This window comes from Rhineura floridana, chromosome 3 (assembly GCF_030035675.1).
Source record: "Rhineura floridana isolate rRhiFlo1 chromosome 3, rRhiFlo1.hap2, whole genome shotgun sequence".
NCBI classification, from domain to species: Eukaryota; Metazoa; Chordata; class Lepidosauria; order Squamata; family Rhineuridae; genus Rhineura; species Rhineura floridana.
Window position 1 is genome coordinate 6509542 of NC_084482.1, and position 72089 is coordinate 6581630.

Here is a 72089-nt window from a genome sequence, read left to right on the forward strand (position 1 = left end):
CATATTGCTGAAAACGCACTCCAAAACTCCTGATGACCTCACCCAGCGGCTTCATATAGATATTAAAGAGCATGGGGGACAGAACTGAACCCTGCGGGACCCCATATTGGAGTACCCAGGGACTCGAGTAATGCTCCCCAAGAATCACCTTCTGGAGGCGATTCCCAAGATAGGAATGCAGCCACTGCCAAGCAGTGCCTCCAATTCCTAAGTCCGTGAGTCGCCCCAGAAGGATACCATGGTCGATGGTATCAAAACCCGCCGAGAGATCGAGAAGCAACAGAGTTACACTCCCTCTGTCTTTCTCCCGACAGAGGTCATCATACAGGGCGACCAAGGCCGTTTCTGTACCAAACCCCGGCCGAAAGCCCGACTGAAATGGGTCCAGATAATCAGTTTCATCCAAGAGAGCCTGGAGTTGGTGAGCGACCATGCGCTCTAGAACCTTGCCCAGAAACCTTGCTAAAACCCAGAGTGGATTCCACTGCCCCACTGACATGGAGACACCAGCTGCCGCTGAGTGACAGTTTTCTCTAGAGAAATTGAAGTAATATGAGAGGGGCATTGTTTGTTGTTGTTATGTACCTCCACGTCGACTACGACTCATGGCCATCCTATGAATCAGTGACCTCCAAGAGCACCTGTCGTGAACCACCCTGTTCAGATCCTGTCAGTTCAGGTCTGTGGCTTACCTGCCTCAGGGGTGCCAAGGATGCCTTCCCTACTCCTTGGCTGCTTATGTCACCACTTCTACAATCATTACTTTTGACCTTAAAACTGGGAGGGGAGCAGGGTTAGGAATAAGCAAGTTCTGTCTCAGAGATTCCTAGTTTGAATGGGGGAGTGAACCCACCAAAAGAATTAATCTCACATCAGCAAAGTCCTTGAAAGCATATGCCATATTAAATTTGTTGTAAGAGACTGACACGGCGTTGCTGTTGTTGTTGTTATGTGCCTCCACGTCAACTGCGACTTATGGTGACCCTATGAATCAGTGACCTCCAAGAGCATCTGTCATGAACCACCCTGCTCAGATCTTGTAAGTTCAGGTCTGCGGCTTCCTTTATGGAATCAATCCATCTTTTGTTTGGCCTTCCTCTTTTTCTACTGACTTCTGATTTTCCCAGCATTATTATCTTTTCTAATGAATCATGTCTTCTCATTATGTGTCCAAAGTATGATAACCTCAGTTTCATCATTTTAGCTTCTAGTGCTAGTTCTGGTTTAATTGGTTCTAACACCCAATTATTTGTCTTTTTTGCAGTCCATGGTATCTGCAAAGCTCTTCTCCAACACCACATTTCAAATGAGTTGATTTTTCTCTTATCAGCTTTTTTCACTGTCCAACTTTCACATCCATACATAGAGATCGGAAATACCATGGTCTGAATTATCCTTACATTTGAGGACCTTTTCTAGTTCTCTCACAGCTGCCCTCCCCAGTCCTAGCCTTCTTCTGATTTCTTGACTATTGTCTCCATTTTGGTTAATGATTGTGCCAAGGTATTGATAGTCCTTGACAAGTTCAGTGTCCTCATTGTCCACTGTAAGGTTGCATAAATCTTCTGTTGTCATTACTTTAGTCTTTTTGACGTTCAGCTGTAATCCTGCTTTTGTGCTTTCCTCTTTAACTTTCATCAGCATTCGTTTAAAATCATTACTGGTTTCTGCTAAGAGTATGGTATCGTCTGCATATCTTAAATTATTGATATTTCTCTCTCCAATTTTCACACCTCCTTCTTGGTCCAATCCTGTTTTCCGTATGATATGTTCTGCATATAGATTAAATAAATAGGGTGATAAAATACACCCCTGTCTCACACCCTTTCCGATGGGGAACCAATCGGTTTCTCCATATTCTGTCCTTACAGTAGCCTCTTGTGCAGAGTATTGGTTGCACATCAGTACAATCAGATGCTGTGGCACCCCTGTATCTGTTATGGAAATTGTTAATTGCATAACTAGAATGAAATGGAATAAAGCCCCAGGCCCAGACAATATACCGGTAGAAGTTTTTAAAGCGAATCTAGACTGGTGGGCGCCGGTATTAGCGGCGTTATTCACAAGGATAGATCAATGTATGCAATTCCCGCCAGATTGGGGTCTTGCATAATAGTCCCTATATATAAAAAGGGCTCAAGATACAATCCGTCGAATTATAGACCTATCAGTCTACTTAATACCATTAGTAAATTATATGCTAGTCATCTATATGACAAACTGAGAGACTGGTCTGAGCAAGGTAATATCATGGCAGAAGAACAGGCTGGCTTTAGACCTGATCGATCCACTATAGATCATGCTATTGTCTTACAGCATTTGGTGAATAAGTACACTGCTTATAAGGGAGGGGCTTATATGTGGCTTTCATTGATCTTAGGACAGCTTTTGATTCAATCTCCAGGGAGCGGTTATGGGAGAAGCTAGAGGCCAAAGATATAGATAAGCGTCTAATAAGCTTAATACGTGGTTTATATGCAAATACCTGCCTACGAGTTAGATGTAGCAACGTAGGGCATTTAACAAGATCTGTACCCACCTATAAGGGGTTAAACAGGGTTGCATATTGGCCCCTCTCCTGTTTAACCTCTATATTAATTCTCTTGTGGACAGTTTACAGCAGGTTTGTTCTCATTCGCCTAGAATAGCGGAAAGGCCTGTATCAATCCTTATGTATGCGGATAATATTGCCTTGATCGCGTTCTTGTATTGGCTTGAGATGCCTATTAATAGCACTTACAAATTACTGTAATACTGAGTCCCTACTAATTAATCACAATAAGACAAAAGTCTTGGTATTTACTAATAAAAGATCCAAACATCTATGGAGGATAAACAACTACCCAATTGAACAAGTGGAATCCTTTAGATACTTAGGACTGATATTTCATAGAAAGGGCTTTTGGGGTCCCCAAGTAAAGGCAGTTGTGAGTAATGCCCAAAGAACTATGAAGGCGCTCCTTTCCTTCTACTATAATAGAGGAGGGCAATATCTTCCGGCAGCCATACAACTTTGTGTCAAAGATCATTCCACAGCTATTGTATGGGGCTCAGGCTAGCACTTACGAGAACTACTCTCCTTTGGAAATAATTCAAAATAGTTTTCTTCGATCTGTACTGGCCGTTCCCTGCTGTGTCCCCAGTTATATCCTTCGTTTAGAAGTTGGATTCCCTACTATAGAAGCTCAGGTCTGGACTTGCAGAATTAAGGCATGGCTGAAATTGATTTTTGCGCCTGTGGGTCTGGCCCCATATGTCCTAATGGATGCCTTCCAATCTAAGTGGAAGAAGATGATTGATACTAAAATATTAAGTCTTGGGTTCTCCTTGTCCAAGATTCTTAAATTGGACTATGTAAAAGCTGAAGAGAGTATCCTTCAACAGGTTCAAGATGTAGATCTACAAGGCCACTTATTATTAATAAAAAAATGTAGGTACAATCCAAGACCATTTATATCGGCCACATATTTAAACACACTGACTGTATTTAAATACCGAAGAGCATTTACATGGGCTAGATTTAATGTCCTGCCCTCGGCACTTTTAGAGGGCAGATACAAAAAAATACCCTATAAGGACAGACTTTGCCCATGTGGTGGAGGAACAGTAGAATCGGTAGAACATGTGTTACTACTACACTGCCCTTTCTATCGAGACCTCAGACTTTGTTTAATTACTCCAATACTACAAACTCTTCCTGGTAGAAATGAAGCCTTTTATGTAAATTATCTTTTGTCTGATCAGACCCCGCAGATAACAACTAAGGTTGCTAGTTTTTGTTTTGATGCTACTCAGCGTAGAAGATCTAAGACAGCTGTACGCTAGAGATAATCCTAGTTTAGGTTTTATTGAAGTTTTAAATGCAAAATTGTCTAACCATTTTTACTGTATTTGAATAATTTTATTGACTTATATGTGTACTTTTTGGTCTATAACCGTAATAAATATTATTGATTGATTGAGCCTTTCCCAACCAGTGTGCCTCCAGATGTTGTTGGACCACAACTCCCATCAGCCTCAGCCAGCATTGCCAATGGTCAGGAAAGATGGGAGTTGTGGTCCAACAACATCTGGAGGCACATTGGTTGGGAAAGGCTGCTCCATCCAGACAAGCAAGAGGTATTAGCAACATTCAAGGACACATTTCAGCCTGGTAAAATCACTAGAAGAGGATCCAGAGCAAAGTCAATAAGGGGTGTGGCCTGGAGAGAGTCCCAAGGGCCAGAAAGAGAGTTCTGGTGGGCTATATTTGGCTCCTGAGGGAAATGCTATGTTGGGGGAAGGGGAAGCTCATGTATTGGAATAAAATGGGACTTTTTATGAGGCTCTTTTACTACCTCCCCCTTTCTCATGCTGTGAACTGAGTACAGACAGACTCTCAAGCCTTTTTGGTATAATACATTAGCCCCCAAAATAGAAGTGATGGTGATGTCTTTATTATTATTATTATTAACTTTATACCCCGCCATTTTTCCAAATTGGAACTCACGGCGGCTTCCAGATAAAAAAACAAATACAATTAAAACCTACCAAAGTTAAAAGCATATAATACATAAATAAATAAATATAGACAGGTATAATTAAAAAATGAACTCTAATTTAAAATAGCATTAAACCGTTTCTGATAATTAAAAACTATACTCATAAAATCAAAATAATTAAAAAATAAACAAGCAAGAACAATATAACCTCCTTTTGGGCCTATCCTTAGCCGCCTTCGGAATCAAAGGCTTGCTGAAATAAGAAAGTTTTTACCTGTCGACGAAAGGACTGCAGGGAAGAGGCCATTCTTAACTCCTTAGGAAGGGAATTCCAAAGCCTAGGGGCAGCCACCAAGAAGGCCCTATCTTGTATCCTCACTAGTTGTACTTGTGCAGATGAAGATATTGAAAGAAGGGCCTCTCCTGAGGATCTCAGGGCCTGGGCAGGCACATAGAGGGAGATGCGGTCTGACACTCATTCAGAGTGGGTCTTGTTCTCACCAGGCTCCTGAGGAAACAAGAGACTTCCCAACGACAACAATATGGGCAACACCAAGGTAGTATCCAGAGCCAGTCCAAAGTCAGACTCCAAACGAGCAGAGTCCACAACAAAGGGGTCGGGCAAGATGCAAGATCACACCAGTCCAAAGTTCAGGGACAGGTCCAAGCAGTCCGTGGACAAAGGAGGGCAAGTCAAGAGGCAGGTCTGGAATCAAGCAATCAACAAACAGGACTGGTGTATAGACATTGTTCCAGCAGCTCTTCCAGGCTAACACTGGGGTTTTAGAGCTGAAGCTGCTGGACCCCCAACCTCAGCTGTTTCCTATCAAGCACCTTCAGCCAGATCTTTACTCCTGAGGTGACCTTGCCTGCAGTCAGGCACTTCTTCAGAAGGGCCAGGTCTCCAGTTGGCATTTGAGGCAACTCCTCTCTCTTGGGCTTGAGACCCATTCACTCTCAATGTCAGAGGCTGAACTCGCCCTAGATACAGATGGCCCTTCCTCAGCCTCGTTGCAGGGCCCTGACTCAGGACTGACCCTAAAGCCAGAGCCTTCTGATCTTCCTCTGATGAGGACTGCCCTGGCTGACCTGACAGAGAAGTAAGTTGAGAGTTGACATGTTTGGCTTGGGTGTGTATGTTAACACAAAAATGGTGTCTCCATAACGACTTCTGTTTGCCCAAGACAGATGCAAACATTAATTCTTCTTCTTCAACAACAACAACAACAGTGTTTCACATGCAGCTGCATGACAGCCCCAGGGAGCAGCAGCTGAGTGAGGACATGGAGATGGAAGCAAGCCTGTCTGGACACTGGGGGGAAGGCACTGCTACCAAGGAATCAGTTTCAGCCTTCTTTGAAGGATGCAGATTCTTATACAATGATGGACTTTATTGTATATTTGTTTCTCTCTCTCTCTCTCTCTCTCTCTCTCTCTTTTGCAGATTAAATTGATTTGAGATTTCAGCCTGTTTTGTGATATTTTGTGGTGTTATTTATTGATACTGTTGTATGATGATGATGATGATGTTCTGAATTGTTTTTATTTTATTGTTTTGTTCTTGCTATGAAAGCTGCTTTGAGGTCACCTGGAGATGAAAAGCGGCATATAAATAAATAAATAAATAATAAATGTGCCATCGTCGATACATGGATATATGCAACTGGCTTCCCAAGGTTACGGTCTGGCCCACAAGGGCTTTGCAGCATAGTCCTCAATTGCAAGGACCAAATCCTATTTTTACGATACAGCTCAGAACCCTTTCTCCAATGTTAGCTAAGATGCAGGCTAAGAGGCCTTTAACCCTCATCTCCCCAGCAAGAATGGCAACAAAGGCTTTGTCAGAGCTCCAGGTGCAATTCAAAGTGCTGGTACTTACTTATAAAGCCCAACAATGGATTGGGACCCAAGTGCCTTCCCTGTGTATATACCCCCTCTTGTGCACTATTAATTATCTAAGGATTTGCCCCAGGTGCCCTTACCAGTTGAAATTCGGCTAGAGGAGGGCTAGGAACCTGTGGCCCTCCAGAGGTTGCTGGACTATGGCTCCCATCATCCCTTACCACTGGGCATGCTGTCTGGGACTGATGGGAACTGGCGTCCCAACAACGTATGGAGGGCCACAGGTTCCCAACCCCTGGGCTAGAGTTTCCCAGGAGGACAGCCTATGTGGTATTGGTCTTGACAATGCCCTCCCCAAGAAGGCCCACCTAGCTTGGCACGGTATGCCTTCAGGTGCCAGATGAAAGCTGGATTTTCCAGAAGGCTTTTAGTGCTGGCTAAGACTGTTTACAAAAGTTTGTTTTGGGTGCTGCATTGCTGCTTGATGTTAATATCTTGTCTTTTTGCTGATATATATTGGTCTATATTGTGATTTTTCTCAGATTATTTTAGGTTTTCTTATCATCATCAACAACAACATTTATTACCCGCCCTTCCCCCAAAGATCCCAGGGTGGGTCACAACAATTTTAAAATGCAACATTAAAACCATTTAAAAACAACCTAAACTCACAAAAAAGGGTGGGTGCTACAAATATATATCTCAGGTGTCAAAGACCAGGGTAAAGAGGTGTTTATCATGTAACAATTTATTTGTGAACTGCTTTTGATTTATTTTATAAAGAAAGGTAGTATAGTTTAAAAAATAAATACATGAAATGTGTAGATTAGGGCTTTGCATAAATGGCTGAAGGGTATGGTAAGGGTTCTGCAAAACTTCTGTTGCTATTCCCACAGGGAATGAGGGGTTAGGGTGAGGAACTTCTGGCCCCTCTGAATCCAGCCTTTAAACTCTCCTCATGCAGAATACTGCTCAGACTCTCACTGGAGGAGGGATACCTTTGAGAGTACAGATCAGGTTGGCTGTTGGTGGGCCTGATCTGCACTTTCAGAGCACTGGGCAGTCTCTGACCTGCGAAGAGCTTGGAAGATACTGATCAGACTCACTGACAGCAGACCCAATTGATGCTTTCAAAGGTGTCCTTCCAGTCATTGGCCCACAGGAGAACAAAAATCAAATCAGAGTTCCCAGTTGATTTGTTTTGTGGGACAGTGGCCATTGATGTGGGGGAACCACCCCTCCCTTGGGTTAAAGAGTCATTTGTGTAGGGAAGGTGTGAGTGGGTGGAATCATTGTTGCTGACTTCCTAACTCACTCTGTGCAAAAGGTAGTTACTGTTAAAAAAAAAAAGTTACCTACCTGGAATTCATGGACTCTTGTGGTTAATAAGACTTAATCATAAGCATGCCCACATTCAAAACTCTTCTCCCTAACCCCATACCTGCTCTTGAATCCCAACGAATGTGAAATACTCCACAATGAGGTGATGACTGCTGGGATGGCTGATAGATGTGGGGAAAGTGGTTAATAGCAGAGCTTGGAAGTAATTTGTTACAAGTAACGAATTACTTGTAATTCATTACTTTTTTGAGGAACGAGTGGGTAATTCCTTTACATTTTGATTGCAATAGAACTAGGAGTAATTTTATTACTTTTGTGGAGTAATTGTAATGTTTCCAGCAGTACCTTTGGGCATTACTTGGGGGGGGGAAGCAGGGGAAGTCTTCTGCCCCTCTGATTTGTGGATGAAAATCATGTGCCCCAAACTGGGCTTCTGTGCAGATTTGCTCTTCTCTCATGCTCTGTGGGTGGGTAGGAGGTGGAGAGTGAGACGGGGTGGAGTGGAGAAAACAATTGTTTAAAAAAATGGATGGTGGTGGAGAAGAATGGAGTGGAGGGAAAAAGCAGCCAGAGGGAAACAGAGGGAAACAACATGGATAAAGGAGAAGGAGAAGGAGGCAGCAGCAGAATGGAGATAAAGAACTGTGGAGGTAAAAGGTGACAACGTGTGTGTGTGAGAGAGAATACTGTGTTTGCACTTGGCACACAAAGTGGCCTCCACCACCATCTCTGGCTACTGTGCTGCATTTGCAGTATTTTAACTTTTTTGCATCTCAGGGGAAAATGTTTGCTTGGGTGAGTGTCCCTGAGTTGGTGGCAGGGCAGGGTCCAGAGGTGGTTAAGTGAGAGAGATTATGCTTGCTGGCTGAGGGGGGGGTTGCACTTGGTTTGATGTGCAAAGATCTGAGTAATGGCCTCTGCCTGCCTCCCCACCTCCCTTACCACCGGAGAGACCACCATTGCTATCTTATGGATAAAAAGAATACACCTCTGTATGTGTGTTTTTATTTTTATTGTTTTAGGCTACTTAGATGTGCAGCAGCCAAAGCCAGCACCTTGTAAGCGTTTTTTTTAAAGTAACTGAAATGTAATTGTAGTGATTACTTTTGAGAAAAAGTAATCAGTTGTTTTCCGAGCAGTTGTAACTGTAACGGTAGTTACTACTTTTGGGCCATGCAATTGTAACTGTAATTTATTGCTTTTTAAAAGTAATCTTCAAAGCTCTGGTTAATAGTTTTAGAATAGTTCCATAAATCCTTTCACCGTGTATTTCTCGCATGCAGCTGTGATGAGCTCTCTCAATCCCCAGCCTTCCAGTTGCATCAGCAAATTTTCTGGGGCTAAAAAGCACCTGTGCTGAGCTCTGACTTTTAATAAACAAAGGCATGCAGAGCTGGAACCAGTTGGTGCACATACATTTCTTAAGCAACAAAGTTGCACATATTTTGCAAATATTGCAAGAACCCCATCAAGTTTTTCTACTGAGAAATTGTTCTACTTTTTTTTGTAATACTTGTTTTTGAGAAATTGACCTCAAGCCTGTGGGGTTTAACTTCAGATTTTTTTTAGAGTGGTGTTGCCAGGTCACAACCTGGAGAACACTTCTGTCCCTTTAACAGACCCCCATGATGGATATTCTATTTGCAGTGTCTCCTGCCCTGCTTCTCTCCCTGTCCCATCACCCACCCTCTCCTCCCAATTGCTTGCTAGAACTAGTTTTGCCTCACAGCAAGTAGAGATAGATGGTGTCTGATGGTGTCAGGGAAGGAAGCCACAAGGCAGCAGGGTTCTTAAAGAGACAGGAAGGTTCTTCAAGTAGCAACCTGGCAACACTCCTTTGGATATATCAGTTTTGCTCTCATTCTTCATTTATTTAATAATCAGCAAGACACTAGTCCTCCAAGACTCATCCACACCAAAAGGCTCAGGGAAGAGAAAGGGAAGGCCAAGGGTAGATTGCAAACATACATAATTGGACCAACGGGGTCACGGTCGAAGTGCACTCATTATGTTTTGTTTAAATGTACAATATTCTCTCCAAGAGTGAGCTTAGGGGAAATGGATTTGGTATGTTTGTAGAAGAAGCCAGTTGTGCACAGGGTGGGTTGGCTGGAGCCAGTGACCTCACCAACCAGCTTCCCACCAAAGCATTTTTTAACAATAAAAAAGGGGTTAAATTTAACTGTAGTAAATATACATGCAGTGTTTAAAAAATAAAAAGACAGACAGCCCACCTGAAACATGTTGGGAGGTGCAAGACAGATTAGTCATTGTCTGAATTGATGGCCAGTGCTAGTTCTGTCAAATGCATTGTGAGAGTGGGTGGAAGCTGGGCTTATGCATGGGAGGAAATAAATGTAGTGAGTCCAGTTTTGGTATGTAACCTAAGAGAAGACAACCATCACAGGTTAGAGCTGACCTACATATTTGGATATAACACATAGCACAACATTTATGAAGCAATACCATTTCAGATTATAAGTGGGAAATTGTTTTTAGGAATGTTTCCCAAAATCAAAATTTCCCAGCCTTTGGGGAAAAGTAGCATGACTAGCTAGGTCTTCTTCCTAACATGGTAATTTTCTGCATGCAGGGATTTTTCTAATACCTATAGGATAGGGTTGCCAGGTTCCTGGCCTGAATGTATCTTTAGGAGAAGAGAAAGTCAGCCAAGTGCAGATGTTCTTGCAACACTGTAATGAGAAAAACCACACGGTGGAATTCTCCCTTCCCCCTGCACAACTTTTAAAGATACAGAAGACCTCTTGGAGGCCGGGCCGGGCAACCAAGAGGTCTTCTGTATCTTTAAAAGTTGTGCAAGGGGGAGAATTCCACCTTGTGGTTTTTCTCATTACACTGTTGCAAGAACACCTGCACTTGGCTGACTTTCTCTTCTCCTAAAGCAGCCTTTCCCAACCAGTGTGCCTCCAGATATTGTAGGACCACAACTCCCATCAGCCTCAGCCAACATTGCCAATGGTCAGGAAGGATGGGAGTTGTGCTCCAACAACATCTGGAGGCACACTGGTTGGGAAAGACTGTCCTAAAGATACAGGATCAGTTTCAGGCCAGGAACCTGGCAACCCTAGTTTAGACCAGTTCTAACATGTGTTTCAACTCCTATCCCAGTATCAGAGATGGTACCTTTCTCAACCTATCCAGATAAAACGACATAGTGATATTCAGTCAGAACCAAACAATTGAATGTAGCTGCATTATGCATTCCAGTTGTGACTGATGGCTTTTTCAGATTACTTTCATCCTTCAAAACTGTGTGAGGCAGGCATACAGGTAGAAGGTTATTGAAAATGTAAGCACTGCCTGGTGGTATGTAGAGCAAACATAACCACCTCAGCACAAGGATAACCAGTGATCTGTGTGATTTTAACTTATTGAATCACTGACTTAAAGACAGTTTAATGGTTTAGTTACAGAGATAAGAGAGATATTGCTAATTATGCAGGGACCAGATTAGATTATCATTTTGGTCCACCTGCTTTTAACCTGTACAATATTTTATGGAGGCAAACTAAGGCTGCTTCATCTTACAGTGTATGCTTGTGTAGGTATATTGTGTAAAAGTCAGGAAAGATTTACAGTTACCCAAGTTTCTGATTTAATTTTTTTAAATAAATGTCTTTCCTCCCTTTTAACCTTCTATAAGCAGTAGCAAAATACCCACCATTACAATGAGTAGGGTGTGGATCTGTATATGGAGGGAGGGAGATGCTTCTCCATGGGGGTCTACGTAGAGATCCCCATTGCACATCTATCAAGCCACCCTGTGTCAGGGATGGTGGAAAGGTTTTAGCCTACAAATGTATTGTCCCAAATTGCAGCCATTTAGAGTAACCATTCACCTATATGTTGTTGTTATGTGCCTCCAAGTTGACTACGACTTATGGCGACCCTATGAATCGGCGATCTCCAAGAGCATCTGTCATGAACCACCCTGTTCAGATCTTGTAAGTTCAGGTCCATGGCTTCCTTTATGGAATAAATCCATCTCTTGTTTGGCCTTCCTCTTTTTCTACTCCCTTCTGTCTTTCCCAGCATTATTGTCTTTTCTAACGAAGGAAGACAGTAAATGGAAACAGGTGAGTGGGGGCCAAATATATTCCCTGCTGGTGGTGGCTCCAGTAATTGGAGGGGGGGAGGTTTTGCTCCTCTCTCAACAGTGCCCCATAGAATTAAGAGAGCCTTTGGAAATAAATGGACCCAGGCTATATAGCCTTACTCTAGGTTCAGTTCCCTGGTGTTGGTGGAGTTGGGCAGAACTTTTTTGGGGGGGGAGGAGGGCTGGCCAATCCTGCATCCTTCATTGCAACGTTCTTCCTATTTCTGCCTAACTTTAAAACTGATTTTCTTTATTTATTCATTTTATTAACACTATGAATTACCTTCCACATTAATCTCAAGGCGATTTACATAAGACAACAAAATTGCTTTAAAAACAGTATATCCCCCCAAAAAGATAACTAAATATAGGTTTTTAAATGATACAGAATAAACATTTAAGGCAGAGAACTTTTCATCCAGCTGGAAAAGCTTGTCAAAACAAAAATATTTTCAATTGTTTCCAGAAGGTAACAATAGTGAGTGCCTGTTGTTTCTCAACAGGGATGCTGTTCCAAGGAACAGGAGCAGTCACATCCATCTGCAAGTCTTACTCAGAATCTGTGTGTTGGGGCCCTTAATTGTGCTGAATATTGTGAATGTATATATTTAGCCCCACTGCAGCTAATCAGTTGCAAGCAGATAACTCCCAATTTCTCCCTATCACAGTGCCTGTGTACTCCACACACATGAATGGGGAAAGAGCATAACTTAGTGGCAGAACACGTGCTTTGCATGCAGAAGGTCCCAGCTTCAGTCCCTGGCATCTTCAAGCAGAACTGGGAAAGACCCCAGTCTGACCTTGGGCAGCCATTGCCAGTCAGTTTGGACAATACTGAGTTAGACAGACCAATGGCCTGACTCAGTAATAAGGTGGTATCCTATGTTACAGCGGCCACCAAGTACAATAAGATGCAAAAGAAAGAAGAACTAGACTGGCAATGTTGATATTCAGGCAAGGATCTAAACCCAATTTTGCTACTACCAGTTGGGGCACAATCCCTTGCCTTTCCCCCTCCAACACTTTGATCAGTTGAACTGTGTCCCATTTAGCAGATAAGACTCTTCCTCATGCTCTGCTCATTCCAGAGCACAATGGGCTCTCGAAGCAATGCACATCTACTCTGCCGTCTACTCAGTTTCTTCCCAAAGGCCCTCACAGTTCTAAGGGGCAAAGTAAAGCATTGTAACATGGGGCACCGTGTGTGCGTGTGGAGAACCTGATGCCCTCACTAGAGTTACTGGCAGTGAACAAATTTGGTCCGCACCCGCCTGAAGATGGAGTATTCAGCTTGTTTCCTGTGCCTTACATAGTGAATATAATGATACCAGCCTGCAATTCAGTTATCATAATCCAAGAGTCCCTTTAATCCTTTTAGCTGTTTGGTTAATTTAAGAACACAAGAAGAGCCATGCTGGATCTGGCCAGCATCCTGTTCTCACAGTGGCCAACCAGATACCTATGGGAAGCCCCAAAACAGAACCTGAGCCAACCGGACTCTCCCCTCCTGCAGTTTCCAGCAACTGTTCAGAACCATACTTTCTGCAACAATGGCGATAGGTGGAGGTAGTTCCTCAGTTAAGGCTGCATGCCATACTCTTGGCAACCAAGTTGTTGTTTCCCACTCTTCTTCCCAAAGGAACCCAGGTTGACAAACAAGCAATAAAAGACTAGATCTGACATTTCTTTTGTGTTCTGTTCAATATATTGAATAAAAAATTACAGGCTTTTCAGCATCTGCTCCTATGCCTGCAAAAAAACTATCCACAAATACCATTATATGATTATCCTCAGCTCCCACTACCTTTTGAGTCAGGCCCAGAGGCGGAAAAAAAAAAAGGACTTCGATAAGTGCAAAAGAATGAACTAATTTAGGGGCAAAGTTAATCTAACTTGACAGAGCAGGTGGAATGTAATCATCTCTGCACACCTTTCCTGTGGCACTCTAGACAGAGGAATTTCCATGAGATAAGATCACACTAAGTAATTACCTCCAGTTTACAAAAGTAAAAACACTTTCTCCTTACGTAACTAGAGACATATATGTCGTAGCCACAACACTGGAAGATGATTCCATTATATCTTCAGTGTTGAGAGATGAGATACATTGACAAACCTCAAATTGGTTTTATCTGTAAAAGAATTAAAACACTGTCCCTCTCCTAATAGATTAAAAAAGAGAGAGAGAGAGAGAAACACTTTCAAGATTTCTAGCCCATCACTAAGACTTTAAACTAGTTTAAATGGTGCAACGAGCTGCAGCCAGAATGTTAACTGGGTCCGGTTACAGGGACCATACCACTCCCCTGCTGCGACAGCTCCACTGGCTGCCAGTCTGTTTCTGAACACAATTCAAAGTGCTGGTTATGACCTAGAAAGCCCTATACGGCTTAGGTCCAGGCTATTTGTCAGACTGTATCTCCCTATATGAACCTGCCCGGACCCTGAGATCTTCAGGAGAGACCCTTCTCACGATCCCAACACCTTCACAAGTGTGACTGGAGGGGACATGAGATAGGGCCTTTTTGGTGGCTGCCCCTAGGCTCTGGAACTCCCTCCCTAGGGAGGCGAGAATGGCCTCCTCTGTGCAGTCCTTCCGCCGACAGCTGAAGACTTTTTTCTTCCGGCAGGCCTTTAAGGGTAGTGACTGAAGAGGATGCTGTATGCTGATTTTATACGTTTATATGTTTTATATGTTTATAGGTTCTTAATTATATGTAGTTATCTTTATCTGGAAGCCGCCTTGAGTTCCAGTTTGGAAAAAGGGCGGGGTATAAATAAAGATAATAATAATAATAATTAAAATATTAGTTTTTACAGGGGTTGCCAACCTTTTGGGGTTTGCAAACTTTGTTTGCAAACTGCAGAAACTGTTCTGGGCACCACACACACAAAAGACAACCCAGCCCACAAGGCAACCAATTATGTTGGCTACAATAGAATACTTCTTTGTTGTTATGTGTCTTCAAGTCGACTGCGACTTATGGTGATCTTATGAATCAGCGACCTCCAACAGCATCTGTCATGAACCACCCTGTTCAGATCTTGTAAATTCAGGTCTGTGGCTTCCTTTATGGAATCAATCCATCTCTTGTTTGGCCTTCCTCTTTTTCTACTCCCTTCTGTTTTTCCCAGCATTATTATCTTTTCTAATGAATCATGTCTTCTCATTATGTGTCCAAAGTATGATAACCTTAGTTTCATCATTTTAGTTTCTAGTGACAGTTCTGGTTTAATTTGTTCTAACACCCAATCATTCATCTTTTTCGCAGTCCATGGTATCTGCAAAGCCTCCTCCAACACCACATTTCAAATGAGTTGATTTTTCTCTTATCGGCTTTTTTCACTGTCCAACTTTCACATCCATACATAGAGATCGGAAATACCATGGTCTGAATAATCCTGACTTTAGTGTTCAGTGATACATCTTTGCATTTGAGGACCTTTTCTAGTTCTCTCACAGCTGCCCTCCCTAGTCCTAGATGCCTTCTGATTTCTTGACTCTTGTCTCCATTTTGGTTAATGACTGTGCCGAGGTATTGATAGTCCTTGACAAGTTCAGTGTCCTCATTGTCAACTGTAAAGTTACATAAATCTTCTGTTGTCATTACTTTAGTCTTTTTGACATTCAGCTGTAGTTCTGCTTTTGTGCTTTCCTCTTTAACTTTCATCAGCATTCATTTCAAATCATTACTGGTTTCTGCTAAGAGTATGGTATCGTCTGCATATCTTAAATTATTGATATTTCTCCCTCCAATTTTCACACCTCCTTCATCTTGGTCCAATCCTGTTTTCCGTATATGTTCTGCGTATAGATAAAATAAATAGGGTGATAAAATACACCCCTGTCTTACACCCTTTCCGATGGGGAACCAATCGGTTTCTCCATATTCTGTCCTTACAGTAGCCTCTTGTCCAGAGTATAGGTTGCGCATCAGGACAATCAGATGTTGTGGCACCCCCATTTCTTTTAAAGCATTTTCATGATCTACACAGTCAAAGGCTTTGCTGTAATCTATAAAGCACAGGGTGATTTTCTTATGAAATTCCTTGGTCCGTTCCATTATCCAACGTATGTTTGCAATGTGATCTCTGGTGCCTCTTCCCTTTCTAAATCCAGCTTGGACGTCTGGCATTTCTCGCTCCATATATGGTAAGAGCCTTTGTTGTAGAATCTTGAGCATTACTTTACTTGCATGGGATATTAAGGCAATAGTTCGATAATTACTACATTCCCTGGGATCCCCTTTCTTTGGAATTGGATGTATATGGAACGCTTCCAGTCTGTGGGCCATTGTTTAGTTTTCCATATTTCTTGACAAATTTTTGTCAAAATTTGGACAGATTCAGTCTCAGTAGCTTATAGCAACTCTGTTGGTATGCCATCTGTTCCTGGTGATTTGTTTCTTCCAAGTATTTTAACAGCAGCTTTCACCTCGCATTCTAAAATTTCTGGTTCTTCATCATACAGTTCCTCCTTGAATGAATCTGTCATCTGGGCATCTCTTTTATAGAGTTCTTCAGTGTATTGCTTCCATCTTCCTTTTATTTCATCTCGGTCAGTCAGTGTGTTCCCCTGTTGATTATTCAACATCCCTACTCTTGGTTTAAATTTCCCTTTCATTTCTCTGATCTTTTGGAACAGGGCTCTTGTTCTACCCTTTTTGTTGTCCTCTTCTGTTTCTATACAGTAACTATTGTAATAGTTCTCTTTGTCCCTACGTACTAGTCGCTGTATTGTTGCATTTAGGGTTCTGACTGTGTTTCTATCTCCTTTTGTTTTTGCTTTCCTTCTCTCTTTAACCATTTGAAGAGTTTCTTCAGTCATCCATTGAAGTCTTTCTCTCTTTTTAACTAGAGGTATTGTCTTTTTGCATTCTTCCCTCATAATGTCTCTGACTTCATTCCATAGTTCTTCTGGTTCTCTGTCAACTAAGTTTAAAGCCTCAAACCTGTTCCTTATTTGATCTTTATATGCTTCTGGGATGTTGTTTAAATTGTATTTTGGCATTATGATTGTTTTGTTGTCCTTCTTTAGCTTTACTCTGATTTTCGATACGACCAGTTCATGATCTGTACTGCAGTCTGCTCCTGGTGTTGTTTTTGCACAAAGTATGGAACTTCACCATCTTCTGCTACCAATTATATAATCAATTTGATTCCTATATTGACCATTTGGTGATGTCCATGTGTACAGTCGTCTTTTCGGTTGCTCAAAAAATGTGTTTGCAAGAAACAAATGATTGGCTTCACAGAATTCAATAAGTCTTTCTCCTGCTTCCTTTCTGTCTCCTAGGCCTCATTTTCCCACAATTCCTAATTCTTCTCTGTTTCCTACTTTTGCATTCCAATCCCCCATGATTATCAGCACATCTTGTTTTGGTGTGTGATCAATTTCTTCCTGTACTTCTGTGTAAAATCTCTCCAATTCCTCTTCTTCTGCGTATGCAGTAGGAGCATAGACTTGGATGATGGTTATGTTGATAGGTTTCCCATTTAATCTCATTGATATAACTCCTCAGACCTTGCGTTGTAGCTCCTAATTGCTTTTGCTACATCACTTCTCACTATTAAAGCAACCCCATTTCTTCTTAATTTCTCATTTCCTGAATAAAATATTTTGTAGTTGCTTGATTGAAAATGTCCCATTCCAGTCCATTTTAATTCACTCACACCAAGTATTGTAATGTTGATGCATTCCATTTCTTGTTTGACAATTTCTAACTTTCCCTGGTTCATGCTTCTCACATTCCATGTTCCTATTGTGTGCATCATACAATTCCGGACTCTCCTTTCACATCTGTGCGCATCAGCCTCTGGGTTCCTTTCGGCTTTGACCCAGCTGCGTCCTTAGTCACAGCGCTACTTGTACTTGTTCTTTGTTCTTCCCCAGTAGCTTGGTGAGTGCCTTCTGACCTGGGGGCTCTCATCTTCCAGCACTATCTCGTGTTGCATCAAGCCTAATATCAGAATGGGGAAGGGAGAAGGCCTATGTAGGCACAGATGTGCTGGGATGGGCTATGTTGGCAACCCTGTGTAGTTCATTTAAATTTTAAAATATAAAGCTTACGATTTTTTATTTCAATTTGCCAACTGTATCCCTCTGGCATAGGTACTTATTTGCATACATTTATTGATGTTGCCTTGATTGATTCATTTGTGGATTAAATTGGGACATTTTTTAACACATTAGGTGTGTTAATTAGCTTATCAATGCCAGGATGTCTGGGTTAGCAACAAGTGTTTGTGAATGACAGCAGTCAGCTACAAAATTATCAATGTCTGAATTTTTCTGCTTTTCATTTCCCTCTGACCTTACTGTTTACAATTCCCCTCCTCTTAATGGTGTGGACTGCAGTCCACAAAAGGTTATGCTGTAATCAATTTGTTAGTTTTTTAAGGTGCCACAAGATGTATTGTTGATTTTACTGCAATAGACTAACATGGCTTCCCCTCTGAAAACTGATTAATACAGTGGCTATCTTATCCTATCAAAGTGACAACTGATTGACGATGTTTGTGTTTCAGATTACAGTATCCTTTGTTCCAGCAGTTAATACACTTCACCCACCTCTGCAGAGATCTTTTTGAAGTACTGTCTGCCCGTGTGGCAGTATCCCAGGGGGGCAAGGCTAATTGTGCTAATAAGATTTCAGCTGCTCAGGTCCCAGTGCTGCTGCCGCCTTCTTGTTTAATCCAAGTGTTAATTAGCTTGCCATGGTAGACAGAATAGGACTGAACTGGTGAGATGTGGATTGAAGTCCTCGCTTAGCCATGAAGCTCACTTGGTGGGCATTTGGTGACTGACCAACAGGAAAACTACATTTTAAACAGCATTACTAGTTGCTCTGTCAGGAACATCCACATTGTGTATTAGAGTGGGGATGGAATTTATGCCAATAAGTCATTGTTTACTTAGGTCCTCCTTTATATATTGCTGTACACTTCTCAAAAATGATGATGCCATGCTGCTAGCAATGTATTTTCTAGAACAAGGCAGTAATAATTGCAACAATAACCGAAACATTCAGTAATGTTCAAAAAAACAGAGGCCAGAACCCTCACCACTCCATACACACACATTTAGAGGCACTAGGCATTAATTCCCATGATTTTGGATAGTGCAACATTGATTAAGAAATAGATCAGTAGTGGTGAACTTCTGGCCTATAGGCCTAATTAATTCTGAGGTTGGCCTACCATGCTATTTTAGGCTACTTTTCCCTGGCCTGATGTCATAAATGAGATCCGGCCAGGGAAAGTTCAACTAAAAGGAAGAGGAATTGGGAGCACACTCTTTAGTGCACTCCCGAGTCTTTCTTTGCACCCCAAAGTTGGCACTTCTTGAATTTGACACTTTTTCCTGCCATCCTGCACTGCAACTGAAAAAGTCACCAGATTAAAAAACTGTCATCTTTTGGTTGCAAAGAAAGAATGGCTAAAACTGAGCAGTAAAATGGGGTGGCAAAAAGGAGAAACACGTTTATGCTGTACCTTATACCCTACCAGACCACAGCCATACCAGTGTTGATGGGGCAGCTTGAGGCTAGACCTGGACCTGGTGCAAATAATTTCCCTCCCTTTCAGAAGGGAGGATTAAAAATAACTGCCCCTGTGATGACAACTGCCCTGTCTGAATCCTTATCATAGAGCATAGGATATGGTGTAATTCAGCACCCAATCACAGCACACCACCAGAGCTGGCCCTGTCATTAGGCACAAATGAGAAGCCTGCCTAAGGCAGCAGATGTTAAGAGACAATGGTGGCAGCCCCATGACTGTACTCTTCTGTGTGTGCTACATGGCCTATCCTAAACTCCCCTAACTAGCCTGCTGCCCTCAGGTGTAGTGGGGAATTGCCAATATTGAAATAAGATTTAACTATCAATCCAATTGACTTCTGTATATAGGCTGGTGGGGGTGCCATCTTGTCGTTCACCTCAGACAGCAAAATGTCTCAGTCTAGCCCTGCATACCACTGCCATCAGTGTATAAACCCCACACAAGCAGACCACAACATAAATGACAGGGCAACAGGTGTGTGACATGAGGTCTCAGATTGAGCAAGCTAGAGCTCAAAAGGGAAAACTCTGAGGAAAGGGCACTTTGCACAAAACAGCCTGTCTGCAGCCCACACATGGTTGAGCATATTGCTAACATTTCCCTGTCTAAAAGCCTTGGGGCTCCAACCAAACCTAACACCATAAACACCACTCTACTCTCACAACTGGATATGCAAGGAACAGAGCATCCTTACACAAGAAGTCCATGTGTCCTCTTTGCAGGTCTCCTGTTAAGGAGCTATATCTTCAGTGAATGGCTGTAGCTCAATAGCAGAGCATCTGTTTTACATGCAGAAGGTCCCAGGGTTGATCCCTGGCATCTCCAGGCAGGGCTGGGACAGACCCTGCTCTGAAATCCTGGAGAGCCATTGACAGTCTATGCAGACAATACTGAGCTAGATGGACCAATGACCTAACTCAGCATTCCTATGACCTATCCTTCCTTCTCTTTGTGTGTTGTACTAAAAAATGGTGTGTGAGTGAGCAGTATGGTATAAGGGGACCTGAAGCTCTGCCACAGCAATGAACTCATAGCAGCTGGGTTACTGCTGCCTGTGCCGCTGGAGCCCTTGGAGGGTGTGTGAGCTGTCATGTATGTGTGCAACGGGGCAGCAATCTGCCCTCAGGTGTGTCCCAGTTGACATGAGGGCATTTCCTCCTTCATGTGTGAATGTAATGGAGTCATAGTTGGCCTAATGTCCTGTGACTGATGTTTCTTTCCAACCTGAATGAGTACAGGATTTGGCAGCTGTTGTACTGGCATCATGGCAGTGTATCTATCTTCCCTTTGTGATTTATATATAGGTTTGGTCAGCTCAACAGTTTAAAACAAAAACAGGTGTATATTAATGTTTTAATTAAAAATAATTACATGACCACAATCCAAAAATAAATAATTAAGGTCATTTAAGTTAAGGTGTTACTGTCTTGTTCCATAATTTCTATTGGGCTTAAGTATGGCTAACATTCTCTGGACTGGGACTAAAGGTAAGACATTTCCTTCCTGAACATTAAAGTGGAGAAAGGATGGCCACCTGACCAGGGGGAATATATCAAATATTCAGAACTAGCTGACATTGTTAGCTTAATAGCAACTAGTTGTGTGTAATCTATAGTATGTAAGAGTGACATATACAAAACACCTGGCACAACAAATCAATTAGTAATATTTCAAATTGTGTTACAAATTCTCACAAGTTATCACACAAATATCTACTTTACAAAACTTAAATCAGGCTCTGACCAATGACAGGCTCTTTGAAAACAGGAATGGAAAGTGGCATTTTATGCAACAGTGTCAGTTTTCTGGGAAACGGACCAGAAAATTAAACCACTAGCATGGACTAAGGTATTGTTGTGCCCCTCCCCACTCTCTGAGCAGTGAGATCTCAGGGGTCCCTGTGCTCATCCAGGGTTTGGTTTCCTTTGGGAAGAAGGTCAGCGGAGACTGCAGTGTCTTTATCAAATATATTGTTAGGTCCAAACCCAACACGCAAGTCACCCTGTCAACCCCAACTCGCTTATTACACCCGGGAAGAGTGCGGAGTTGAGTGCAAATGAACCCACTATCAGAGATCAAGTAACACGAGACAAAAACCTTTGCAAAGGGGACCCAATACTTACAAGCCGAAGCAGGCCAGCATGGGAACCTCGTTTATTGGTGTTCAAGGGTTTATATAGGCTTACCCCGAAGTTTACAATATCGGGTTCACGTCATAAAATACAAAAGAAGCAATTGCTAACTGTCATAGCTTTGGGGCATATGTAAGGAGGTAAAGGGGTACAGGGGGAAGGACAAAGTGGAAACATCAAGACTATCTCTTAGACTCTATGTCTGCATATTTCGCATGTCCTTGAGATAAGCACTATGCAGGAGCAGACAAAGGCAACTATTGAGGGGAGGCCCAGCTGCAACCGGGCGCCCCCTAAACTGGAGACAGACATGATATTACTTTGCTTACATATCAAAAGGAGTATTACAATTCAAGGTTTGTGGGACATTGGAACAGCATTTGACATTCCTATGCAAGGCACATTAGTAACCATAAGCAAGGCCATAAGCATAAATGTGATATAGAAATGCATAGTAGGGAAGTTTCCAGCTTAAACCGGCTTTTATTATGCGAGCCACTGGAATGTAGGTAAGGGTCAGGTCACCAGGAAATAAACCGACATTTTATATCAAAAGTCAAATAAAGGCCACTTTGGTTCTATTTCCCATGAAGCCCAAGCTGGTTTAGGTAGGACAAGTGAATTATAGTTTTACAAGCACTGGGGGTTTCAATTTATCCCTAACAATGGTTTATCTATTTACACATTCCAACCTGACCTTAGGATGGAGGAGTTCAAGGCATCAGCAGTCCAATATCCAGCTTTTCCATCTGGGTTGCAGGAGGCATCCTAAAAAGCCATGGTGCAGAGGGATAGCCTCTCTGCCTGCCTGCAGCCCCAGCCATTCTCTAGACACTTCTGAAAACACTCAAAGCACAAACCTCTGCTAGCGGCCAGGGAGGGGGGGGAGGCTCTTCGGAACAGTTTCAATGACAAAAGGATCTTTCTGGCCCATTTCACCAGTTGCTGTGAAACTGATAGACCCATTATCCTACCTGGCTACTCTATTTGTTTAACAAAAGAAATTCATCTGGACAGCAGAGCCAGCCCCAAGGCATAGGATTCCAAATCAGAGGCTGGAAAGGGGACCCACAGGAATCATCCATTCCAACCCCCATGCTCATAACAGTATGTTCTTGGTAATTGTTCCAGTCTTCAGAGATCAAAGTGTTCTGATTACTAGTATCTAGTTCCGGATCTCTATGACCCATTTTCTTTACTATCCAGTGTCATAACGTTACCAAAGAGATATATAAAAACATCACCAAGTGTTCCATGCAGCCCTCATTTCCAGATGCAGTTAGAATGCTCAAAGTGAGGGGGCAAGAGTAGAGGGCATACACAGGAAAATGTAAAAAGTTAAAACTGTCGGAATTTCTCTATTGAGATGCGTAGCAGAGTTACGTAGTGCTGTGGAATGGAGAGTATTGAGCAAGCTTAGTGTGTGTGTGTTTGAATCTTTGCTAAGATTCTACCTTCCCTGCAAATTAGTCAGACAGAGACTTTAAGCTTTAAAATAAGAAACAACTACTTTATTCTGGAAGTACATGCTTGTACAAAGAGTTCTATATCTAGCTAACTGGCTCTGCTGGAGCAACGAGCACTGGTCCCAGTACTCGCCCTCATCCTGGTTGAGAGGAGAGACAAAAAGATGTCTACTCCCCTCTAGAGAGAAAGAGAACACAGAGAGAGGTGGGAAGGAACTGGGATCAAACATCCTGTTGCTTATCAGTCTAGCAGGAAGGGAAGAAATGGCAGGATCAAAGGGATAGGTATAGCCTCAACCAGCAAGAGGTCTAGTTCTCTAGCTACCCTTTTTAACCTCATGCAGCCTCAACCCACCAAGTTGCGAGTTGAACTTCATACATTCCAACATCCCTTCTCAACGAGAACTTGGTTCATTCTACAAGGTGTATCTTGCCTCGTAGTTTCTGGTGTCGGACTTTGCCCAATGGTTTGGTCAAAGCATCAGCTGTCATGTCTTCTGTTGGACAGTAGGTCATCTCTAGAAGTCCTTTCTCTCTTATGTCCTTGAGGTAGCAGAACTTCACATAAATGTGCTTCATGCGAGAACTTTGCCCTTCTGATTCTGCGAGTCTTATGCAGGCTTGATTGTCCTCAAGTATTCTGATAGGCTCTGGTTCAGATATGCCCAAGTCTTCTAGAAGCTTGCGTAGCCACAGCATTTCCTTGCATGCCTCATCAGCTGATACGTACTCAGCCTCAGTAGATGAATGTGCTACAGTCTCTTGCTTTCGACTTGTCCAGCAGATAAGTGACTGCCCATAGTAGAACAAGTTTCCACTGGTTGACTTACGATCTTTGGTGTCGCCAGCCCAGTCAGCATCAGCATATCCTAGAAGTTTAGGATGTCGAGTAGCTGATAGCTTTAGTTTTAAGTTTGCAGTGCCTTTCGGATATCTTGCCACTCTCTTGACTGCTTCCCAGTCTTTCTGGTTTGGCAAGCTGGTTTTTCTGCAAAGGTATCCCACTGCTGGCGCCACATCTGGTCTGCTTATTGTGCTGGTGTATAGGAGTTTCCCTATAGCTTGTCTGTACCTTTCGTTGTCTTCCCAGGGTTGATTGTTCTGGTCTGGTTCCAAGTATCCTACTTCCATTGGTGTAGGTGCTGGATGTGCATCCTTCAGTCCTAGACTCTCAAGTAGGTCTTGAATCTTTTGTTTTTGGTTTAGAAGAAAGGATCCATCATCCTCTCTTTCAATTTGTATTCCAAGGTAGTCCGTGATGTCGCCTAGACATTTCACTTCAACTTCCTTGCTTAGATTATTTACTAACTCTTGCTTGTCTTGTGGATTCTCATAAGCCAATAGTAATCATCTACATAAATCAAAATATAAGTCCATTTGTGGTTCTTGAATCTGCTATATAGGCATTGGTCTGCTTCGCCTCTTTTATAGCCTTGATTCAAGAGCATTTGGTTCAGTTTGTCATTCCATGCTCTTGCAGCTTGTTTCAGTCCATAGATGCTCTTTTGCAGTTTGCATACTAGGGTTTCCTTTCCTTGTATTTCAAAGCCTGGTGGCTGTTGCATGTAGATTTCCTCTTCTATCTCCCCATGCAGGAACACTGTTTTTATATCCATGTGTTCCACCTGCATTTTCTTGTTAGCAGCAACACTTAGTAGAGTTCTGATTGTTGTATGTTTGACTACAGGAGCAAAAGTTTCATAGTAGTCTTGTCCATACTTTTGAGAGTATCCTTTGGCCACAAGTCTTGCCTTGTATCTCTCAATGTTTCCCTCAGCATCTGGCTTTTTCTTGAATACCCACTTGCAACCTACAGCTTTCCTTCCTTGAGGAAGCTTGGTAAGTGTCCAAATTTTGTTCTTGTGTAGAGCTTCCAGCTCTTCCTTGGGTGCCTGCCTCCACCTCTCAGATTCAGCTTTGGGTAAGGCTTCAATATCTTTCCAGGTCTCAGGCTCTGGAAGTTCATCAGCTCTTGCCAGGTAGGACAGTTTCAGTGGAGGTACACCTCTGTTGGTGCGGCTAGAGCGTCCTGGTGCAGGACTCTCTGCTGCCCCTTCTGGCCGTGCAGGTTCCCCTTCTTGCTCTGATTCCTCACTGTCCTCCAGTGCTGGCATGTTGCTGTAATCTGTAGTGCTATATGGTATTTCTACTTCATCTTCTTCACTGTCGTGGTCTTGGAATGGTGTCCCTTCTGGTTGGAATGCACCATGACCTTCATCAAAGTAGACAGCTCTTTGGATTTCAATCCTTTCTGTTTTGGGATTTAGGATTCTGCATCCCTTTTGCTTTGAAGAATATCCAACGAAGATTCCTTCCTTTGTAGTGTTGTCCAATTTGGTTCTCTTCTGGTGTGGAATGTGACCATACACTTTTGATCCAAACACCTTTATATGAGCCAAACTGGGTATGCGCCCATACCATAATTCGAATGGAGTCTTGTTGCCATTCACCTTTGTTGGCAAACAATTTTGTAGATAGGTGGCAGTATATATTGCCTCTCCCCAATGTTTCTCGGAGATTGGCATCTTCCAGCATGCATCTCACCATCTCAATTAGGGTTCTGAATTTTCTCTCCGAGACTCCGTTCTGTTCTGGGTTGTGGGGTACAGTGGTTTGATGCTCAATCCCATTTTCAAGCAGAAACTGCTGGGTAGCATGTGACATGTACTCTCTCCCATTGTCAGAATGTAGAATCTGTGGTTTTCTCTGAAATTTAGTGGTTACCATTGCCACATATTCTTTGAGTTTCTGAAGCATTTGCCCCTTCTCCTTCAACATATATATCACAGTGAATCTTGAATAATCATCAATAAAGCTGACAATATATTTGTTTCCACCAGTTGAAGTGATTGGCATTTCATAAATGTCACTGTGAATCAACTCTAGGGGGCACTTAGTCTTCCTTTCACTCTGTTTAGGAAAACTTGGTCTCGTCCCTTTAGCTTTAACACAGCAAGTACATTTCCCCTTTTGTTGGCAGGGTTCAACTTTCATGCCTCTTACTAAATTATTCTTTTGAAGGGTAATAATCTTTGCCATATCTTTATGCCCTAATCTTCTATGCCATAAATGTAAACAAGACTTGTTACAGCATTCTTTCACAACATTAGCTTGTGGACTTTCCTGATCCACTTCATACATGCCCTTTCTTTTGGTAGCTGTGCATAAAATTTCACCATCTCTAGAAATTATGCAAGAATCTTGTTCAAATAACATGGAGCACCCATTGTTTGTAGCTTCATTGTCAGAAATTAAATTGTTTGAGATTCCTGGGGTCCAGAGCTCATTCCTGAGATAAATTTCCTCAGTGCCACTTGGAATCTGGCAAAACAGCTTAGCATCTCCTTGCGCTTTTATGGGCACCTCCCTTGAATCTGCCACTGTGACCGATCCTCCACGTGGGGTTAATTTCTTCAACTTTTTTCATTTATTAAATGAGTGCTTGCCCCTGAATCAATATAGAATTTATTTTTATTGTAACATTTTCCAACATGGGTTACTTGAAAGCCCTTTGCACTTTTCTTTTCTGTCCCTTTAAATTCTTTATTTCTTTCAGGCTTCCCTTTCTTGTCACATTGGTCTTTTTCTGAATTGCATAGATAGCAACTTGGATTCCCTCTGTTCCCGAAATCTGCATTTGACTGCCTGTCCAGCAGCTTCTTTGCTAGCTTCTTTACTTTCCTGTCCTTTTTCCAGTAGCTGCTTTCTGAGAGAACTGCTCTCTCACTTCTGAAATAATCTCGTTTAGAGTTTTGTTTTGTTGTTGCATTATAAGTACGAAAGTTTCCATATATTTTGGAAGAGAGTCCAGAAATAAAGCTATTTGAACTGGTTCATGTAACTCTGTTACTGCTTCCTCTATCCCTTGGACTAATATGAATTTTGTAAGATGTTCCTCAAAAAAATCATCCCTCATTTGCAAATTAATAAAGCTTCTTAACATTGAAATCAGATGTGCCTGGCCTCTGGGCTGAAGGCTCGATTTCAGCGCAGACCACATCTGTCTGGCATTTTTACAAGTCATGATCAGTGGAATCTGAGAGTTGCTTACGCATTTCGTAATCAGGTCTTGTACCGTTTCATCCTTCTCAGTCCAAATTCTTTGTTCCTCCCGAGAAGCACCTTCTCCTGGTTCCGATCCTGTAATAACTTCTAACAGCTTCTGTTGTCTCAGAGGTTTCTGCATGCAAAATTCCCAAAGCTTCCATCCTCCGGGTTCCAGTCTGTTGAGACCTACCCGCTCCGTCATGCTGGCCATCCTGAAGTAAAAGCCTCAACTCTTCACTGACTAAAAACTCTGAAAGTTTCTAATTTAGCTTCCTTGATTCAAACACAATAGCTCCTTTAATTGCTCAAATCTCCATTTGCATGGCTGGGCCCATAACCTGTCGGAATTTCTCTACTGAGATGCGTAGCAGAGTTGTGTAGCGCTGCAGAACGGAGAGTATTGAGCGAGCTTAGTGTGTGTGTGTTTGAATCTCTGCTAAGATTCTACCTTCCCTGCAAATTAGTCAGACAGCGACTTTAAGCTTTAAAATAAGAAACAACTACTTTATTCTGGAAGTACATGCTTGATAGGAAAGAGTTCTATACATAGCTAACTGGCTATGCTGGAGCAACGAGCACTAGTCCCAGTACTCGCCCTCATCCTGGTTGAGAGGAGAGACAAAGAGAAGATGTCTACTCCCCTCTAGAGAGAAAAGAGAACACAGAGAAAGGCGGGAAGGAACTGGGATCAAACATCCTGTTGCTTATCAGTCTAGCAGGAAGGGAAGAGAGGACAGGATCAAAGGGATAGGTAAGCCTCAACCAGCAAGAGGTTTAGCTCTCTAGCTACCCTTATTAACCCCATGCAGCCTCAACCCACCAAGTTGGAGTTGAACCTCATACATTCCAACAAAAACAAGGTTGGGTTATGCTCCCATTTGTTGCAGTGTTTTGAAATAATAATGCCCTTTCATTAAAAAAGTGGTATTGCTTGCTGTAGGAGTCTGCTCCATTTTTGGATGTCATAAGAGAACTCTGGGGAGTTTAAGGAGAAAAAGGCAACAAAAATGATCAGGCTGGAGCATCCCTCTATGGGGAAGGCTATATAGATGAGTGCTTATTAGTTTAGAAAAAAAGGTAAGTGAGGGGGCATGATAACAGCACAAGAAGAGCCCTGCAGGATCATACTAAAGGCTTTTCAAGCATCCTGTTTCCTGCAGCAACCAAGCAAATGCCCATGGGAAGCCCACAGGCAAGATATGAGTGCAACAACCTGCTGATAATGCTGAAGTTGGTTACTAGTTCCTACTTCCTCACTTGCATGAAAGTTCAAAACACAGGTCAATCAGAAAATGTTTAAAAGAACTAAAGGTTTGTTTGGTGGGGGGTTAAGGAGTTTGCATATTTGTTCCCAGGGAAAAAGAGAAGGAGAGGAATGGCAGGAAAAGAGGTAAGAGGTGTTCCAGCACTTCTGGTTTTGGCCCCACCTACCATGTGTGTCCCCTGCTGATTTTTCTGGTGACCCCTTGACCTAAAAAGGTTTCCCCCCCTGTGGTGTGGTCATGTTGGGCAATACTGATTCAGATGGACCAATGATCTTACTCTGTTAAAGGCAATTTTCTCTGCTCCTAATGCTATCCAACTGGCAGAATCTAAAGCAACACCTAATTTAGATAATTGCAAGATTTGCCAGAGAGTCAGGGAAAAACAGAGACTGTTATTAGTTAGAACTGCAAGAAGCATCAAAAAAAGAAGTGCTTGCTTGGCCAGAAAAAAAAGATAATCCAAAAGAGAGCAGAGTATAAACTTGATAAACTTCTCACAAATTAGAACTAGGGACTTCCGGGAAGGATGACTTCGCCTGTGCCTGCTTTGTGAGACGAGCTCTCGTCTCAGAAGAAGCTTTTTCAGTTCTAAAATCAGTCAGAACGTTCTTTTTGACTGGTAAAGACTTTCTCCCGGGCAGGGAGAAATGTAGAGATTAACCACAAAGCCTGTTTTTGTTGGGAGGACTGGATTTCATTAATTTATGAGAGAAAGTTCAGCCAGCAATGCCGGACGGACTTCCATCAAGCTCTAACTGATTAAGCAACACGTTTATCTTTTCTTCAAAGAAAAACGGACTTTAACAGGCAAGCATCCTTCTTTCTATTTTTTCTTCACTTGATTTAAATTGTTACAGCAAAAAGAGATTTGTCAATGAATCAGCTATAAAGAATTTCTGGGTGAGTTTTAACTCTTCTCTTTTATTCACGAAATTAAGGAGGAAAGAAATTGAAAAAGCTTATCTTTGTTTTTATTGCAAAAAGCTGACCTGGAAGTGCATTCTAAAGATATTAATGGAAGAGGGATTTCTATTTCGAGGAGGGAAAAAAAATAAATAAATTTGATTTATGAACTTTGGAGTATTATATGTCCGGGACTATTTTCTTTTTGGTCTATTTCATTTTGACGAATCTGGTTGTTCACGACGCCACTAACTGTTTTGATGCTGGGAACTAAATTTGTTTTGTATTCCTGAACATATAAGAGATAAGGCAGGCTGTACAGTCTACACTCTGATGTCAGCAAGCCTGGAATATTAACCCAATTGTGGCTGAAATAATTTTTGTTTTCGTGGTTTAAAGAATGGCAACCAGGAAAGTGGCTGAGACCATGGAAGAAATTATGTTTCAGAAAATAATGGATGAGATTGAGATAACGAAACAAACCCTGAGACAGGGTAGACAGGAGATGAAAATTGAATTTAGCAAAATGACGCAGGAGCTTAAAGAAATAGGGGATTCTGTGAGAGAGGAGATTGATGAGATTAGAAATGAGAAAAGAAAAATTAAAGGGAAGATACAAGCCTTGGAGATTGGAACAAACGTGGAATTGGAAAAAGATCTGGAGTTTACGGATATTAGAAATAAAGTTTACTGTTTGGAATTCAACGTTGTCTCTGAAGAAATTAATGAAGATATTAGTGATAAAGTTATCAATGTCTTGGATAACTTTCTGGACTGGAATGATGTGATGGAGCTTGACATAGAAAAAAAAATATGGAATTAACTACAGATATGTGACAATGGAAAAATTCTCAAGAGATGAGCCAGTGCATTTTGTAAAAAAGAAGAACAGAGATATGACTTTACAACAATATTTCAGCAACATATTCAGAATTGATGGCAAGGAAATATTTCTGATAAAGGAAATCCCCATCAGACTCTTATTATATGACTATGGCTATGACAGCAAGATTATCATGGGATACTGATAATGGAAGAATGGATACTGAAACTACTGGACTTAACAGGACTATTGAAGATGGAAGATGGAATTAATATTGATAATGGAAGAATGGTTATTGAAACTATTGGACCTAACAGATTTGAATGAGATGGATTAATCGACATGTTTATTTGGAGAAAAATTGAAAGATATATCTCTCAAGGAATTGAAACCGCTCTTTGACTTTTTGTGGAAAGAATAAAGTAATGTTTATGAGATTTGATGATTAATTAAGATAACTACTGGAGGAAAGTGATTCTATAATATAATATAAGAGACAGGATTGTTATATATTGTAGACCTATAACTGATCTGCGACAAATCGGAAGTCAACATTTTATTTTATTGTTTAATTATTTTTGTTTTGTTTTGTTTTTTTGTCTTTGAAAAATTTGAATAAAAATTAATGACAAAGAAACAAAAACAAATTAGAACTAGGGTTTTTATAACGCTCGAGTGGGACTAATGAGAGGGCTTTGATGGGGGGAAACACTTTTTGCATTTTAAAAAGGCAGAAATTCAACAGATACAGCTATTGTATTATTTCCATGACAGAGGAGAAAAGAGGGGACCTATTGAATCCCATCCTTTCATAGTCTTTAAAGATACATCACAGAAAATCCGTAAGGAAAACAATGTGGACGGCCTTGCCAAAAAGTGATATATAGTATTTGTCTACCTTCTTTTCTACTTTCTTAGATAGATGGCATTATTTATTTCAAATCACTTCAACGAAAGAAAGGTTCTAATCCCGCCTTTAAGTTTATATATTGGTTCCTTTCCATTTCTACTGATTTTGCCCCTAAATGGCATATTTTAAGATCTGCAATCTAGACTCTGAAATCTTCTTCAAGTCATTGAGACTGCAGCCCCCAGGCCGAAAAGAAATTCTAGCCAGTCTTCCTTCCTGATCCTCATTCTCGTTTTGTTACTGGAATGTAAACTTTTATCTAGTTTTATGGGCCTAACTGACGCTCTAGTTCTAACTCATCATAAATGATTTTCAGTCATATGACCACAAGTCTATGCATGACTGATTTACATATGATACATATGACGTAATAGGGGCTGTTCTTTCCGCTTTCCGGTCTTCTCAGCTTTATGGGATTTCCCGTTCCGCCCATAGAAACAAGTTCCGCCTGTCTATTATTCCTCTCTATGGTATACTAGCGCGCATCTCTCATAGACATGGGAGGTTAATCGCCTATACGATTCCCCTCCCCTTACCGGGCCGCTCTATCCTTTGGCTGTTCCTCGTATCTATGGTTCAGTTAAAGGGGCCGCTTGGCTTTCCGAGCTGCGGGTTCTCGAGATGCTGCTTACGGTGAAGGCTCTCCAGGGCCGGGAATGCAGCCTCCAGGTACCCCTTTTCAACTTCTGGGTGACGGGATGCTGAGTCAGCAGCTGAGACCCTAGCTGCTTTGTGGGGCGGGGCGGGTGTGGCTGGATGTAGTATCCACCCACTCAATACCCAGAGGCCAGGGTGAGGGGAGCCACTTGGGGGACCTAGCTGAAGGAAGAAGGCTAAGGGGGCAGAGCTTCTGTGGCTCTGGGCTTCTGCTTAGGAGGGTCGGTGGAGAAGTTCCTTAAATTGATGGCTGTGAGGGTATCTCATATACTTGGGTTGCTGGTCAGATTTGACATCTCTCGGCCTCAGTTATTCCTTCTGTCTTGTTTTTTTTAATGGAATCTAGCTCTGCTGGAATGAGTCTTCAGTGCTAGGGCTCAGGCCCAGGATATGGATAAGAAAGAGAGTGCCTCTGATCATGCACGGTGTGCCCTTCATAAGAAAGTAACCACAACCAACCCCCATCACACCTTAGGGTCAGGGTTAAAGATTTGCAGGGTAAATCTGTTCCCTACACCAGCCTTTCCCAACCAGTGTGCCTCCAGATGTTGTTGGACCACAACTCCCATCAGCCTCAGCCAGCATTGCCAATGGTCAGGAAAGATGGGAATTGTTATCCAACAACATCTGGAGGCACACTGGTTGGGAAAGGCTGCCCTACACGGATTAGGAACCTGTGGCCCTTCCAGATGTTGCTGGACTTCAGCTTCCATCAGCCCCAGCCAGCATGATGGGTTATAAGAGTTGAAGTCCAACAACATCTGGATGTTAAAAGGTAAAATATTTATACAATCTGAAGACAAACCACATCTGGAGGGTCAGAGGTTTCCTATCCCTGATTTAGTACATTTATACCCCGCATTTCTTCCATAGATCTTAAGACAGACCAGACCCAAACCTTTTTAGCTGCAACAACGTAGCTGCATCATGTGGGAGTGCTACTGCACTGATGTCCTGCTTGCAGACTTCCCATAGGCTCTTGACTGATCAATTTGAGAACAGAAAGCTGGACTAGGTGGCCTTTGGTCTTATCCAGAAGGGCTCCTTTTATGTTTTCATATGTCCTCAGCTTGTGCTCTGGAAACAGATGTCTTCCTTCCAAGGCTTGAGCACCAAGTATTCCTCATGTTCTAAATATTTATGAAAAATATTTTTCATTTTATTTATTAATCACTTCCTATGAAACATCCCAAAGTGATTTAACAATGAAAACATCAACAATTAAAACAATTTCATATATAAAAACAAAACAATCTCTGCTTAAAAGATTTGTTGAAAAAGGAAGATCTTTAATAGGCTCTGAAATGACAATAGAGACGCCATACATTTAAAGCACATAACTTCCCCAAAGAATCCTGGGAACTGTACGTTACCCCTCACAGAGCTACAATTCCCAACATGCTTAACAAACTTCCCAGGATCCTTTGGTGGAATTCACCATACATTTAAACGTATGATGTGTATGCAGCCTGATATGTAATGGAGTTCCAAAGGGTAGGTGCTGCCACACTGAAGGCCCAATTTCTACACTGTATGGAATGGACCTTGTGATGAGATGGTATCTGCAAGAGTTCCTCTCCTGCAGAGCACAGTGATTAGTTGAGTACATTAGGAGTGGAATGATCTTTTAGGTATCCTGGTTCCAAGCTGTGTAAGGCTTTGTACACCAGTACCAACACCTTGAACTTAATATACAGTACTTTTCCTAAGCATTTACTACATATGATCTTGATAGTTATTATAACAACTGTGAAAAGCAGGCCCGTATTGATAAAGATAAAAAATAATTAATAGTATTATCTCCATGTTACAGATGTGGGAACAGAGGCTGAGAGATGTAGCAGTTTGCCTAAAGGTCTCAGTGGTTGCCTAAGAGTCTCAATGATTCCCTAGGTGAACTGAGATTTTTAACTGTGAATTTCCAGTTCTTATCTTATATATTTCTGCCTCCAAGCAACGTCAGCATTTTCATGCTATGAGAAAAAAAGGAGAGGCCAACTTTAGTTTAAAAACATTATATGGATACTTAGTAATATTATTTAACAGCTATCTGAGAGGCAGAAAATACCCATGCTGGGAAAAGCTGCACTTGCTGACATTCTACCTTTTGTGCAGCTGTTAAAAGACACGAGGAGGAAAATATGGCAACCATACAATTTTTTCCCTTTGGATGCTTCCTGGAGCAATTGGGGGTGGGTGGGAATCCATTCTTAAAAAGGATCTGCAAAAGGACAGGTAGAGTAGGTAGGCATCTTTAGGTGTTGTGTAGTCTATCTAGCAAAGGATTTCACCAGCTCTTCCAGTTCTGTGCTTGATTAAGGCCTATATTCTCCAACATATACCCTGAGTGTGTCACTTTTGGAGGCCTGGCACCACTTTACCATGTTCCTCCTTCTCAGGTCTCCCCAGATGAAAGCATCTTCTCTCTCAAACGCTTGGTCTCAGAGAAGTTGAATGTCCCAGTATCCCAGCAGCGCCTACTTTTCAAAGGCAAAGCTCTGGCAGGTGGGTGTTGATGGTTAATGATTGGATAGTTGGGGATGGATAGATGGGAAGCAAGGTCATCTCAGTGTGGTGGTAGCATAGTGTTCATATTCTGAAGCCCACTGATGTCTTATTTCAAGACGCAATATGACCGTCTTATTAGCCCACTCTCTTGATCCTCTTTGACACAGGTGATTCCAGAGAAACTGCTTGGCAAGTCACAAAGCTTCTGTGGGAAATGTTAGTCACACTGACCTTTTCTCAGTCTCGGAACTAGCAGTACATGTAATGGGGTTGTGTTTGGTTTGGTATGACTGTTTGTGGCCCTCTTCCTCTGAATTGGCCCTATCTTAACCTGTATCAAGGCTAGCCATACTGTCAGGTGGAATAAAGCAGCTACCTCAGGGTGTCTTGAAAGAGCAGAAATTGTTCATTTATTTACTATTATATTCTTACTCCCAGAGAGAGGTGCTTGTCTTCAGCTGGCTCTGCCTGTGTTTGAGGGAGATGGGGCATCTGGGGATAGGGATCAACGGGATTTGTTTGGGGGTATGTACAAGGGGTTGTAAATGGGGTCAGGACATGTAGCCAATGGTAGAGGGTTGATATAGTAGCATAAATGGAGATCACTTGTGTCGCAGAGTATAATGACCAGTCTGCATGGGTTGAGAACTGGCATCTGTATAAGAAATACAATGTTTGAAAAACATTCAAGAAATCTTTTTCTGCAATAACAGTATATTTTTCTTATGCCTGCAACCTTTATAAAATTTTGCTGCCTACAAATGGAGCTGATTTCCTTTCCCTCATGTTTCCCAAGCATCTCAGCTGGTAGCTCTGATTTGTGCTGGGTTTTTTTGTCTAACCCTTTAAAAACTCATTTGTCTTTCTTTATTTAGCTTTGAGCCCCCCAACCAGTGAGATTTGTAGGTTTGTAGTGCCTTTCATAGGAAAAAGTAGCCTTAGGAGTCTTTGCCAATATATCCATAAACAACTCTGTTATGTCATTGTGAGACTGGATGTTTTGTGACTGGATGAAATAACCTGGCTTTCATGAGGCAAAACAGAGAGATTTATTTTGCAGTAGATATTAAGAATGTGGAAGCTTTGCCTTTAGGGGTGCATATTTCCCATTCTATACCCACAGCAAATGTTTTTTCTACTCTGGCTGCAGGCTGGGGATGTTATTAGCTGAATGTTTAGTTCTTCAGTTCTCAGTAGTAAATTGCAGCCTTTAAATCCTTGTGAAACTATGGCTGGGGTGAGGCCATAGCTTTATAGCCCTGTGGAAGTTTTAGGTTACCAGGGTGAGGCTTCTCCCTGCCTGGCAACTGGCCTCTCAGCAGCCTTGTGTTTCCTTCCCAGATGAACACTGTCTCTCTGATTACTCTATCGGACCCGAGTCGAAGCTGAACCTTGTGATCAAGCCGCCAGAGAAGGCATCGCCAGAGGAGCCTGGCCGCAGAGCTGGCCCCCCACAGAATCCTGCCATCTGGCACACGCTGGCCCAAGTCCTGGGCAGGCATTTCAGTGTGGCTGATGCAGAGAAGGTGTTGGAGCAACTGCAAAAGGTAACTTCCTTACAGGAGTGTAGGTTTGGCCTATTTGTTCTTTTGACATTTGTGCAGCATGATCCTAAGCATCTTTACTTAGAAGCAACTCTCACTAACATCAGTGAGGCTTCCAGCTCAATCCTAACCGAATCTACCCAGAAGTAAGTCCAGTTGAATTCACTGCACTTACTCCCAGGTAAATGGGGTTAGGACTGCAGCCGTAAATCTCGAGTAAGTGTGCTCGTGTTTGCAGTTTCAGCCTGCACATTTCTCTCATTCAAGCTGCAATTCTGTACCCATTTATCCAGGAGTAAGCCCCACCCAACTCAATGGGACTTACTTTTGAGTAGACATGTATAGGATTGCACTGCCAGCGTCCCAACAGCTCTTTGAGATAAACCTCAAAGTCAACTATTTTTTTTTTATTTTTTTGTTGTTGTATTGTTATGTTTTTTGACTATGTTTTGTTTGTCTTTTGAAAAATTTGAATAAAAATTATTAAAAAAAAAAAAGAGATAAACCTGCTATTATTTGATGGCTGAGGCAGCCAAGAATGAGCCAAGCCCCTGGTTCACTCACATGCATGCATCATTTCCACTTGCGAGTTATTGCTCAATGTTGCAGTTGTCAATATCATCCGTGTATGAGCCACACTCACATAACCTGCTGCTTAAGATGACCTGATTAGTAGAATAGGAATTTTTAAACATGTGTCTCCCAAATAAAAATCTATCACTGTGTTTTAAAGGCGTGCGTTAGCTAACCTATCCAGCTTCCCATCTAATCTTGAATTCAGGCTTTTAAGCAGGCAATCTTGCATGAGAAGAATTAGGGGCAGTTATTAGTGGGTTATAGCCATAGGAGGGACATGATGTCCTCAGGAATATTCAGGTCCCCTTCCCTGAAGGTTCATATTCCATTAAAAATAAATTTGTTTACTTACAGAGATAAATGGAAAAACATAGAGGCGGTTTCTACCCAGTTGCTTAGTAACAAGCTTCCACCTTCTGTCCAATGAGTGCAAAGGCAGTGGGATCACTGTTGAGTGCTAGGCAGTTCAATTTTAATTTGTATTAATCTGTATTTTGTTTATAATCAGTGAATCACTTTGAATACTGCTAGCCTAATATGTTTAGGTTCTGGCTGTTTGCATTGATTTACATACATGCCCATTCACTAATATATCACTGGGACCCCCTTACTACAAAACTCATGGCAGGTGTGCTTCTGCACTATATTAAATTCTCTCTCTCTCTCTCTCTTTCCCTCCCCTCCCCTTCTCTAGGATTATGAGCGGAGTCTTCGATTGCTGAGCTTGGATGACATTGAGCGGCTTGCCACACGCTTGCTTCACCCCGAGGTGGCTGAAGCTGTAGAAATGGGCTTTCTGGATTAGCTGCTGAACTTGGGGACTGAGCCCTGCCTGCCCCTTTGGACAGAGAGCCCCTGGGCAGGGCCCAGCTTGGGGCTTAATGGGAGTGATCCCTCTGGACTGCTGTTAAAGGGGCACAGAGCATCTGTAACCACTCCCCATCCATTAAAAGTGGTGATGGGTGAGACTGATCTACTCTGTCTAGTGTGTTCGGCTGAAGTGAGGGAATGACACTTAAGTAAAAGATTGTTTGCCCAGTATTGAGAGATGCAGCTATATTCGGGGTTGAGTGCTGCTGTGTTTAATAATACAGGGACTTATTTTTCACCTGGTTGCAGCTAATAGATTCATATTTGTTGTTTTAGCTGAAGGTCATCCCAGGAATAAAGTTCACCAGAATTTTCAAGCAGAAAATCAAATCTGAACAACCCAAATTTAAGATACAAATTTTGAAAACTTTAGTATTGGTACTTTCCAATGTGAGTGTGTAAACCTGAGTAATGGGCGGAGCATTCAATACTTGCATTATGCTGGGGCCAGAGCGATGGTGCCTCTGTGTCACATTGGAACAGCCACTGAATCCAATGAGTGCTCAGCCTGGAGAGGGAGGGGGGACATGCAACACAGAAAACACAAACATGGGGAAACAACAAGAAGCACTCTCAGCATCCCTGGACACCTTTCCCAAAACCCACCATCTAAGGACGGTGCTGGCATCACCTCTTGCATAATGCTCACCAGAGCACAGAGGGAGCCAATCAAATCTTCATGATGGGGACACACCCTCATCACATAGGCCTGTATCACCATATACATAGCATGAACCATGACACCAGAGCTCCTGCATTCCATCAGTTCTTGTGGCACAGGCAGCATCGACCCCAACACTGCTAGTCCTCAGGCATCCCTATAATCAGAGGTTTGAATATCCTTACGCTCCTCCCAGCCACTGTTTTATGAACACAGTTCACATATAGGAGCGGGAGAAGAGCCCATAAAATATTACTCCTACATAGTTCCCTGGGCAGGAGGCCTGCAGCAACTATATAAAGTCCTCCCAAGATCTGTCCAAGTTCAAGACCTGTTCTGCAGGCTCTTTTGCGAAGCAGAGAGAGAGAAGGAAGGGGTGAATTCACATTTTGCATGTCTGGGAGGAAAAAAGTGATGTTGTGAGCACTCCTGGGACTCAAGCCCATGCTGCAGACATCACAGAGCAGGTCCCTCACCACCCAGGCACCACAGCGGACAGGCACTGGACACATGGTTTGTCTCTCCCCCAACCCAGCCTCAGCATCCAATCATAGATGCCAAGGGCAAAAAGAGTTAATTGTTCAGCTGCAGAGTGATTTCTCAAAGTACAGATCATTCTTCTTGATGAATGCTGTAGCCAGACTCATCTTGTTCAGACAGCAGAAGAGGGGTTTTTTCATGCATAGAGCTGTAAATGGAGCATTCAAATAGCATGGTAGACCCTCCATCTTCAGGAGACCACAGACATCATCTCTGGAGATGGTTAATTTTTGCATATCTGTCCTCTACTAGAAATGTGGTCTTCTAAGAGGCAACTGCTAATATTTGCTTTATGTGATGTTTCCAGATGGTGGCCAGATAACCAGGTCAAGGAACCTGAGTCTGTACAATGGAAAAGGACCAAATATCAGGGCTGTGTATGTTCTACAATTGTGTGAAAGAAAGTGTTATTGAGCTGGAGTGTGCAATAGAAATTGACACCCTTCAGAACCTGAGAGCCAAACAGACACGATGCAGGAGAAGATAATGCAACTGAATCTTCTGCCATTTTTCCTTCTTCACTTAAAAGCAGCTGCGGAGAGATATGCTTGTCATCAGAGCCATGGCTCTAGAGGAGAGGAGAGTGTAACCTATCCCCCTTCCAATGTTTCAGTTCTAAATCCTCCTGCCCCAAAGATGCTGTGAGCCTCCCCAGCAAGAAAAACACAGGTACTTGTATCAAGCCCGTTTCCCCCCAATGCAGGGATCATAGCATCTATGGCACCCTTTCCCAATCAGTGTGCCTTCAGATGTTGTTGGACCACAACTTCCATCTTTCTTGACCATTGGCAATGCTGGCTGGGGCTGATGGGAGTTGTGGTCCAACAACATCTGGAGGCACACTGGTTGGGAAAGGCTGATCTATGGCATGTGTGTGTGCCTAGGTAGGATAGTTTGGATCTGGGAAACAGTTTTTTTGGGGAAAGGGTTGAACTCCCCCTTTCTCCCAGCATCTTTGCTTTTAAGTGGGTGAGACAACACACAGGGAAGTCCAATCACAAAACTGTTTCAGCCCTGAGAGGTTCAATGAATTTTATTATTTATTTTACACAGCAGTGGGAGTTGGGACTATCAACCCCAAAGGTGGCTAACTAGGGCCCCTCCAGATGTTGCTGGACTACAACTCCTATCATCCCTAACCATCAGCCATTTTGGCTGGGGCTGATGGGATTTGGGAGTCCAACAACATTGGGGAGGGGGAAAGGGACAGATTTTTCACTCCTGACCTACACCAAGATGCTTCTGCTGGGGTAATCAGCCCCAGAGATTAAGGATGAAAAAATGGAAATGGACTGCTTTCAAGTCGATCCCGACTTATGGCAACCCTACGAATAGGGTTTTCATGGTAAGCGGCATTCAGAGGGGGTTTACCATTGCCTTCCGCTGAGGCTGAGAGGCAGCGACTGGCCCAAGGTCACCCAGTGAGCTTCATGGCTGTGTGGGGATTCGAACCCTGGTCTCCCAGTCGCAGTCCAACACTTTAACCACTACAGCACAATATTATTAATCTATGCTCTCACATTTAGACACTGAACAGTCTCGGGTCTGCAAGTTATTAATGAAAGCTGTTCCTGTGGGATAAAAGGCAGTAGTGCAAGCTCAGATGTGTTTGTATTAAGGCATGAGCTATTAACCATGCCATAGACTAGAACATATTTCACATAAAATATTTATCTCCCGGGCGCAAGGTCAGATCATGAGAGGAGGAGGAGGAGGTGGTGTTAGTGATGATGACAATACCTACAGAGATGCAAAATTAGTGAGGTTGGAAAAGTCTGAGGTGGTGGGAAAAGAGAAGGAGCAGCAAAGTCTCTGAGAGCAAAATGGGAGAAGCAGCTATAGACTGAAGAGTGGCAGGTCAGCAGTGGCAGCAGGGGCTATGGGGAAAATTGGGGGGAGGGAGATGAAGCTGCTGAGATTTCTCTTAGCCCTATGACACTGCAATTAATTTTAATGGGTTCTATTTTAAGTTAAATAGAAGCAAAAGCAACAGTGGGCTCTGTCTGTTCATTCACTCCCATCCATGTGAGCTGAAATGCAGAAAGAGGATTCTGTAACCCTTTTCTCCCCAGTGTGAGCAGTAAACATCTGTGCTTTTTAAAAAAAGCTTTGTCTAATTTTGGCAATGCTTTTCCCTTGTTTTTGTTGTTTGTACTGGGTGGGTGAGGTGATAAAGAGCCCTTTGCCAGTAGGCTTGGGGAAAAGCAGCTGTCGTGTGTATAAAACAAGTCAGGAGATGCTCAGGGCTTACCCTAGGGGCCAGTTTCAGCCTCTGGGCTGCCAGTTATCTGTGCCTGCCCACTGATTATTTTTGTTACAAGGTTCTCAGTGGTTACCTTCCTAAACAAAACAACCAGCTAAGCAGTGTTGAGTTGTTGTCTCTGTGATTGCTCTGATTTCTCATGTGTTCAGGCAGGCTCCGCCTATACACCAGGGGTGAAAATGGGTGCTGTGTATGTTCAAAAGTGTATGCCTTGCTTTGTTTTATTTACTTGTTTGGGGAGGGAAGATCGGACATTTAAAACAATGTTCTGGATTGAGCTCTACATCTCAATGTTAGACATTTTAGCTACTGTGACAGTGCCACAGTGTATTTGGAGTGACATCCCTGCAGATATTGCAGTCTAAAGGAGATAATTTTGCATTGGGAAGAGAGAGCAAACCCTTACACAGCTCAGTAGTGGAAGACAACTGGGGATGAGAGTTAACACCTTCTTGATGGGGCTTTTCGTGGTTACCAGAGCAAGGATGGGACACTTGTGCTCCTCCAAATATTGTTGCATTCCAAATCCCATCAACCCCAGCCAGCATGTCTGACAGTCAGATGATGGGAGTTGTAGTCCAACAACATCGGGGGGGGGGCACAGGTTTCCCTCCCTCAGAGCTAAATGGAGTCTACATATTCAGCAGCAACAGAATACTTCTAAGCATCAGTTGCTGGGGAACAATGGCAGGAAAGTGCCGATGCCTTCATGCTTTGCCTGCGGGCTTCCCAGAAGCCTTTGGCTGGCTACAGGTGGCAAGAGGATACTAGCGGGTTACAAATACCTCTTGATTGGATCCAGTGAGTCTCTTATCATTCTTTCTATTTCTGACGTTCATCCTGTAAGTGCTGTTGCTTACTGTACTCTAAATGCCACCACCCACATCTAACAGGGAGCTCCTGGCAGGCCTTGGGTTTCCCCCAGGCTGATTGGTATGGGGAGCTGAAAGCTGGGAGGGGGGGAGGGATAGAATGGAGTGGGTGGGGGAAAGAGGAGGGAGGAAGAGCCACATATCTGGTTGTCTTCAAAGGTCAGTTCCTGATTCACACTGAGAAGCTATTCTAAAATTTCCCTATGGACAGAGGTAAGAACTGCCCATAGACATCAATGGAGAAATTGAACAATGGAATGTACCTGGGATTGGGGATGAGTGTGTCCAATACAAGCACACACATGCATGCACATAGGACTAAGGACAGGTGGGGAGGACCCAAATGGAGGGAGGGGGGATTCTCCAAATGGGCAAGTGGGGATTGAGCATGCTCAGTGGCCATGGAATGCTAACCAAAGTGTTCGGGAGAAATAGAATGGAGTGGCTGGAATCCTGAGCAGCAGCGCGCCAATATTTTTGCTGCAGGTCCCACTTATTTTCTTATCGTTAACGTTGGTGCTGTGAATGAAATACCTGTCCCTGGGAGCAGAGGAGGTTTATTTTCTTCTTTGTTGATCTGCATGGGAGGGAGAACTATCAGCAGCTGCACCCCTCACATGCCCACCCATGTTCTGCAAGGTGCTTTTGAATTCTAAAAACCTTGGGGAAATTCTGGGAACTGTTGTTTGTTAAGGGTTCTAAGAATTGTAGCTCCATGAGGGGAATAGGGATCTCCTAACAACTCTCCCCACTCTAACAAACTACAGTCCCCAGGATTCTTGGGGGGGGGGAGCCATGACTGTTAAATTGGTAGAAGAGTGCTTTATATGTATGGTATGGACATGACTGTTGCAGTGATCTGTGTGTGTGAACAGCTGAGCTGTCACAGATTGATCACCACAAACAAAACTTGCACAGAACCTTACCCCAAACACTAAAACTTTCCAGTAGAGTCAATTCACACATTCTGCCATCAGGTATAAAGAACTGTTGTACACATGTTCATCACCTGAACATTCCAGTATCCTGTGATGACTTGCCTGTGTGAATGGGCCACCACAGAAATAGGAATACAGACAGAACTTCCATATCACCTTTATCACAGTGCTTTTCAATGGTGGTGAGGTGATCAGTTTATATTTCTGCTGTAGGCCATCAAATGAACACTAACTGGTGTAGAGGGCTTGAGTTATGTATATCGGGGTGGGGAACCTGTGGCCCTCCAGATGCTGTTGGATTCTAATTCCCATTATCCCCAGCCAGCATGCCCAGTTGCCAAGGATGATGGGAGGTGTGGTCCAAAACAGGTTCCCCACCACTGATATGCAAGTCGTTGTCATAACTTTAACATGCTCATTCATGAGTCTGACACTGGACTAAAGTGATGCCAGTATTTTAATGCTGCCAGTGACCCTTTTCCTTAACCACTACATGCCATGCATAAATCCAGGCAGACACAGCTTTCTCCATCAGTACATATTTATGCCAGCAAAAGCTATGCCTGTTGGATGTCTGCCTGGTGTAAGGCTGTCAAAAACACAGGATGTGGTGGTAACTTTGTTGTCTCCAAGAGTCAGACGATGAGAAGAGACTTGGCACATTTCCTAACCTGCTGGGAAGCGTTTCTTGAAAACAGAAAAGAACCAAGGCACAGAGTTAAAGATAGTTCAGCCTCAAAGGAGAAAACAACAGATGGCATTTAAAGGAAGGTGATTTCTGGTTAAAAACAAAGAACACATTGATAGGTAAAATGAAAATGTTTTATGTCATCTCCTATCCCAAGGTCTCACAGCAAGTGGCATGTTTGTTTTTTAAAGTGAAAACTGTAAAAAAGAAAGCCTTTTGAAAACATAAAATGATCTCGTATTTTCACATCTTCAGTCCAAAACAAGAAGTTACCATGTCCAGGTTCACATGGCGGGACTTAGCTCCTGGAACAGATATTTGGCTTTTTTCCCCCTGGGCTGGTTCACATATCCAAATGCATCACTTGATCATTGTAACACCCAGTGATGAGTTGCATAGGTGAATCGGCCACCACTTGAAACCACAGACAGAACTTTCATGTTTCAGAAACAATGTTTTCCCTCAATGGATAGATTACACATTCAATGGACAGTTGTTAAGTGTAAATAAATCAAATTATGAAGATTTTCTCAGTATGGTTTTATAAAACAATGCAAGCCCTACAGAATTGCAGTCTGAAAGGCATGACACAAAAGGAACAGTGCATGAGGAGAGAAGAGGAAAACAAAACGCAGGGGCTGTGCGGTTGGACTGAGTTGAAAGGCATTGCACTTTATTAAAGTCCTTCCTAAAACAAATGATAGAGAACATGGATACACTGGATCTTTTTGAATGGCCTTTCAGTATACCATGTATTTTCTATCACCATTTGGAAGAAACCATTGTATTTTAATGCCTTTCATTGGTCACTTGTTTTGGTATGTGGTTAGTATCACGCATGTAATTCATCTGTAATGTTACAGTCATCAAGAGATGAATACTGCGTGTGTAATCAAGGCCATAATATCTTGGAAATGGAAATGGACTGCCTTCAAGTTAATCCGACTTACAGCGACCCTGTGAATAGGGTTTTCATTGTAAGTGGTATTCAGAGGGGGTTAACCATTGCCTTCCTCTGAGACTGAGAGGCAGTGACTGACCCAAGGTCATCCAATGAAGTTCATGGCTGTGTGGGGATTCGAACCCTGGTCTCCCAGGTCGTAGTCCAGCCTTTCCCAACCAGTGTGCCTCCAGATGTTGTTGGACAATTCCCATCTTTCATAGAATCATACAGTAGGAAGGGGCCTTGTAGGCCATCGAGTCCAACCCCCTGCTCACAGCAGGAAATCCACAGCTAGAGCATCTCCCGCAGATAGCTGTCCAGCCTCTGCTTGAAGACATCCAGCGAAGGGGATCCCACCACCTCCCTAGGCAGTCGGTTCCATTGCCGAACTGCCCTTACTGTCAAGAAGTTCCTTCTAATGTCCAATCTGAATCTACGCTCCTGCAACTTAAAACCATTAGACCTAGTCCTACCCTCTGGGGCAGCAGAGAACAGATCTGTACCCTCCTCTATGTGACAGGCCTTCAGGTACTTAAAGAGTGCAATCATGTCACCCCTCAACCTTCTCTTCACCAGACTGAACATGCCAAGTTCCTTCAACCTTTCCTCATAAGACTTGTTCTCCATACCGGCTATCATCCTCGTCGCCCTCTTCTGGACCCGCTCTAACTTGTCTATATCTTTCTTAAAATGAGGCGCCCAGAACTGAACGCAGTATTCCAGATGAGGCCTGACTAATGCAGAATATAGTGGGACTATTACTTCCCTCGACCTGGAAACTATAGCTCTGTTTCTGCAGCCCAAAACCACGTTTGCCTTTTTTGCCGCAGCATCACACTGCTGGGTCATGTTCAACTTGCGATCCACTACAATTCCAAGGTTCTTCTCACACGCACTACTGCTAACCAGTACTGCTGACCATTGGCAATGCTGGCTGAGGCTGATGGGAGTTGTGGTCCAACAACATCTGGAGGCACACTGGTTGGGAAAGGCTGTCGTAGTCCAACACTCTAACCACTATGCCACACTGGCTCTCACAATATTTTGTGTTATATGAAAATTCTCTGTAATGGCTGCTTCTCACAATGTACGTCACCGTTCGACGTTGCTGCAATCCATAATGCAAAGGTGGGCCTCGAGTAGTTCTTGGCTTACAACTTCCATCATCCTTTACTGCAGACTGTGGGGCCTGGGGCTGACGGTGGTTGAAGTCCAACATCTGAAGAGCAGCAGGTTCTTCACTCCTGCATAAAGGCCCGACCCTCCACGTGTCGTGTGAACAGGCCTTCTAAGAAGAAGAGACAAAAACGACAGGTTACTTGTTTCCCCGGCTTCTGCAGTTAGTCAAATCGCATTCCGGTGGGAACAAATGATGCAAAACACTTTTGTACATCTATGCATACAACATCGCAAAATTGTTGCTGCGATACCCTGAAAGCCACAGTCTACTCTCTGCCACTCCCGCCCCCGCGGTGAGCTACAAAGAATCCACCCACGAGGGGGTGCGGCTTGTTTCGAGCCGCGCCTTTTTCGCCCACGTGGGTCGGATTGGTGGTGCAGCAAGCAATGGAAGTAGCCGCGGCCGCCGGAGGGACTGCTGCGCGCGGATCGGGCCTCGCGTTGTATCCTGAGAGGACCTCACGGGATCGTGAAAAAGAACCATCCAAGAGGCAGATGGGACGGGAGTGTGATACATCCGTGGAAGGGGCGCGGGGAGGGAGAGCTGTCGGACGCCTGGGTCCCTTAAAGAAGGACGGTAGAAGTTCCTTGCGGCGTGCAGTATCCATTTGTTTGCAAGAGACACAGAAGGAGGGCTCCGTCGTAGGAGTTCCTGCTGCCGCCTTTTTCTGGGTGGTATTTTAAGGCAAAGTTTCCCAGAATATGAGCCTTTCCCGTGGGAGGATAGCAAAACACCGGGATTGCGGGGCAGAAACGAGGAATTCGAGGGAAGGAGCAGGGCTCTGGTTGCCTTATGGCTACAATCCTACCCCCTCTTACCTGGAAACAAGCCCCATAAAGCTCAGTGAGACTTAATTCTGAGTAGACTGGATGCAACTGGTTTTAAGTACCTGCCAAAATCCCCACCCTTTGCTGGTCAAAAGGACAGAAGTCCTATTTTGGTTTGCAACTAGTCCATGGCCCTAAAGGAGAGGAAGAACCTCGTTGTATACAACAGCAACAAAATCAGAACACTTCCTGTTTTATAGGTTGGGAGTAAACTGCATTCTGGATCTGAGAAGGTTGAATACTATTATGGGAAGGATGGGTGGGGAGGAGGCTAGAGTGTATGGGTCCCAAGCTATGATCTGAAGGCATGTAAGGCTAGCACTCTGCTAAAGCTAGGCAGCGTTAGGTCTGGTCGGTGCCTGGATGGGAGACCACATGGGAACCATATATAAGCTGCCTTGGGTTTCTATGATGAAAAGAAAGGCGGGGTATAAATGTAATAAATAAATAAATATGGGGATGTTGCTAGGTACTTAGAGGGCACAGACCCATGACGCACATTTGAATACATTTTGTGTGTGCTATTTTTTATTTCTAGATGCCTCTGGGAAATTAAAATGATGGGTGGCTGAGGTTTCACCAGCACTTTGCCCATCCACCCTAAACCAAAGTGTTAAAAAAGCATTAAAAGCCCTCCCCTCCCCAACAGCACCCTGTGGCACAGCACATACCAGAACCTCACTTCATGTGGATGAGTTGTCCTTTAATGCTTTGTGACCACACTGTTGTGCTTGCACTTGGTTAAACAGTGGGGTGTCTTCAGCAGTGTTCAAATTACAGGGGAATAGGTTGGAAGGCCTTTAAGGAAATTTATATGCCCCTCTTGACTCCCTCCAATTTCAGCTGTATCCTCCTCAGCTTCTCTGATGCAGAAGCCCCTTCTGAAAAAAGTCACTGATGCAAAAAGTAGCCCCTTTGCTCCATAATTTGAATACTGGTCTTCAGTTCCTTTTGTGGTTATGGTTAAAGCAGGGGTTCTAACCCATGTCAGTGATCACGAGTCAAAAACCAGGGACTAGAAACTCTCTCAGATTAGTACATTAAAGAGAGGTGGCCTTGCACAGAGAGCCTCTGTTGTGAGAAGGGTAGGCAGTAGGGGTTGGGGAACTTCTTGTGCATTTTATGTTCCTTATTGCTACTCCTAACATCAGTGAGCTGAGCATCCCTTTTCCTTCTTCGTCACTGGCCCGGATTGCGCTGGGCTCCCTGGCCCCTGACCCTGAGCCCCGCAAAGGAGGGATCAGCAAGGAACTGAGTGTGACAGAGGACATCTTGCATGTGTGAGTATTGTATGTCTGCCCTCATCCTTCTTTAGGGCCTGCCCTACAAGAGGCCTGTTGAGGCAGCAGTCGGAGAGACTGATGGCTCTGACTCCTGGGTGCAATCTGCAGGAAGTTCTCCTGCGTTAGCCCAAGGGAGATCAGAGCTGGGGTGGTGCTGTAAAGGATGGCATGTTGGATTTGGACCAGAGTTTCTGTCCCTGCTCAGCCATCAGGTGTTGAGCCTGTTGCTGTCTCTCAGCCTGCCCTACCTTGCAGAGTTGTTGGAGAAAGAGTGGGGTGCAGTGTAAAGTGATAAGCAGAGCAAGACTTGATCAATGTGCCTTCCGCACAGCTTGCATTCATTTCTGTGGGGCTCATATGGGAGAATTTCCTGGGGACTTAGGAAGCTGCACTTAGTCCCATCTATGGCAGTGGCTCTCCAGGGTCTTAGACTGGAATATTTCCCAGAACTACCAAGGACTGAACCTGGGACTATCTGCGTGCAAGGTGTGTGCCCAATGCTAATGAATGAAGGTAGGGTGCCCTTGTCATCTCTTGCCTAGAGACTACTGCTGTCTTCTCCTCTTGGTCTTCTGTTGTCTCGCCTTGGCCCCCTTATGTCCCATTCAGCACCCAGCTGTCAAAATCATCCACCTCTCGCATTGCTCTGATAATATGACGCCTTCTCCTTAAATCACTACACCGGCTTCCTGCCTGCTTCCAGATCCAGCACAAGCTTCTTGTCTTTATCTGCAAAGCCTTCCCTCTCCGTCCTCTGTTTTTTCCACTGTGTTCAGTGTTAAATTGTAAAAATTGTGAGCCTGTCAAGGCAGGGACCTGTCCTCTTGCCTCACCCTCTCTGAGAAACACCTTACATTCTGATGGTGCTTTATGTTGTTGTTGTTTGTTGTTGTTGTTAATAATAATATTAAAATGTTCTGACTCTGTCACCAAATTGCCTTGGGCCAGCTTTGCCCCAATATCTTTCAAGGGCAAAAGAGGTGTTGAGGACTGGAGCAGAATTGGGGCGGTGACTCCAGCATGTGGTGGGGGGAAGATTGCTAAAGTGCAGGGCACATGCTGACATGATACGATGTTTTATTCTATACCCTCCCATCCACTTTTTTTTTTCCAGGCAGTGGAGAGCAGATGAGGCCCGGATCCTGCGTGTGTCCATCAGCTCCTTTCTGGAGCATCTCTCCTTGGTAGTGGAAACTATGGACCTGTTTGGGCCCCCTGTGTCTTGATAGACTGTTGTGTCTGGGCAACAGGAAGCAATGATCTTTCCAATAGGCTTTATTGGACTCTGGACTTGCTGACTGGTTACTGATGTCGGAGAAGACACTAAACAGTCCATCTTTGGAGCCAATATTTTTTTTTACATTGTTTTGTAGGAGGGGAGTGTTCTTTGCTCTCTGATGCTCAGGGACATTGATGGATCTTGGGTGCTGAGAAGCAGGCAAGGCTGGAACTGCCTTGATATAAGACAAAGTACACAAAATCTGGTGCTCCAATAAATTATCCAGTGCACTTTGTGGTCTGCATGTGTTAACTGATTAAATATGTTTGAGCTGGTTAACAATATTAATTAATCAATTACACGAACATAAGCAAAATCTTAATCAAAGTGGGGCTGTTGTTTTTTTGAGGCTCCTGAATTAAGATGATAGCACAAGTGAGAAAATTCTAACAAAAAGACAAATGCTGATGTTTGTTGTTTAGAAAAGGGGAAGCCATCTGTTTTCTAGAAATAGAAACAGGAAAGCCATCTATTTTTCATCACATTTGTCAAGCAGGCAGTGCTCTGAGGCTTGTGAGTTTGTAAATGGTGACTTCTGAGTTAAATGAAGCTGACAGATCTATGTTGCTGTTCTTCCATTCAGCTGGTTTTAAAGGTCTAGTTTGAAGTGCTCAGGAGAAATTTGTCATCCAATCAGTTTTTTTCCTTTGGTAGATCCAAGCCCAACCCAAAATTAGACTGGTATATTAATTGTGTGTTTCCTATTATTCCCTTGCCTGAATGGGGATTGTTCAAGATCACACACTGCAACATGAGATTGGTAGTCTTTTAAAGATGTATAAACATATGCAGCCTAATCCTATGTGGCCTTACACAGAAGTAAGCCCTACTGTGGAGCTAAAATCCAGATAGATTTGCATGTGATTGCAAAGAAAGCACTACTGTGCTTTTATAGTTAATGAAAACCACCTGGCAGAATGAGATTTGTAGTCTTGAAGTAGCATAACAACATAGCCAGGGTCCTTCCTGCAGTGCAGTAAGCTAAATTGGTATGCTTTAGGAGGCATCTCGAAGAAGTGTTTGAATGAGTGTTGGCTCTAGTGGAGGGAGGGCCCAATTTGGGCTCCACTTCAAGCAGCAAAATGTCCTGGGCTGGCACTGACAGCAGCATAAGCTAGCCCGAATGGAATCAATCAAATGTACCTATTGCAGACCACCACTCCTCAGTTATTCTAATATGGACTAGATCTGGGAACAGCGAACGGCCAACTAGTAAGAAGTCAAAACTGTGTCTTGTTATGGAATATGGTAACACAACAAAAATAGATGGTGCCAGGTGAACTGGTTTAAAGTAAACAGGCTTTCCCAACAAAATATCAGAAGGAAACGGCACAAAAAGTAGTAAAAACAATTCAGGACTAGGATTGCAATAACAAAGATGCTGAAATACCCAGCACAAACTGTCACTGTGGGCTTAACAGAAGAATTGTGAATTTCAGTACAGTTGTTGGATATTTGGAATAGTGTTGTGCGTAGTCAAATCTTCCACTATTTCACTTGGAAAACAATAAAGATGAATTTTGCTGGCTGATTTAACTGTAAACACACAATTTCCTAAATCAGGAATAGGAAACTTGTGGCCCTCCAGATGTTGTGGGACTCCAGTTCCCATTAGCCTCAGACAACATAGCCAGTAGGCTGGAATGATGGGTGCTGAAGTCCAATGCCATCGAGAGGGCCATCCCTGTCCTAAGTAAATACTCTCCCTGGTGAGCCAATGGACCCTATTGTGGCATCTAAAGCGGCTGATAGGAGACAGCGAGGAAGAGGAGGAAGCCAAATGACGAGCTCTCAGTAAGCTGATGGTGTTAACAGCCCAATCACATTGAAATTCAGCAAACAAAGCTTTTCCCCCAGCATCACTGCATTGAGGTGAAAGCTTCACATGTTGAATTTCTGCTTGTCATTTATTATAAGGTCCCAGGCGATGGTCTGAAGGCACATGATGCTAGCACCTTGTTGACGCTAAGCAGGGTCAGGTCTGGTCAGTGCCTGAATGGGAAACCTCCTGGGAACCATATGTAAGCCGCCTTGGGTTTCCACGATGAGAAGAAAGGCGAGGTATAAATGTAATAAATAATAAGGTACACTAAACATGAAGAACTTTGATTGCTGCTCCTTCTTGAATGCAAGTATGCTCAAACCTGGGTTTGTGTAAAAGGGCCCAAGTGGTGTCTGTGGCAAAGAGTGTCTCTTACCAGCTACCACTGTTCCGGAACAAATCTTGCTGCAGTACCCATGCTCTTGTAACCTCCAGAGTGGGATTACTATAATGCGCTTTAAATAAAATCAAGAAGATTTCAGAAATTACAATTAATGCAAATTGTGTCTGCCAGGTTAGTGAGAGTCATATGACATCAGTCTTGAAGAGCCTGCACTGGTAGCCTATATGTTTCCAACCTCAGTTCAAGGTGTTGACAAATATAGCACCCACAAAGACTTGGGGCCCATATATTCTGAAGTATTGCTAATCTCTGTTACAACCTGCCCATAAGTGAAGACTGGCAGGAGAACCACTTATTATTCCGTCTCCTGATGGAGGACAAGGGGTGGTGGCACAGCATAGCATGTTTTCGGTGATGGCGCCTCACCTCCGGAATCCCCCCCCCCTTCTGAGGTATCATCTGGTACAGATCTTACTGGGGGAGGGGGTTGTACCTGGTAAAGACATACCTCTCTGCTCTGGCTTTTGGAGAGGAGTAGGCCTTATACCAGTTCTTGTCAGTGTATCATCTCGCCTGCTGTGTAAATTATTTTTGGAGTTGTGTATGTTTTTAAGTGTTTGGGATAGAGTATTATGACATACACTAGGATCATGATGGGTTTATAAAATTAAGGAAATCAATAGATAATATGGTCCACAGTGACCTACCTAGTAGGAGTGAAGTTAAGATCAAAGGCAGTAAAGGAATCAGCATTGTGAAGCCATCTAGCATTTTTATTTGCCTTCAAAATGGAAAGTGTCCAAGATGACATCAGCCCTACCCATTAGAATGGGACCTAAGATGGCATTTCTGCTGGGGGGTGGGGAATAGACTTCTCGGTTGTCTCAAGAGCCTAACTTTTCTCAGAGATTGTCCTCCCCTGATCATCCATCCTTTGGCTAACAACTCCCCCCCCCTCCGCAGCAAACTTTTGCCCATTCCTAAAAAGGTTTTTTTGCAGGGATCTCAGAATTCCAACTGTGTGAATCATCCCACACCAGGTCTCACTGGTGCCAATTATAGCTGGCTGAATTTTTTTTTTTTTTTGGTGCACCAATGAGATCTCCTCATTTCCCCCCTTGTTTATTCCTCTGGATTCTGGCGTTCCTAGATATGAGGCCAAATAAATGCATACTGTATTCTGCTAATCGCTTTTGCACCTTCATTAATTATCCATAGGGGGGAGGGCTGTGGAGGCCTATCTCCAGCTCTTGGAACTGTGCGGGGGGGGGAGTCCAGAAGGGGATTAGAATTGCAGCAGAAAGATCCAAGTTCTTCCTTACTATAAAAGGAGTGTGTTGGGGAGGGGAAAGAAGGTTGTTCGAAGGTTCTTCAGCGACGGATGAAAGGGTGTGGATGGAATGCCTTTGGAAACGGGGGAAAACACAACATTAGCTCGCAGCACTTAGTTTGATGAAGCGGGTAAGCCGCCACCAGATGGCGCCGTTCCCCTCCATATAAATTGGTGCTTCCCAGTTCTCCAAAGCCCCATTTTAAAGAAACGAAGAGAATTCTGAAGTCCAGGCGAGAATCCCTCCCTAAACACAAATTTCTTTGCACATTGGACTCTTTCCCCCCTCCTTTTCACATCCTGCTCTGGTCTATGGTCTTCTGCGTATGGCTGGCAGCATCTTTTCTTTCTGGTCCTTCCCCAGAAACATACATTTCAGCATCAGTATAGAAAGGTGATTCCTATCTCATCCCACCACTCCAGTTCTAAGCAGCTGTTGAAGCTCTTGTGTGCCTCTGGGGAGCTGTGAATGCTCTCTTCTTTGCGATGTCGAGCTTGTCTGATTTTTTTTCTTTGAGAGGGAGAGGAATCAATCACATCTGGGCTCTGGAAAGCATCTCCCTGAGTGGCTCTTTATTACCCTCTGGAGAAGAGGGGAGGCCAGGCCAGATGGTCAGGTAGCGCATGTCTGTGGAAGCAGGAGAAGGGGCTCCCCAGTGCCCTTCTAGACATCATCTGCAACCCATTTCCTCACGCTGAGATCTCTCTGTGTTTGTGTATGTGAGAGGAATAGAACTTTCATCTCCTTACTTGTTCTAAGCCACTAGATTGCCTCCAACCCACCACCCAACCTTGGCAAAGAACCCAGGAATCCTGGCTGCAAGGTTATTAAAAAATTTAGAGATGCAGGTAGCCACTTCCCCACCTCCAAAACAGATCCTGGGTCCCTAATGATGGCTCACATGCTTCATCAACCCTCAAAATAAAAATGTAAAAGCAGTCACAGTCCAGAGTGATCTGGACTACCTGGCCTAATCCAGAGGAACTGAGGTGTCCACATGCAGTCCGGAGCCTCTGGTTTATTTTGGGGAGAGAGAAGGCTCCACCAGATTTCTTTAAAAACTGGGTTTATATTGGGGCTTAGTGGTGGTGGTGGAGCAGGGTGGGGAGTGAGATAAAGACTCTGCTTGAAGTGCTGTTCTGTTGCTAGTGTCTGGCTTCCACCCTGTGCTCTCTTTAGCATAACCAAACTTGATTAGTCTCAGATCTCCCAAAGCAGGGGAACCAACCTCAGGAGTCTGAGCTCTGCATTCTAACACCTGCCCCTGACATCCTTCTGGATCTGAAGATCAAGCCCAGGCATCTCTATCCTATCTCCCTTTCTCGTTCCACCTCTCCCCGGCTGGAGATGCACTTGGCATAGAATGCCAGTTCTGTATGCGATTAATGTGCTAAAAGCCCCCTGATCATAATTAATCTTTATGAGGCTGCTCTGAACTTCTATCCGATTCGCATTATAATCTCCTCTCCTTTCTACCCAGAGGCAGTGTGTGTGTGTGTCAGAGGAAGCTGAAGATTTACATGCAGCCAGAGGCAGGCTGGGTGGAGCACAGCTGTCTGAGCCCTCGTTCTTGACTGGTTTTAAATTAGAGAGGAGTGTTAAATACTACTTGGTGCTCCCTGAAGACCACACCCCCAATACTGGTGGCAGTGCTTTTTTGTGGGTGTATTGTGCAACATGTCATTGACCCAATAAGACTGCACTGGTGGTGGATTTATACTGGACCATCCGCACATCTTTCTGCTTTAATAGTTATTCTGCAGTGTTTCCCAGTGTTACCACATTGCTGCACTGGAGGGGGACTCTTGTGCTATATAGTGCAACAAAAGCAGGACAAAACAGAACATTTGGGGTATAAAAAGTTGCAGGATTTTGCAGATGCAAAGAGTAATTGAAAGGAGGATTCAATGCCCTGATACCATCATGAGCACGCATCATCTTGAATGCACAATAAAAAGGATGTCTAGAAGGCCCTAGAGGACGCTAAGGAGGACAAGTGGGGAAGAGGTGCTTTGCTTATAACGGGGCACCAATTCCCCTACTAGCTTAATTTGGTTTGACCAGCGTACAATCAGAACTAGACCTATACACACAGAAGAATGAAACGGTAGAGATCTGAAGTTGTAGAATGGACAGTACCATTTCAGCCTGAAGGTGAGGAAGAGGGAAACAGTATTCTTGAATGCTTCCTTACATTAAAAAAATCCCCTGAAAGTAGAAGATTAGCACAACAGGGAATATACTGCATCCCCAGCTGCTGCAAATTGCAACCTTTATAGCATGGACATTATAAAGCCTACTTTCCTACAGAATGGTTACTTTGAGGCAGTACAGTTCTGGACTGAACCACCTCCTGAGGGGGGGCATAGCTCAGTCATAGAGCATCAACTTTGCATGTTCAATCCCTGGCATCTCCAAGTGGGGCTGGGAATGTCTCCCGCTTGAAACCCTGGAGAGCTGCTGCCAATCAGTGTAGACGATACTGAGTGAGATGGAGTAATGGCTTGACCCAGCATATTAGGCAGCTTCTTATGTTCCATACTGCAGTTGGAAATGAATAATTGAATTGTCCCACACATACAAATGCTCCCTGCATATAGAAAACTAGCACACCAGGAAGAGGTTGAAGCTAAACCTTTCTGCTTTATTTTCACATTTGCCACATGCAGGCAGCTTTTCATTTGGGGGAACATTCTGCTCTCCACAGCTACAAAAAAATTACCACCCCTCTGCACTCTGAAGTGGTAACAGTCTACAATTATTCTACCACATCACTTCATTCTGCACAGTGGGAATGCTCAGAAGCATTCTGCTCTGAAGGAACTGAGTGAAGAAGTGCACAGGTGACAGAGATGCTCCCATGATTCTAAATGGGATGCTGAGACCTTTACTACCCAGAAGCTGTATATATTTGGATGGGCAGGCTGCAGGCTAGACTTAAAGTGCTGCAAAATGAGGCCCATCTCCTTTAGCTTGCACATGCATGCATTCACACATGCAAAAAGAATAACTCTTTTATTGGACCGTTCATCCTTTCAGTGCTTGCTTATCCTGTTCAAGAGGGTTACATGAACAGCTGTAGCGTGAGGCTATTATGTGTTGATTGGGAGTGTGGAGCTTGCCTCAATGCCCACTATAGCATTTCCGTAGCTTAACCTACTGTGTCCTACCTCCCCTCCCGGATTTGGACTCTGAGGAACCTAGAAATCTCTCCCCCCCCTCCTCACACACACAGTCTGCGCGCTCTCTCTCTCTCTCCTCTCTCTGACACACACACACACACCTCATCCCTCTTTAGCTACAGCCCAGGCAACAAGTTCTGAGCAGCATTATTAACAGCCGCTCGCTTTGCTCTCTAGCCACTGCCCCCAAGCCTCTTCTCAGACAGGGAAGCAATTAACAATGTTAAATCCTTTATTAATGCTACTAGAAGCCCACAAGGAGAGGCCTAATGAAGCAGAAAAGTGGGGAGGGGGAGGGAGGAGGTGGCAGTGGCAGCATGCACCACTTACACCCAGCAGTGATGGAACTGGGTGTAAGTGGGGGGTTTCATATTCTTACCACACAAGGTCACTTAATGTTTTGGGCTGAGAATAACTTGTTGCTTGCAACCCTTGACCTTGAATTCAAACTTCAATTTCCTTGAGCCAGTCACAAATAAACCAGAGACCAGTTAAATCAGGTCTGGCATCAGCATGCAGTCCTCTCAGATAGATGCTGGAGCCCTATCAGGTCTCATTATAGATGCCTGCCCTAATCCTACCCCTTTAATCCCCCCCCATGAGGCACCATTTTAATTTTCCACTCAAGGGAAGGGTAGCCACTGTGGTGCCCTCCAAATGTTCTTGGACTCCAACTCCCATCAGCCCCAGCTAGCATGGCCAATAATCAGGAATGATGGGTGTTGTAGTCCAGCAACATACAAAGAGCATCTTGTCGGCATCCCCTGACCTAAGACTGGTTCACATTTGATGGATGCCTCATTAAAGAGTGGTGTGCCTGTGTGAATGAGCCATCCTTGTAGATCAATCATACACATATTCAGTGAGAGAACTTTTATATCACTTGACATTACCTCAAAGTTTCCAGCGTGTCAGTTAGTTCACACCCTCAGTTGTGAAGTGATATCCATGCATGTGATATCCATTGCCCTAAAATGTTTAAGCAAGAAACACTTGCCTCAAATGAGCAGGAAAGACTGCAGCTTCCTGTTGAAGCCAACCTGGTTCACAGAAACTGAGCCCCAGTACCTATTTTCTATGTGCAGACCCTTCACCGTGATGAGATATCACATTTCTGCTACCCAGTTTTGGAATGGTTTTGACTTTGGGGTAAGACCTTTGCAGGTGGAGGTTGACAAGCAGGGTTGACGGAAGTGGTGCAGCAAATTGGAACCCCACCCCTACAAACACAAGGCACTGTGCATAGAACCCATCTGGTCAAATTATTTTGATACCTGAGGTGAGAAATCCCACAAGTGCCTCTATTTAATTCATGATTGTTGTAAAAATACAACAGTCATTAATTAAATAACTGATTGATTTGCTGCTATTCCATAAAACCCAAAATCTGCCGTCTGAAGCAGCTGCCTCATTCTGACTAATGGTAGGACAGGCCCTGTGGTGCGTCAAGAAATAGCTCCCCCAATGTGAATTAACATGTAACACCTCTGACACAAGTGTAAACTGAATTATGTCTTGCTAAAAAAAAAAGTTGTTTTTTAAATAGTAATGTTATGTGAAATAAATGAATTGGGGAAAAGGAAAAAATGAAATACCCCAAAATTATTTCTCGTTTTTCTGAAGTCTCTTGTATTTTGCCAGACCTGGGTCAACACTCAACTGCAGCTTGGTAGTGGTCTGTCATTTTGTAAACACCATACTCTCAGGGTACTATTCCCATACTCACACAATAGCTTGCAACAGATTATTTTGGTACAAAAGCAAAACTGCATGTACACAATATCAGTCTGAGTATTATGCCCTGGGATGACTAGACCTTCTATCAGACATCAGCAGCAGAAGAGCAAAACACTGTGAATGGGTGCAAACGTCATGTGCAGTTACAACAGATGGGAAAGTATGAACAGGAAGCATGACCTACCCAGGGCCAGTCAGAGCAGTAACATATGTGTGCAGTGACCTGATGACAACTGCATTTATTGCTCCAACTCCCTCATCACATGCTTCTGCTGTGTTGTTTTAAAAATATTTTCAGTGTATATGTAATTGCCGTGGTGCAATTTGTTGGTATTTTGTTGTATTTTGAATTGTAACTTTTGTGTGCTGCTTTGGGGGCCTTTGTGTACCTCCTACAAAAGGACACTCTCCCAGCACCTTTTCTAAACACTGGGCTCATCCATAGACATGGACTGCCTTCAAGTTGATTCCGACTTATGGTGACCCTCTGAATAGGGTTTTCATGGTAAGCAGTATTCACAGGTGGTTTACTATTGCCTTCCTCTGAGGCTGAGAGGCAATGACTGGCCCAAGGACACCCAGTGAGCTTCATGGCACTGTGGGTATTCGAACTCTGGTCTCCCAGGTCATAGTCCAACACTCTAACCACTACACCACACTGGCTCATCCATGCTGTTGCTTAAAATCCACATTTTCCTAATTTGAATTGTCCCGCAAGAGTGTATATGAGGATCACACTGTTCAAAATCTGAAGTTTCCCTGTCCATACTTGGTAGGCATGTCATTTTCTGTTCAATTCAGTCTTTTCCTGCTTGTCCAGCTCTTGTCCACCTCAACACCCAACCCTGGAAGTCCCATTGGCCCCAGCCAGCATAGCCAATGGTCAAAGGTCACTTCCAGACAGTAGCATAGTGGCAAATTTAGAAGGGAAGGGTCCCTTCATGTTAGCCATGCTCATTCTAAGATTACAGAACGCGGCGGCACGCTTGATTACGCATAGCCGTCACTGGGATCATATCACCCCAGTGTTATTAGATCTTCACTGGCTACCAGTTATCTACCGGGCCCAATTCAAGGTGTTGGTGTTGACCTTTAAAACCCTATACGGTTTCGGCCCAGTATATCTGAAGGAATGCCTCCAGAATCACCGATTGTGCCGCCTAACGAGATCAGCCTCGCAAGACCTTCTCTCGGTCCCACCAGTGAGAACAGGTAGGCTGGTACGGACCAGAGAGAGGGCATTCTCTGTTGTGGCCCCCACCCTCTGGAACTCTCTCCCTTTCGATCTCAGACATGCTCCCTCCCTATCCAGCTATCGCTGAGCTTTGAAGACCTGGCTGTTCAGGCAGGCCTACAAGATTGGGACAGATTAATTTATGTTCTGAATTAATGAATGGTTTTTTAGCTTAAAATTTGATTATGTTGATCTATATGTATTGTTTTTATTCTGGTTGTTCGTCGCCTAGAGTGTCCCTAACCCGGACAGACAGGTGGCTGAAAAATAACATTTATTATTATTATTTATTATTATTATGCAATCTTCTAAGATTATAGTATGATATGGCCAGGTTTGAATACTGCTTTCTGCTTCTCTACCTTTGTTAATGCCTTTTCCAGCAACAGATGTCCCTAAGAGCTAATCAGAATGAAAGGGGAGTGTGTTAGCTACTGAGAAAAGTCTTCTCAGTGGCTGGCTCACCTCCTTTCACTCCGATTGCCTCCAACCAGCAGAAAAAGACAAAGAAGCACATTAGAAGACCCTTCTCAGTGGCCAACACACTCCCCTTTCATGCTGATTGGCTCATAAGATGCTGGAGACATAGAGATGCTGCTGGGATCTGGCTCCCAAAACAGTAAAGGGTCTAAGACTCCCTGAGACCCTGGACAGCTACACCCCTGCTCCAGACAATCTGATTACTGAACATTCATCCTGATTTGTTTGCACGAAGTTTGCAGGGAGGTTAAGTGACATGGACTATTTATGGAATGCTTACACGGATTTGCTTGGAGGGAGGCTAGACACTGCGTCAAGCAAATATTATCCCACACTTTTCACTGCATCTTCCCACCACCTTCCTTCCTAAGTTTTTTGTTTGGGAAAACATATTTGTTGTTGCACAAGAGCAGCAAATCAACTTAATATGAATATGCCGGTATGTGACTGAACACCACCCGAAAATAGTGAAAGTCTGCAAATCCCCAGAAGTGTTGCAGTCCAGCAACATCAGAGGGGGTCACTTTCCCCATCCCAACTTACACAAAAGGACTGAAGCCACAGAGCTGTCTGGTTACTTCAAATCAGCATGTGAGTGTCAGCTTTCCTTTCACCTCTGCAGCTCTTGGTCATACACACAGTTCTCCTTCCACTTGCCAGCATGTGAAGTTCTGCTTGACACTGGGCCTTCTGCTCCCAGACTATTTCCCTTTGCCTTTCACCCATTCCTCTTGCCTACACCCAGTGCTGAGCCAGGACATTTTGCTGCCTCGAGCAAAACTCCAAATGCAACCCCCCAACAATGCCCCAAACTTTAAAAACTCTCACTGCACTATTCAGAAATCAGTTCCTCCTGCCTTCCTCTATTTCCTTAAATTTCACTGCCCAATACTGCCTCCTTCACCTTGGGCTGGCCCTGACTTCTCTCAAGGGTAGCATTTTAAACACACCTGCTTCCTACGATGACCCACAGCCTTCTGAGACCCTATTAGCCTTTTTTCATTAAGCTAATGCTGCTTCTACCACTCTTTTTCGTTCTAAGGCCGGTGGGGCATCTGCATGGAGTCCAACAACACCTGGAGGGCCAACTCCCATCAACCCCAGCTAGTGTGGCCAATCGCCAGGGATGATGGGAGTTGAAGACTCACAACATCTGGAGGACTGCAGGTTCCCCATTCCTGCCTTAGGGCCTAAGTCAGCCTTTCCCAACCGGTGTGCCTCCAGATGTTGTTGGACCACAACTCCCATCAGCCTCAGCCATTGGCAATGCTGGCTGAAGCTGATGGGAGTTGTGGTCCAACAACATCTGGAGGCACACCGGTTGGGAAAGGCTGGCCTAAATTCTGTCTTGGGGAAATGCTCTATAAATATTTGGGATTCTTATCCACCATGGGTGAGATGAGAAGCAATTATCAGGTAGCTCAAACTACTTTCCATTTTCCTTATAAGCCTTGCTATGTTCAAGACCGGTTCAGACAACGGATCATCATAATCATAGGACTATGTCCTTTGGCAGGTCAAATGGCTATCTGTTCCCCTCTCACCCTTGCCTAGATAGATGAAGGAAAGGGATGACATTTGCTAAGGGATTACCATCACCAGACAGATTCTCCTTTCCCTGGGAAGGAAATGGCTACGTTGCAGCTGAAAAAGGTATCACACATGCAGTGAAAATAGTGACACATGCAGGGTAGACAAGAGAGAGCAGCTTTGTATAGAATTAGGGAGCAGAGGAATAGCCGGGAAACTAAGGCACAGCCACAAGGATGGGGAGAGAAGAGTATAGCCAATGGGAGACTGAACCAAGGAGCCATCCAGATCACCATTCCTTTGGCTGGCACCAGTGGATCAGAAACAGTGGGGACTTGGACCCATTGGGACTGGTGGGGTGGAAGGCAGGGCACCCAACAGTAAGTGGGACCAGAAGCAATGACAGGCAGAGCCAACCAATTCTAGTTTTGCTCCCCTCCTCCTCCTCCCTCCCTCCTAGGGTTTACAAGGGGCAACACAGAGACTGAGGAGGATGAAGCAGGTGGTCAGTGCCACCCCCCTGGACTGGATGTAAAAAAGAAGGCAGGCAGGTAGGGCCTGGGTGAGGGGAGGCTGAGGTTGGTGGGGCAGTGCCCCATTTGCCCTAACAGACTAGCCTCCACTTGAAGAAATGACGCATAACATAATGCACATATTCACTCTCTTTGGACCATGGAAATAGTTTCCATCTGAGTTTTTGGCTCTCTGGATTCCTTTTTCCCTGTTCACAGTCACAATTTTTTTTTACATCAGGCAAGGGAGTCTGCCTTTGTTTTGTCCATCTCACTGTAGTGAAACATTTTGATCATTCCAGGCTGGGAGTGGCTGCAGCAGCCAAGCTTCTCCTGGCTGGCTTAGATGTGCATTTCCCACTAGGTCCCAAGGATTGGGTTTTTTAGCTATGTCTGTAGTAATCTGAGCCTCTTTGGGGTTTGGACTGCTGCTCCATTGGTTGGAAATAAAGGTAAAGGTGTCCCCGCACTTGTAGTGTGAATCGTTTCCAACTCTTAGGGTGTCGTCTTGCGACGTTTACTAGGCAGACCATATATATGGGGTGGGATTGCCAGTTCCTTCCCCGGCCTTTCTTTACCCCCCAGCGTATGCCTGGTACTCATTTTACCGACCACGGATGGATGGAAGGCTGAGTGGACCTCGACTCCTTTTACCGGAGATTCGACTTCCTCCTTCCGTTGGAATCGAACTCCGGCCGTGAGCAGAGCTTTCGGCTGCGTTACCGCCGCTGACCTCTCTGTGCCGCGGAGGATCTTCCATTGGTTGGAAGCTGTCGCAAAATCAAGTAGTTTCCATTTGGGGTTGATTTTGAGCCTCATGTGCTTTGCACAGAAAATAAAATGCTAGCAGAATTGGGCAAGGTGGCTTTGCAGTCTGCCCCACTTTAACCCCTCCGCTCCCAGAAAGCAGATTTCTGTCCCCTTGCTGAACTGGAAAGGGGTCCTTAATCCCCTCTCCTCAAAGGAGCTGTGTCTGAAGGGTGGGAGAGACCACCTTCCCCTTCCTTCCCCTTCTCAGCCTTATTCTGAGATCATAGCCCCTTCCCCCTCCTCAGGATTTATATCTTGGCTCTTTTTCTCTCTGGATTTTTTTGAGACAGAAACAATAAAATTTCATTTACGAGGCCATTAGCGGTGGCTGGCGGGTGAAATCACCAACTGGGGCTGGGGGAAGGAAGGGTGGCTGTGACAGGCCCTGGGTGGGATTGATGCTTCCCCCCTCCCCGCTTTTCTGCTCCTGATAAAACGTTATGTGGCGCTGCCAGCCACTAATGGACACCAGAGAATGGTGACGGCATGAATCACACATCGTGGCAGTTCAGGAAATGTTGTACCTATACAGCAAACCACCCCCACCTCCTACTACGGGGATGGGGTAGAAAACATACTGTGCAATGTTCTTTGGAACAGCAATGCAGGTTATAGGAATTTAAGCATCTAACAGCTACCCCTTTCCTTGACCTCCTCAGTCCCATTCTTTGGTTCACCCACCCATCCCCGGCCCTGTGCAGTCAGCCAGCTTTTCCACATCATTCATCAGGTCCTGGCCCTAAAAGGTAGTGCTGCCTGCATGTATATTATGGAGTGGGAGTAAATAACCTTCCTGCAGTATGTTACTAAATGTGAACAGGCCAAAGCTTGCTGAGGTTCATAGAATCATAGAGTAGGAAGGGGCCCATAAGGCCATCGAGTCCAACCCCTTGCTCAATGCAGGAATCCAGCTTAAAGCATAACTGACAGATGGCTGTCCAGCTGCCTGTTAATGCCTCCAGTATTGCTCACCACCTCCCTAGGTAAATGGTTCCATTACCGCTCGAACAGTTGGACTGTTTTTCCCGATGTTCAGGCAAAACGAAGAACAGCTGGGGAAGTTAATGCAGCCAATCCTGAAAAGAGTTGGTTGCCCTAACCTGGTCTCTGCTAGCCTTGGAACCATTTGTTTGCTCAGAATGTGACACAGTACCTTTGGAGCATTTGTTGCATTCCATTTCCCTAAATAGAGTGAAGTTGTTGCTTCTTTCAAGAAAGGGGCTAAGGGCAAAGTACTCCTGAGAAACGTTCCTTGTGAAAGTGAATATTTCTTCATTTGGGCATGCCTTAGGAACAGGCACAAGGAACCTGTGGCCCTCTATATGTTCTTACACTACAACTCCCATCATCCCTGACCATTGGCCATGCTGGCTGGGGTTGATGGAGTCCAACAACTCTGTTTGGGCTGCAGGTTTCCAACCTGAGCCTTAAAATCTGGTAGCAGACTAAAACACAGCCTTCCAATTAAGGGGAGGGGAAGGAGGTTCTCCCCCTACAAAACAGTGTATATGAACTCACATTCATATTACACACCTCTACAAAACACTAAATACAGACATTACTAGATCATGGTGCCTTAGTGCATTAGGGATGGAAAGAACTGTCAATTTCAGTTCTCTTGGTTTCTCATATTTCAAATCTTAAATTCAGTTCTCCACATTTCTGCAGCAATTTGCTTTAAAAAAAAAATCCTCATGAAAATTCTCCAGCATTTTAGTGCAAATTCTCTTGATAAACACATTTTTATAGTCAGTTTTGACAAATGCATGCATTTTTGCAAGCTATTTCTTGTCATAATTAATTTTTGCATGTTATTTTCACTCATATATTCATTTTTATACACACTTTCCACTTTATGCATTTTTGTAAACATTGGTCAGTGAATTGTATTGCAAAATTCAGATAAGTGTGAATTTCAAAGGATGGCTGTGTCTTGGTTCACATATCGTTTTGGAAAGTGCAGATGTGGTTGATTCGGCTTGAAATGCAAACTGAATCCAAATTCTCACTTATTCCTAATGCGTACACACACAATGACAACTTGTGCACCCTTTCCAAAAGCAAATATAGGCCTAGCAGAATTTATTTTGGCATTTCACCCTTGCCCAATCCAGATAGCAGACCAAGTAGCCTGTAAAATTCTGACTGGATAGTAGCCCTCATTGCTCTTTCTCAACCTTTACAGGAGCTCTGCTCTCTTTTCCTGTCAGAACATAGCCTAGCAAGCCTGTGGCTATCAATTTGGTTCATTTTCAGCATTATAGTGCCACCTTTCTTGAACTCTGTTCCTAGAGAGGCCTGCTTATACCCAATCCTGTTGGGTTTTAAAAGAGAGGTAAAACTTTCTAAAGGGAGTGTTGTTTTTTTAAATCTTCTGGCTGGCACATCTTTTAACCCAAATGAGCTTTATTTATTTATTTAAGGTTTTAATATGTGCACTACTGATGTTTATCGTTGTTTAGTAAAACACCTTAAGCTAAGACTTGCCTCAAGAAAAGTAGTATATAAATATTGTAATAGAACTTTTATACACACACACAGTTTCTGCATTGCGATTGTAAAGCTTATGTGAACACATGTTCAGTTTTAAAATGACAACCTCTCATTTTCAATTCTAAGAACCATATTTACATAAAAAGCAGTCACAAGACTTAAGTACACTTTTAGTGAGAAAATGTCTGAAGACACTTCACTCCCAAATCAGTGTATCCTTATTAATTTGCAATATTTCCTCCAAACGACGGTAATAGTAGAAACTGTTAGCATTTGCCAGTTGGTGCTTGGAATTTTCAGACATGTAAATAGGGGAGGGCAGAGGAAAAGGATTGGCCTACTGGCTAGTGACATCACAACAGCTCTTTATTCTGCCTTTCAGGAGCCTTTTATTTAGTCATGTTTGTAATGGGATGGTGGAATTTTGGGGACTCCCTAACAAAAGGGAACAGTCAGATTCTCTAAACCTATTAGCTTCAGCTCCTTCTCAGCTTTATGACAGTATCTCACCCACCTTTAACAGTGAACTAGCTCTGGAGGAATAGGCTGCTTGAAGGTATCTGAAATATTGTTGTCAAAAGCGGGTTTGCTTCTCCTGTCCTTCTGCAGAGAATAACTTAACTTCAAAATGCTGTTAGGCAAAAAGAGATCAACTTTCCCAAGACGTTCCATTTGCTTCATACTATAAGTGAGGAGAGAGAATTTAATATGGCTTTTCCCACGCAACCCACCCTCCAGTTCAGTCCTCCAGCTGCTACCCTACACTGTCTAGGAGAGCACTTTCCTTCATCTATATCAGCTTCTATTCCCTGGGTTTTTAAAACTATAAATAAGCAGGAAGAAGACACAGTAACTGGGTCAAGCATTGTATTTTATAGAGGGCAGACCCCTGATCCCAAGCCTCTTGCAAGTATTAAATTTTTTAAGAAAAAAATAAAGGGGGTTGGAGAATAAGAGGAGAGGCCCTCTTGTGGATTAGGTCTGCTGGCTAGGAAACAGAAAGTGGAGACTAGGAATAAATGAACAGTTCTCCCAAAGAAGGAATGTAGAAAGTGGAGTATCCCAAGAATGGATGTTGGGTCCTGCGCTTTTTAATTTGTTCATAAATGATCAAGAGTTAAGGGTGAGCAGTGAGGTGGACAAGTTTGCTGATGATACCAAATTGTTTATAAAAGATTTATAAAAGAAGAAGGGACTGCAAAGAGCCCCAAAAGAACCTCTCCAAACTGAATGAATGGGTGAAAAAATGGCAAATGCAATTCAATGTAAACAAGTGTAAACTTATGCATATAGGAGCAAAAAAATCTTCATTTCACATATATGCTCATGGGGTCTGCAGGAATGAGAACTTGGGGTCATAGTGGATAGCTCAATAAAGATGTTGAACCAGTGTGCGGCGGCTGTAAAAAAGGCAAATTTCATGCTAGGGATCATTAAGAAAAGGTATTGAAAATAAAACTGCCAGTATCATAATGCTATAATACACATTTATGGTGCAGCCACATTTGGAATATTGTGTACAGTTCTGGTCACCTCACCTAAAAAAGGGTATTGTAGAGCTGGAAAAGTTTCAGAAAAGGACAACCAAAATGATCAAGGGGATGGAACGCAGCATTTGGGGCTTTTTAGTTTAGAGAAAAGGTGAGTGACACGATAGAAGTGTATACAATTATTCATGGCATAGAGAAACTGGATAGAGGAAAGTTTTTATCCCGCTCTCATAACACTAGAAAGCATGGACATCCAATGAAGCTGAATGTTGGAAGATTTAGGGCAGACAAAATAAAGGATTTCTTCACACAGTGCATAGTTAAACTATGTAATTCTTTCCCACAGAGGTAGTGATGACCACCAACTTGAATGGCTTTAAAAGAGGATTAGACAAATTTATGGAGCGTTATCAATACCTTGGCACAGTCATTAACCAAAAGGGAGACAATAGTCAAGAAATCAGAAGAAGGCTAGGACTGGGGAAGGCAGCTGTGAGAAAACTAGAAAAGGTCCTCAAATGCAAAAATGTATCACTGAACACCAAAGTCAGGATCATTCAGACCATGGTATTCCCGATCTCTATGTATGGATGTGAAAGTTGGACAGTGAAAAAAGCGGGTAAGAGAAAAATCAACTCATTTGAAATGTGGTGCTGGAGGAGAGCTTTGCACATACCATTAACTGTGAAAAAGACTAATAATTGGATGTTAGAACAAATTAAACCAGAACTGTCACTAGAAGCTGAAATGATGAAACTGAGGTTATCATACTTTGGACACATCATGAGAAGACATGATTCACTAGGAAAGACAATAACAGTGGGAAAAACGGAAGGCAGTAGATAAAGAGGAAGGCCAAACAAGAGATGGATTGATTCCATAAAGGAAGCCACAGACCTGAACTTATAAGATCTGAACAGGGTGGTTCACGACAGATGCTGTTGGAGGTCACTGATTCATAGGGTTGCCATAAGTCGTAATCGACTTGAAGGCACATAACAATTTCTTTTTTAAAAAGGTAACGGTTATTGTCAGTGTACCATAAAGCAGGGAGAGAAGAACTATATTGTGTGTGTGTATTGTGTGTTGGGGGGATATCAGCAGGGATGGGTGAATTTGACAATTTTGGTTTCTTGTCTTTCTAGTCTTAAATTCAGTTTTCCTCATTTCCATATCAGTTTGTGATTATATTTCTGTAAAGACCTCATGAAAATTTATCAGCATTTTAGTGTGAATTTCTAACATGCCCATTTTTGTATGCAATTTTACATAGTACAGTGCATTTGTGTATATTATTTTCACTAATATATGCATGTTTATGCAGAATTTACCCCCAAATATACATGTTTGTAGACATTACTTGGCTGGAGAATTGACATGGCAAAATTCAGAGAAGTGTGAATTTCAAAAGATGGCTGTTTCAGTTGTCATATTGTTTTGAAAAGTGCAAATTAGGCAAATTTGCCTGTAAATGCAAACTGAACCTAATTGCCCTCCCATCCCTGGGTACCATGTAGTGGGCTTTGCTGTGAGAATTGGGTAAGTCTCTCCTTTTGAAATGTTTGAGGGCATGGCATTAACAGCTCCTTGTATTCACCATACAACATAGGTTAATTTCTAGTGAGAAGCATGACTTGCCCCTTAATCTAAAATGTAGGTTGGCTGGCTGTAGTTTCTCAGCAGAGAAGAGCACTTTGCACATGTGTCAGGGCACACTGTCAAAGGCCAAATGGTGGCACTGGGAACAAGGTTCCAGAGCTCAACCCTGGCCTCCATCTAAGGTGTAGCTTTGCTCTCCCACAAGGCAGAAGGTTTAACTGTCTGGGTAGAAATCAACTTCAAAGGGTTGGTATTTAAACAGGTCCCATGGGATTAAAGGCAGATTTGCTGCTTCCCATAATAAGGGATAATCTTGAGATGGGGAAGAAGTTGCAAAGAGATTGAAGGAGGGGAGGGCTGTCACTGACGGGCTGGAATTTAAATTTAAATTCTTCTTGCTCTGAAGATTATACATCATGGATGATTTTTGAGTCCAGAGTGGGAGGGCAGGAGACAAAGAGACCTCAAACAAGGCAGCAAGAAAAGAACTGAGGAGAGGCCAAGATGGATGTGAGGGGGGTGGGCATGGATAACAGTTGGAGAGAGGGACTGCAATGGGAAGGGCAAATGTGCCACTCAATAATAGCAGGATTCAGCTGCTGCCTGTCAGAGGAGCAAATTTAATGGGACTGGGCATTTCATTTCCCTGAGTGGCCCTTTGTGGGCTGCGGTGTCAAGGCAGATGGATCCAGTTTGAATTAGCTAGGGATGGCAATGAGTATGTAGCGTTTACAGCTCCCCCCTTTGTTTTCTAAAGCCCCAGGGTAAGAAGCACCAGACACTCCCTTCTTGGCAGTCTTTGTACATTTGGGGGGGGGGGTACGGAAGAGATCCCCATTACGGTCCCTCGCCCTACAGCTCTGGGACTACTAGACAATAAAATCAGCACTGCTGCCACCCTTGCTCATCTTACATTCCTGCTAAGCAACTAGTTGGACTGCAGGGGCACAATGAGAAGGGAATGTAGATCCCAACCCCTATTAGTTACAGATACTGCTTGTCCATGGGCATATTTTGGCCCTGGGACCAGCAAAATGTACAGGAGCAGTGGAGGAGAGATGGAACCTTGGAGAGATCTGGATTTATTGGAAGGGTCCTTGTGTTAAGACTTGGAACTTTGCTAGGGCGGCGGTCTGAGTGTGCTGGCAGGGAAGTATAGCAGATGGATCTGTTCCTTCAATCCTTATTAGATATTGCACCAAGCTCAAATCAACTGTTACTTACCTGAATACCCATTAGAGATCACAGGGCAACACTCCCAATGTCACACATACCATACCCTCCACCAGTTAACAGATTTTTTTTAAAAAGACACCAATTACTGCTCTTGTGAAGCATCACTGTGCTTATTTTGCATACATTTAAGCTCTAATTGAATTGTTCCAGACTATACTTTTTGCATTTCGTTGCCATTTAATTCCAGCTTCTGCTCTCTCTTTCCCTTTCCACCTATGTGCATATACATACCAGTCAACCGAGGATTACCCTTCATGCATTTGGAGAAATGGACTGTAGTCCATGAAAGCTTAGGCAATAATAAATGTGTTAAATCTTTAAGGTGCCACATGAGACTCTTTGTTGTACTTCTGCATAAGATCTGAACAACTTTCGCCCAGTCTCAAATTTGCCATTCTTAGGCAAGGCGGTTGAGCGGGTGGTGGCAAAGCAGTTGCAAGCGCATTTGGAGGAAGCGGATTATCTGGATCCATTTCAATCGGGCTTCAGGCCTGGACATGGGACTGAAACAGCCTTGGTCGCCTTGGTAGATGATATGAGGAGGGCGTGGGATAGGGGCGAATGCACCTTCCTTGTCCTCCTTGATCTCTCAGCGGCTTTCGATACCATTGACCACGTTATCCTCCTGGACCGCCTGAAGAGGTTAGGCATGTGGGGCACTGTATTGCAGTGGTTCCATTCCTTCCTCTCTGGTGGGTACCAAAGAGTGGCATTGGAGGATGAGGTCTCGGATCCTTGGCCTCTCACTTGTGGGGTGCCACAGGGTTCCATCCTCTCCCTGATGCTGTTCAACATCTATATAAAGCCGCTGGGGGCAATCATCAGGAGATTTGGGCTGCAATGTCATCAGTATGCGGATGACACGCAGCTCTATCTCTCATTTAAATCTTCACCGAGGTTGGCTGTAGAAACCCTGTCCAAGTGCCTGGAGTCGGTGAGTGGCTGGATGGGAAGGAATAAGCTGAATCTGAACCCTGACAAAACCGAGGTACTGTTTGTGGGAGACAAGGGAAGGCTGGGGGATGTGGACCTGGTGCTCAATGGGGTACGATTGCCCCTGAAAGACCAGGTCTGCAGCCTGGGGGTCATTCTTGACTCCCAGCTGTCCATGGAGGCTCAACTCTCGGCTGTGAGCCGGGCGGTGCTGTATCAACTCCATCTGATACGGAGGCTGCGCCCCTACCTTCCCAACCATCTGCTCCCACTGGTGGTACATGCCCTGGTCACCTCTCGCCTAGACTACTGTAATGCGCTCTACGTGGGGTTACCCTTGAAAATGGTCCGGAAGCTGCAACTGGTACAGAATGCGGCGGCTCGTCTGATTAAAGGCAGCCGCCGGCAAGATCACATCACTCCAGTGCTGAAGGAGTTGCACTGGCTACCGGTTGTTTACCGGGCCCAATTCATGGTGTTGGTTTTGACCTTTAAAACCCTACACGGTTTTAGCCCAGTCTATCTGAAGGAGTCCCTCCAGCATCGTCAGGGATGCCGCTCAACAAGATCAGCCTCAGAAGACCTCTCGATCCCACCAGTTAAAACAGCTAGACTGGTGAGGACTAGAGAGAGGGCTTTTTCAATAGTGGCCCCTACCCTGTGGAACTCTCTCCCAAATGATCTCCGCCATGCCCCTTCTATGATGAGCTTCCGCCGGGCCTTGAAGACCTGGCTCTTCAGGCAGGCTTTTGGGGTGGGTTAGGTTTTTACTGTTATGGTTTTAAATTTTAACGTTTTAATGTATTGTTTTTTTTTTTTATCTTGTATGTCGCCCAGAGTGGCTGGACAACCAGCCAGATGGGCGACTAATAAATTTAATAAATAATAATAATGTAACATTTCTATTCTTACACCGAGGATCACTGGCTGAAATGCCCCATCCATCTTAAGCACACCGCTGAAAGCGGTTCTCCACCTGTTATGGCCAAGGAAAGATGAGTGTGTTTACTTTGCAATAGCTTGTATGTCCTGAATTAAAAACAAAGAGCATCTTTGGTTAAAAAATATTAAAATGTATATCCCATATCAGGATAACAGTTCAAAATGAACCTTAGTAGATGCACAATGTGAAGTGGCAAGCCTGTGCTCACAAATACCATGTGCACACATCACTGTAAGCCAGGATCCTTGGCTTATTGTGGTTCATCAGGAATGGACATGGCACTGATACATGCTGCCCAGTTGCTTCCACTTTGCTCTTTCCCTGGCATAAGCAGGAGAAAAAGACCAGGATTCCATTGTTAAGCCTGGCTTCTTGTTACATCTGAACATGTCTGCTGCTCCCTATTAAGTCACAATCACTAGCCAGCCTTAAACCATGGTTTGTTGGGATTATGGATCCTGGCATGACAGGAAGCAATAAACCACAATCCCAGGTTTGAACGTAACAGGAAGCCAAACTTAATTGCAGCTTCCCTGGTTTATTTCACCCACTCCCAAAAGTGGGAGTGGTTGAGGACTGTGCGTGATAAACCACGTTAAACCAGTAACCCTCTCCTATTGTGCTGTGGGAACATGACAACTACATGCACATTTTCACAAGCATGTGTCTTTATATGCACATGTACTAGAGCTGACTTTGCCCCTCCCCACTCAGACAGTGAACATCTAGAGTCTTGGGGGACGAGGGAAAGATCTGGAGAATGGCAAGTTTCATGTACATGTGTGTAAGGCAAAAATGAGAAGACCAAGATAAAACAAGGACCAGTGATTTATCAAGAAAAACTACTTTAAAAAATTGGGACAATCCAAATTGGTACCACTGGACCATAGGAGTTAAAGGTCAGCTCCAGACTATTTTGAGGGAGGGATTCCATCGCATACTAGGAATGCAATTAAAATGAATATAAGTGCTCTATCATAGTAAGAAAAACAAAATTTTGCAGCTAGAAAAGTGACAGGGAAATTCACTAAAAAGTGTGGGATAATGACTAATTGATGGGAAGATGTATAACCTTCCCACAAACAAATCAGAATACATGTTCAATAAAAGAACAGACATTGTATAGCCTCTGCATAAGCTTTGTGCAGGGAAAAATTTACACATTTTTACACCTTCCCTTCCAGTACACGTATAAGAGGGGGCATGCCCTATATCAGTCCACTCCAACCTGGCGCCCTTGAGAAGTTTTGGGATCCAGCTTCTCCCATAAGCCCCTGGATTGGGGAAGGCTGCCCTATATCATAGTCACACACAGGTATTTTTTATCTACATGTCTTCTCTATCCATTTCCCTAGTTTTGGCTGACAGTTAAAAAACAAACAAACCTTGATGCTTAGGAAGCACAAAATAAATTCCCCTCCTCCCTGCAGCTACCCAGCACCCTGGAGCTCCTGCTAATGAGGCCCCTGATGTGCCCATGACTTATTCATAAAGCTGCCACCAAAACTTTCCTTTTATCTTACTGCTGCCTCCCCTCCCAGGCGTTGCTGGTATGTTTCACTCCCACATCAAAAAACACGCACATGCACATAAACACACAAACTAGCCTCTCCCCATCATCAGATAGGCTCAAGTGCCTAGGGCAGCCTTTTTCAACCAGTGTGCCTCCAGATGTTGTTGGACCATAACTCCCATCAGCCTCAGCCAGCATTGCCAATGGTCAGGAAAGATGGGAGTTGTGGTCCAACAACATCTGGAGGAACACTGGTTGGGAAAGGCTGGCCTAGGGAGCACTCAATGCATTCTTCAGTACAGCCCCTGGGTCCATTACTAAACACCAGAGTTAAGAAAAAAATTCTTAAGGCCAAAGCAAATACTCCAAAATGCCGCCGCCC

At 43.7% G+C, this 72089-nt stretch overlaps 2 protein-coding genes across 2 annotated transcripts; both read left to right on the forward strand.

Moving 5' to 3' along the window:
- The first annotated feature begins 31361 nt into the window (after window positions 1–31361).
- Window positions 31362–37283, forward strand: UBL4A (ubiquitin like 4A). Its single transcript, XM_061621660.1, has 4 exons — window positions 31362–31559; window positions 33947–34052; window positions 35397–35602; window positions 36870–37283. Exons 1-4 carry the CDS (start codon window positions 31512–31514, stop codon window positions 36978–36980), a joined length of 471 nt encoding a protein of 156 aa, XP_061477644.1. The 5' UTR covers window positions 31362–31511; the 3' UTR covers window positions 36981–37283.
- Window positions 37284–45430: 8147 nt separating this feature from the next.
- On the forward strand, window positions 45431–48801 carry LAGE3 (L antigen family member 3). The gene is made up of 3 exons (XM_061614167.1): window positions 45431–45572; window positions 47109–47237; window positions 48355–48801. The coding sequence occupies exons 1-3, from the start codon at window positions 45517–45519 to the stop codon at window positions 48464–48466; spliced, it is 297 nt and encodes a 98-aa protein (XP_061470151.1). The 5' UTR covers window positions 45431–45516; the 3' UTR covers window positions 48467–48801.
- The last annotated feature ends 23288 nt before the right edge of the window (window positions 48802–72089 follow it).

Coding starts and splice junctions, on each gene's coding strand:
- UBL4A (XM_061621660.1), top strand. CDS start 31,512: ATGCTGCTTACGGTGAAGGCTCTCCAGGGCCGGGAATGCAGCCTCCAG. Junction 31,560..33,946: donor GCCGGGAATGCAGCCTCCAG/GTACCCCTTTTC, acceptor CCTCCTTCTCAG/GTCTCCCCAGATGAAAGCAT. Junction 34,053..35,396: donor CAAAGGCAAAGCTCTGGCAG/GTGGGTGTTGAT, acceptor TTTCCTTCCCAG/ATGAACACTGTCTCTCTGAT.
- LAGE3 (XM_061614167.1), top strand. CDS start 45,517: ATGGAAGTAGCCGCGGCCGCCGGAGGGACTGCTGCGCGCGGATCGGGC. Junction 45,573..47,108: donor CGCGGATCGGGCCTCGCGTT/GTATCCTGAGAG, acceptor TCCTAACATCAG/TGAGCTGAGCATCCCTTTTC. Junction 47,238..48,354: donor ACAGAGGACATCTTGCATGT/GTGAGTATTGTA, acceptor TTTTTTTTCCAG/GCAGTGGAGAGCAGATGAGG.